At 38.2% G+C, this 72,089-nt stretch overlaps 4 non-coding genes across 4 annotated transcripts; 1 reads left to right on the forward strand and 3 right to left on the reverse strand.

Moving 5' to 3' along the window:
* Positions 1-234: 234 nt before the first annotated feature.
* On the reverse strand, positions 235-342 carry LOC148568147 (small nucleolar RNA R71). Its single transcript, XR_015882132.1, has one exon. It is a non-coding gene; the product is annotated as a small nucleolar RNA R71 (small nucleolar RNA).
* Positions 343-8,801: 8,459 nt separating this feature from the next.
* LOC148568148 (small nucleolar RNA R71) lies at positions 8,802-8,908 on the reverse strand. Its single transcript, XR_015882262.1, has one exon. It is a non-coding gene; the product is annotated as a small nucleolar RNA R71 (small nucleolar RNA).
* A 14,811-nt stretch (positions 8,909-23,719) lies between these two features.
* LOC148568149 (small nucleolar RNA R71) lies at positions 23,720-23,826 on the reverse strand. The gene has a single exon (XR_015882289.1). It is a non-coding gene; the product is annotated as a small nucleolar RNA R71 (small nucleolar RNA).
* A 14,858-nt stretch (positions 23,827-38,684) lies between these two features.
* Positions 38,685-38,792, forward strand: LOC148568150 (small nucleolar RNA R71). The gene has a single exon (XR_015882881.1). It is a non-coding gene; the product is annotated as a small nucleolar RNA R71 (small nucleolar RNA).
* The last annotated feature ends 33,297 nt before the right edge of the window (positions 38,793-72,089 follow it).

Consider the following 72,089-nt stretch of genomic DNA (forward strand, 5'->3'; position numbering starts at 1 on the left):
CATGGACTTCCATTTGAAGATCCTTTTCAGTTCTTAACTGAATTCTTGCAGATATGTGATACTGTTAAGACTAATGGAGTAGATCCTGAAGTCTACAGGCTCATGCTTTTCCCTTTTGCTGTAAAAGACAGAGCTAGATTATGGTTGGATTCTCAACCCAAAGACAGCCTGAACTCTTGGGATAAGCTGGTCACGGCTTTCTTAGCCAAGTACTTTCCTCCTCAAAAGATGAGCAAGCTTAGAGCTGATGTTCAAACCTTCAGACAAAAAGAAGGTGAATCCCTCTATGAAGCTTGGGAAAGATACAAACAGTTGACCAAAAAGTGTCCTTCTGACATGCTTTCAGAATGGACCATCCTGGATATATTCTATGATGGTCTGTCTGAGCTATCAAAGATGTCACTGGACACTTCTGCAGGTGGATCCATTCACCTAAAGAAAACGCCTGCAGAAGCTCAAGAACTCATTGACATGATTGCTAATAACTAGTTCATGTACACTTCTGAAAGGAATCCTGTAAGTAATGGGACGCCTATGAAGAAGGGAGTTCTTGAAGTTGATACTCTGAATGCCATATTGGCTCAGAATAAAATATTGACTCAGCAAGTCAATATGATCTCTCAGAGTTTGCATGGAATGCAAGCTGCATCCAACAGTACTCAAGAGGCTTCTTATGAAGAAGAAGCTTATGATCCTGAGAACCCTGCAATAGCAAAGGTGAATTACTTAGGTGAACCTTATGGAAACACCTATAACTCATCATGGAGAAATCATCCAAATTTCTCATGGAAGGATCAAAAGCCTCAACAAGGCTTTAATAATGGTGGAAGAAACAGGTTTAACAATAATAAACCTTTTCCATCATCCACTCAGCAACAGACAGAGAACTCTGAACAAAATACTTCTAATTTAACAAACTTAGTCTCTGATCTATCTAAGGCCACTGTAAGTTTCATGAATGAAACAAGGTCTTCCATTAGAAATTTGGAAGCACAAGTGGGCCAGCTGAGTAAAAGGATCACTGAAATCCCTCCCAGTACTCTCCCAAGCAATACAGAAGAGAATCCAAAAGGAGAGTGCAAGGCCATTGACATAAGCAAAATGGCCGAACCCAATGAGGGAGAGGAGGACGTGAATCCCAAGGAGGAAGACCTCCTGGGACGTCCAGTGACCAATAAGGAGCTTCCTTCTGAGGAACCAAAGGAATCTGAGACTCATCTAGAGACCATAGAGATTCCATTGAATCTCCTTATGCCCTTCATGAGCTCCGATGAGTACTCCTCTTCTGAAGAAAATGGGGATGTTACTGAAGAGCAAACTGCCAAGTTTCTTGGTGCAATCATGAAGCTGAATGCCAAATTATTTGGCATTGATGCTTGGGAAGTTGAACCTCCCTTGTTCATCAATGAACTAAGTGATCTGGATCAACTGACATTGCCTCAGAAGAGACAGGATCCTGGAAAGTTCATAATACCCTGTACCATAGGCACCATGATCTTTAAGGCTCTGTGTGACCTTGGTTCAGGAATAAACCTCATGCCCCTCTCTGTAATAGAGAAATTGGGAATCTATGGGGTGCAAGCTGCTAAAATCTCATTAGAGATGGCAGACAGTTCAAGAAAACAGGCTTATGGACAAGTAGAGGACGTGTTAGTAAAGGTTGAAGGCCTTTACATCCCTGCTGATTTCATAGTCCTGGATACTGGAAAGGAAGAGGATGAATCCATCATCCTAGGAAGACCTTTCCTGGCCACAGCAAGAGCTGTGATTGATGTTGACAGAGGTGAAATAGTCCTTCAATGGAATGAGAACTCCCTTGTGTTCAAAACTCAAGGATCTCCCTCTGCAACCATGGAGAGGAAGCAGAAAAAGCTTCTCTCAAAGCAGAGTCAACCAGAGCCCCCACAGTCAAACTCTAAGTTTTGTGTTGGGAGGCCACAACCAAACTCTAAGTTTGGTGTTGAACTCCCATATCCAAACTCTAAGTTTGGTGTTGGAGAGTCTCAACAAAGCTCTGCACATCTGTGAGGCTCCATGAAAGCCCACTGTCAAGCTATTGACATTAAAGAAGTGCTTGTTGGGAGGCAACCCAATTTTTATTTATCTAACTATATTTTTCTTAGTTATATGTCTTTGTAGGTTCATGATCATGTGGAGTCACAAATTAAATATAAAAATTGAAAACAGAATCAAAAACAGCAGAAGAAAAATCACACCTTGGAGGAGCATCTGTCTGGCGTTCAGCGCTAGAACAGAGCATGGTGCTGGCGCTGAACGCCCAAAATGGGCAGCTTCTGGGTGCTGAACGCCAGAACAGGCATGGTTCTGGCGTTCAACGCCAGAAATGGCACACAAATGGGCGCTGAACGCCCAAAATGGCCACCAACCTGGCGCTGAACGCCCAGAGTTGTGTACAAAGGCATTTTTACATGCCTAATGGGTGCAGGGATGTAAATCCTTGAACACCTCAGGATCTATGGACCCCACAGGATCCACTCAGGATCTGTGGACCCCACAGGATCCCCACCTACCTCCACTCACTTCTTCTCACCACTCTCTTTCACACAACCCCATAAACACTCTTCCCCAAAAAACCCTTCACCAATCACCTCAATCTCTCTTCCCCATCACCTCTTCACCACTCACATCCACCCACTCTTCCCCATAAACCTACCTCATAAACTCCACCTACCTTCAAAAATTCAAAACCAATTTCCCACCCATACCCACCCATATGGCCGAAACCTTCCCCCCCTCCCTTCCCTATATAAAGCCCTCCATTCTTCATCAAATTCACACAACACACCCTTCAACACCCCTCTTGGCCGAAACCACATCTCCCTCTCCCTCTCCATATTTCTTCTTCTTCTTCTTTTTCTATTCTTTTGTTTATTGCTCGAGGGCGAGCAATATTCTAAGTTTGGTGTGGTAAAAGCATAAGCTTTTTGTTTTTCCATTACCATTGATGGCACCTAAGACCGGAGAATCCTCTAGAAAGGGGAAAGGGAAGACAAAAGCTTCCACATCCGAGTCATGGGAGATGGAAAGGTTCATCTCCAAAGCCCATCAAGACCACTTCTATGATGTTGTGGCCAAGAAGAAGGTGATCCCCGAGGTCCCTTTCAAACTCAAAAGAAATGAGTATCCAGAGATCCGACATGAAATTCAAAGAAGAGGTTGGGAAGTTCTAACAAATCCCATCCAACAAGTCGGCATCCTAATGGTTCAAGAGTTCTATGCCAATGCATGGATCACCAAGAACCATGATCAAAGTAAGAACCCGGATCCAAAGAACTATGTTACAATGGTTCGGGGGAAATACTTAGATTTTAGTCCAGAGAATGTGAGGTTGGCGTTTAACTTGCCCATGATGCACGGAGATGAACGCCCCTACACTAGAAGGGTCAACTTTAATCAAAGGTTGGACCAAGTCCTTATGGACATATGTGTAGAAGGAGCTCAATGGAAGGTTGACTCCAAAGGCAAGCCGGTTCAACTAAGAAGATTGGACCTCAAGCCTGTAGCTAGAGGATGGTTGGAGTTCATTCAATGCTCAATCATTCCCACTAGCAACCGGTCTGAAGTTACTATAGACCGGGCCATCATGATCCATAGCATCATGATTGGAGAAGAGGTGAAAGTTCATGAGATTATACCTCAAGAACTCTACAAGGTGGCTGACAAGTCTTCCACTATGGCAAGGTTAGCCTTTCCCCACCTCATTTGCCACCTATGCAATTCAGCTGGGATTGACATAGAGGGAGATATCCTCATTAAAGAGGACAAGCCCATCACTAAGAATAAGATGGAGCAAGCAAGAGAGCCCAGTAATGGAGCTCAAGAGGCGCAAGAAGCTCATTTCCATGAGATCCCTGAGATGCCTCTAATGCACTTTCCTCCACAAAATTATTGGGAGCAGATCAACACCTCCCTAGGAGAATTGAGTTCCAATATGGGACAACTAAGGGTGGAACATCAAGAGCACTCCATCATGCTCCATGAAATAAGAGAAGATCAAAAAGCAATGAGGGAGGAGCAACAAAGACAAGGAAGAGACATAAAAGAGCTCAAGGACATCATTGGTTCCTCAAGAAGGAAACGCCACCATCACTAAGGTGGATTCATTCCTTGTTCTTATTTCTTCTATTTTTCGTTTTCTATGTTATGTGCTTATCTATGTTTGTGTCTTCATTACATGATCATTAGTAGTTAGTAAATTTGTCTTAAAGTTATGAATGTCCTATGAATCCATCACCTCTCTTAAATGAAAAATGTTTTAATTCAAAAGAACAAGGAGTACATGAGTTTCGAATTTATCCTTGAACTTAGCTTAATTATATTGATGTGGTGACAATGCTTCTTGTTTTCTGAATGTATACTTGAACAGTGCATATGTCTTTTGAAGTTGTTGTTTAAGAATGTTAAATATGTTGGCTCTTGAAAGAATGATGACTAGGAGACATGTTATTTGATAATCTGAAAAATCATAAAAATGATTCTTGAAGCAAGAAAAAGCAGCAAAGAACAAAGCTTGCAAAAAAAAAAAAAGAAAAAAACAGGTGAAAAAAAAATAGAAAGAAAAAAAAAAGCAAGCAGAAAAAGCCAAAAGCTCTTAAAACCAAGAGGCAAGAGCAAAAAGCCAAAAACCCTTAAAACCAAAAGGCAAGGGCAAATAAAATGGATCCCAAGGCTTTGAGCATCAGTGGATAGGAGGGCCTAAAGGAATAAAATCCTGGCCTAAGCGGCTAAACCAAGCTGTCCCTAACCATGTGCTTGTGGCGTGTAGGTGTCAAGTGAAAACTTGAGACTGAGCGGTTAAAGTCAAGGTCCAAAGCAAAAAAAAAGAGTGTGCTTAAGAACCCTGGACACCTCTAATTGGGGACTTTAGCAAAGCTGAGTCACAATCTGAAAAGGTTCACCCAGTTATGTGTCTGTGGCATTTATGTATCCGGTGGTAATACTGGAAAACAAAGTGCTTAGGGCCACGGCCAAGACTCATAAAATAGCTGTGTTCAAGAATCATCATACTGAACTAGGAGAATCAATAACACTATCTGAACTCTGAGTTCCTATAGATGCAAATCATTCTGAACCTCAATGGATAGAGTGAGATGCCAAAACTATTCAAGAGGCAAAAAGCTATAAGTCCCGCTCATATGATTGAAGCTATGTTTCATTGATAGTTTGGAATTTATAGTATATTCTCTTCTTTTTATCCTATTTAATTTTCAGTTGCTTGGGGACAAGCAACAATTTAAGTTTGGTGTTGTGATGAGCGGATAATTTATACGCTTTTTGGCATTGTTTTTAGTATGTTTTTAGTAGGATCTAGTTACTTTTAGGGATGTTTTCATTAGTTTTTATGTTAAATTCATATTTCTAGACTTTACTATGAGTTGTGTGTTTTTCTATGATTTCAGGTATTTTCTGGCTGAAATTGAGGGACTTGAGCAAAAATCAGATTCAGAGGTTGAAGAAGGACTGCTGATGCTGTCGGATTCTGACCTCCCTGCACTCAAAGTGGATTTTCTGGAGCTACAGAACTCGAAATGGCGCGCTTCCAATTGCGTTGGAAAGTAGACATCCAGGGCTTTCCAGAAATATATAATAGTCTATACTTTGGCCAAGAATAGACGACGTAAAATGGCGTTCAACGCCAGCTTTCTACCCAAATCTGGCGTCCAGTGCCAGAAAAGGAGCCAAAACCAGAGTTGAACGCCCAAACTGGCACAAAAGCTGGCGTTCAACTCCAAGGAGGACCTCTACACGTGTAACAATCAAAGCCCAGCCCAAGCACACACCAAGTGGGCCCCGAAAGTGGATTTATGCATCAATTACTTACTCATGTAAACCCTAGTAGCTAGTTTATTATAAATAGGACCTTTTACTATTGTATTTGGCATCCTGGATCCTGGATTGTATTTTGATCCTGTGATCACGTTTTGGGGGCTGGCCATCTCGGCCATGCCTGGACCTTCACTTTTGTATTTTTAACGGTAGAGTTTCTACACTCCATAGATTAAGGTGTGGAGCTCTGCTGTTCCTCAAATATTAATGCAAAGTACTACTGTTTTCTATTCAATTCATCTTATTTCGCTTCTAAGATATCCATTCGCACCCAAGAACGTGATGAAGGTGATGATTATGTGTGATGTTCATCACCATTCTCCCCTATGAACACGTGTCTGACAAACACTTCCGTTCTACATGAAATAAGCTAGAATGAGTATCTCTTAGATCTCCTAACCAGAATCTTCGTGGCATAAGCTAGAATGATGGCGGCATTCAAGAGAATCCGGAAAGTCTAAACCTTGTCTGTGGTATTCCGAGTAGGATTCAATGATTGAATGACTGTGACGAGCTCCTAACTCGCGATTGCAGGGCATTAGTGACAGACGCAAAAGGATAGTAAATCCTATTCCAGCATGATCGAGAACCAACAGATGAATAGCCGTGCCGTGACAGGGTGCGTGAGCATTTTATTCACTGAGAGGATAAGATTAAGCCATTGGCAAGGGTGATGCCTCCAGACGATTAGCCGTGCCGTGCCGTGACAGATGAATAGCCGTGCCGTGCAGGGCATTGGATCATTTTCCCGAGAGATGACCGAAAGTAGCCATTAACAGTGGTGATGTATCACATAAAGCCAGCCATGGAAAGGAGTAAGACTGATTGGATAAAGATACCAGGAAAGCAGAGGTTCAGAGGAACGAAAAGCATCTCCATTCGCTTATCTGAAATTTCTACCAATGAATTACATAAGTATCTCTATCCCTATTTTATTATATAATATTCGAAAACACCATTATCACTTTATATCTGCCTGACTGAGATTTACAAGGTGACCATAGCTTGCTTCATACCAACAATCTCCGTGGGATTCGACCCTTACTCACGTAAGGTATTACTTGGACGACCCAGTGCACTTGCTGGTTAGTTGTATCGAAGTTGTGAACCATGGTATTGGCACCATGTTCTTGGCACCACTGCCAGGGAAAGAAAGAGCCATGAATTTTACATCATTAAAGTGTAATCACGATTACGCGTACCAAGTTGCTCACGTTGCCAGGGATTGTTCGAGCCTGGACACCACAATTTCGTGAACCAGAGGTCTGTTGTAATTTGATGGATCAATAATAGTTTTCATTATTCTTCTTCTTTCTTTTCTCTTGATTTTACAAGAAAGCTTTCAATCTTCATCCTATTGGGTAGTTATCTTGGAAAAGAAGCTATTCATACTTGGATCTCTTCGAACCTTGGAAGAGGAATGAAGAGATCATGCTAGAAATGCTTTCTCATGTTGGACCAAATTGGGGTTTGGATCGATATGGTGACATATAATCCTACCAGTACTTTAATTTGGGAATACATGTGGTATAATCAGTGACCATACTTCATCTCTTCTCATGAGCAATTAGACCAAGGAATTGGCTATTGATCAAGATTTGAGAGATTGGGTTGCCAAAGAATTGGAATCCAATCACTTAAGATTGCCAAGGAGATCAATGAATCCATTGATTGAGGAAGAGATGAGAATGAACTTGATCCGGAGAATACAACATCTCCTGAGCCCAATGAATCCCCCATTTCTGATCTTACCCATTCTCTTTACTTTCTGCCATCTACTTTTATATTCATCTTCCCCATTCCCCATTTAAGATTCTGCAATTTACTTTCTGTTATTTACATTCAGTTCTTTATTTTCGGTAATTAAACTTTCTGCCATTTACTTTCCCGCCAATTAAATTCTTGTAACTCTCCAATCAAATTCTGCTTAGCTCAACTAGAACATTCCTCCAACTAAAGTTGCTTGACCAATCAATCCCTGTGGGATTCGACCTCACTCTATTGTGAGTTTTTACTTGACGACAATTCGGTATACTTGCCGAAAGGAAATCCATTGAGAGACAAGTTTCCATGCATCAAGTTTATGGCGCCATTGCCGGGGAGTGATTTTGTATCAACAATGATTAAATTGGTGGATAACTAGATTGAGCATTTTTCTTTTGTTTGATTTAATTTCTATTTAATTGATTCACCTTCAGTTTCATTTATTTTCTTCCCGTTACCCCTACCCGTTTGTGGTGTTCTCTTATTTATTACAATTCAGTTCACTAACCCACTAACTGTTTGATATATTGCATCACTCACACTAACAACATTTTTAACAAGAATACTCTCCATCTCCCTTTTGCTTTGGCCTTGTTGGTTGTATGACAGGTAGAAGAAGTGGGGCTTCAACTTCTTTTGATTCTGAACCTGAGAGGACCTTCCTTAGATTAAAGAGGGAAGCAAGAGGAAAGAGAGTTGTTGGTGCTGAGGAAGAGGAAGAGTACTTTGAACCAGACATGGATGAGAATATGGAGAACCATCATGAAGAAAAGGCTCACAACCATGGCAGAGAAGGTCCAGCACATCATGCTGGGTAAGAGAGAAGAGTTCTGGGATCCTACATAAATCCAAACCCAGGAAACTATGGAAGTAGCATCCAAAAGCCAACCATACATGCCAATAATTTTGAACTAAAGCCACAGCTCATCACCCTTGTTCAGAATAACTGTTCATTCGGAGGAAGTGTCCAAGAAGATCCCAATCAACATCTCACTACATTCCTGAGGATATGCGATTCTGTGAAGTCTAATGGTGTTCATCGTGACACCTATAGACTACTTCTGTTTCCCTTCTCACTCAAGGACAAAGCATCTAAATGGCTGAAATCCTTCCTGAAAGAGAGTTTAACAACCTGGGAAGATGTGGTAAACAAATTCTTGGCGAGATTCTATCCTCCTCAAAGAATCAACAGGTTGAGAGCTGAGGTACAAACCTTCAGGCAACAAGATGGTGAAACTCTCTATGAAGTATGGGAGAGGTTTAAGGACTTGACAAGAAGATGCCCGCCAGATATGTTCAATGAATGGGTGCAGTTACACATTTTCTATGAAGGTCTTTCTTATGAATCAAAGAAGGCAGTAGACCACTCATCTGGGGGATCTCTGAACAAGAAGAAGACCATTGAAGAAGCCATAGATGTCATTGAGACTGTAGCTGAGAATGACTACTTCTATGCTTCTAAAAGAGGCAACACTAGAGGAGTGATGGAGCTAAACAACGTGGATGCACTGCTGGCCCAAAACAAGATGATCACCAAGCAGCTGGCTGATCTTACACAGAAGGAGATGCTGAAACTCTATGCACCTTTTCACCAAAGACTCAAGGGTGGCGTAGAAAAAAGAATATACTCAAAGTTCCTTGATATGTTTGCATCTCTCCATGTAAATATACCATTCATCAAGGCTCTCAAACAAATGCCCTCATACATTAAGTATATGAAAGAGCTGCTGACCAGGAAAAGCTCACTCAAAGGAGGGCAAACAATAGTGATGAATAAGGAATGTAGTGCTCTTATTCAACCAGAGTTGCCTACAAAAAGGAAGGATCCAGGGAGCTTTCACATCCCCTGTGCCATAGGAGAAACAATGTTTGATAGAGGACTCTGTGACCTGGGAGCAAGCATCAACTTAATGCCTTTATCCCTTATGAAGAAGCTGCAGATCAATGAGCTAATTCCCACAGACGTAGTCATCAGGCTGGCTGACAAAACTCAAAAACAAGCAGTAGGAGTGGTTGAAAATGTGTTGGTGAAGGTTGGGAACTACTTCCTTCCCACAGACTTTGTCATATTGGAAATGGAAGAGAGTCACCTTCACCCAATCATATTGGGAAGACCATTCCTAGCTACAGCCAGAGCGCTCATAGACGTGGAGCGAGGAGAGCTAATACTAAGGATACATGACGAACAACTCGCATTCAATGTCTTCAAACCCTCACAAGAAGCAGACCAGGAAAATAAGGAACCAAGGGGAGAGTACGACAAAGCACTAATGGAAGAAACAAGCATTGAAGCACAAGCTGTACACCTGGGAATCCCTTTGGTTGATGAACAAGACAGTCAGTAGTTGTCACAGCTAAAGGAAAACCAGGAGGAACCTAAACCACCAGAGTTATATGAGACCAGCAACAAAATTTCCTTGGAAAATGAGGCCGCAAAGAGTAGGGCAACATCAAAAGGAACAAAGAAGAAGGCACCAAGGAGATGGAGGAACAAGAAGATCCCTACAGAGGACTTGTCTCCAGGGGATAAAGTGATCTCAGCTTATTTCCCAGTAATCCCACCTCATCTCCCCACCATCCCATCTGAGCTACCTAAAGTTTTCACCATCAACAGAATTCTCTCCTTAGAACATGTGGAGATTCTTAATGAAGCCAATGGAGATAAATTTACTGCGAGGGGGGAAGATTTGTAGCATTACCAACCACCCTGACAAAGTTAGAACGTCAAGCTAGTGACGCTAACGCTTCATGGGAGGCAACCCATGTTTTATATTCTTTGAAGTAGTTAATAATGCAAGGTTCATGAATTCCAAATCAACTTTGAGATATACTTGAATGAATCCTTTTATGCAGCACATAGTGAAGAACAAGTTTGGTGTTCAAGGCATACTAAGAAGAGCATAAATGCAATTCATATCATGTTACTCTTAGAGCCTTGAACAAAACTTTGTACACCACATGGACACAAACTAAGTTTGGTGTCACCAATGTTGCATACATGAACAATTAAAAGGTCAGTTGGTTTGCATTCATGAATAGCACTTAGTAAGATAGAAACAAAAACTTTAAAAAGTAGTTATCCGAATTTTTTTTAAATTCTGCCGCCACTTTCCACAATTTCATTAATCACATCCCTTTTGTTTTGTAGGAGAATTGATGGGACAATTGAAGGAGGAGGGTTCGGCCACCACAAAAGGAGAGGACTATACACGTGTCTTCAAGGGGAATGCATTGGGAAATGTTGTCATGCAACATTGAAAGAATGACACGCTTGGAAATCGAACCAACCCCATCATAAAGTTGATGATCCTTGTGCTCATCCCATGCTAAACCCGATCCGTTCATCATACACCCACTCCATCAATCCACACCTTTCATTCACTCACCACTTCCCTATATAAGTGGTTCTTATTCCATACTCCCTTTCACATTCCAATACCCATTCTTTACACTTCCCAGTCTCGGAACCTAACTCCCCTTACCCCATCAAAGACACACTTCCCACCTTCACATATCAATTCTTACTCATGGCATCATCAAGCTCCAAAAGGCAAAAGGAAAAGGAGCCTATGGAGCAACGCCCTTTCGATGAGAAGAAGTTTAGAACCTTTCACCATGCACTGCAATTCGGGTGGATGGTTGATAAGGAGATCATATATGAGATAGGCTTTCAAGTCAAAAAAATTGAGTGCCCCGAAATCACAGAGAAGGTGGAAAAGAGAAGATGGGAGCTCCTTATTGATCTAGTCATAAAAGTAAACGCAACTCTTGTAAGAGCGTTTTATGCAAATGCAGTCAGGTATGATAAGGCAGATGACTCCTATATAAGCTTCGTGAGAGGGGTAACCATGGATTTCAGTCCCATGAGCATCATGATGGTGTTAAAGCTACGAACCATACCATTTGCAGAAGAAAGCTATCACTCCAGAATAGATAGCAGTCCCGATCATGACCAGATTGTGCAAGATATTTGCGTACAAGGGGCTGATTAGGTACGAGACCCTCAGGGGAAGCCCAAGTTCATCAAGAGAGGGGACCTCACTCTTGAAGCAAATGGGTGGTTTGAAATTGTAAGGAGATCCATCCTCCCTGCCGGGAACAACTCAGAGGTGAATCTTAAGAGAGCAACAATGGTGCAACGTATACTTAAAGGAGAAGAGATCAAGGTTCATGAACTGATAGCCCAGGGCATTAGAAAGATGGCTGAGAAAAGTGATTCTGGAGGAAGGTTAGGCTACCCCAGCACTATTTTCCATTTGTGTGACAGGGCTGGGGTGGTGTTCGAGGATGAAAACCCCGAGTGGATAAAAGTGGGCATCCCAATTACTGTTCGACGGATGCATGCTGTTGCATCTCCCCTACCTCAACGAAAGCCAAGAAAGAGGGCAGCCCAGCAAGTGGTAGAAGGACAAAACATAGAGGAGCAAGCCCCTCTGGACATGCACCAACTACAGGAAGCCATTGATGGCTTATCTAGACAATACTTGGAAAATCAAGGGGCACAGAAAGAGCTTCAATTACAGTTGATGAACCGTCAAGAAGAATCACTCTCTAGATGGATGAATCAACAGGGGGAGTGGTAGAGGCAAATAATGGAGCAGCAACTAGAACAAGGGAAACAAGCGGGTAAATCCTTCCACAGGTTTGAATAAAGGCAGGATCAACAACAAGAAGCCATCCAAAAGCTAATCAACATCCAAGCACATCAAGGTGCACACATACATGAAATGCATCGGAAACAATTAGAACAGGCAGAACTCTTCGACGAATACAATGCGTTCTCAGAAGGAGTTTACATGAACGAGACTGGACATCATGTGAACACTCAAGCCAGACTCGGATACTTAGTTGGACAACTGCCTATATTGCATCCGGGAATCACAAGATATGACGAAGTGAAAGATGAATTAGCGCGAGAAGAAAGAGAGAGGGTAGAAAAGAGTCATGAATTAGTAAGAAACGCACTTGAAGAGTGGAAAAAGGCCATACTAGCACGGATACAAGGAAATACAAGTGGACACAAGGAGGGCAAACAAGAGGGAGAGTGTGAGCAACCCCATGAGTAAAAGGTGGTGGAGTTCCCTCATTGTCCTATCTTTTTCAAGTTTTAAATAAGGAAAATCATGTATGAAATAGAACATGTTTCCATGGTAGTTTAGGATTTTCAATTCTGCCTTTAAGTTTGCATTGCTTAGGTCTATGCTTGCTAGTCTAATACCTGATGCATTTTCAACTTGCCTACTTGTATGCTTGTCCTCTAAGTCAAATAAAAAGAAATATTATGAAAGACCAGAGTGAGGTTCATATTGTGGAGTAAGTTCTTAAGCTTGTGGTGTAGTAATTACTTAGCTAAGTTGGTTCACCAACAAGGTAGGAAGGCAACTATCTGTCCTGAATCATATGCTTGAAACACACCCCATGAGACTAGCTAAATAACAAGATCCTAATAAGAAAAAGGGAAAGAAAAATGAAAGTTGAGAAATAAAAGAAAAAAAAAGTAAAAAATAAGGCTAGGCACCAAGGGTTGAATCTTGAGTCATGTGTCTGTGGTGTTCCTGTGTAAAGGATCTACTTGGATGAATAAGCTCTCAGGGGTGCCTTATCACTTGGTAACTTGGGTTAACAAACCCGGGATTATCAGCTGAAAGTCCACTATCAAGAGTAACCTTTGCTACAGAACACTTAGTAACCCAAAGAGGTGCTAGACACCAAGGTCTCAAGTAAGAAAATAACAAACCATGTGCCTGTGGTGTGTATGTATGGGGGAAAGAGACTTGAGGGAGTAAGTCCTTAGGGGTGTCTTAACACCCAGCACCTTGGACCAACTGGTTCGGGAGTGCTGACTGAAAGCTTATCTTAAAGAGTCGCCCTCTCACAAAGCACCTAGTCTAAGAACACAATTAGACCTTGAAAAGATAAGGGGATCAATAAATAAAAGTCTCATAGGATGCAATCAAGTGAGTATTCTAGGGCATGATAAAGGTCTGAAAGCCAGTGAAGGAATGAACCTAAGTTGCTATGCATGAAACCCCATAAAACCAAGGACATGACTTCCACAATAATAACTCATTTCTCTTGGCATTTCATTCATCATTCTCATGTTTCAGTACTTGCTTAGGGACAAGCAAGTTTTAAGTTTGGTGTTGTGATGCCAGGGCATTTTGGCCAATTTCACTGACCTTTTCTTTACTGTTTTAGGGTAGTTTCATGTATTTTCTAGTTAATAAGCAAGTTTTGGGTGGATAATCACTTACATCTTGATTCAAGCAAACATTATGAAATTTATATGATTTTATGAGAATTATGCATGAATTGAATGATAAAGTAGATGATGCATGATCTCATGAGTTAGAACCTAGCTTTGATGTACTTTACTTGCTTGATTTCAGGATAAAGGAAGCAAGGAAGATGCCACGTTAATAGCCACGTTAGTCTAACTAACGTGACCATTAACGTGGAATGGGAGCTAGCTTGCAACGTTAATGTGAAAGGTGATCGCCAATAATGCCTTCGTGAGCCATCATAGCCCATGTTAGTTGCCATGTTAACTACATTAACGTGGAAGCTAACGTGGAAGAGAAGTAAAGCTCCAACATTAGTGGTAAAAGTGAATACCACTAACATTGGAAAAAGGAGAACACTTAGCCACGTTAAGAGTCACGTTAATTACATTAACGTGAACTCTAACATGGAAAGAACAAAGAAGTGCCAACGTTAGTGACACTCACCTTTGTCACTAACGTTGGACCAAGCCACTATTAGCCACGTTAGTTGCCACGTTAACTACATTAACATGGAAGCTAGCATGGAGGAAAGAAATGATAAGCCAACGTTAGTGACACTCACCTTTGTCACTAACGTTGGAGATGGCAATCACCACCACGTTAATACAATTAACGTGAGGCACTAACGTGAGAAGGGGCGTTTGGAGTGTTACTGACAAAGGTAAGTATCACTAATGCTCTCGAAGATGAGGCATGCCCACGTTAAGGGTCACGTTAGCTACACTAACGTGGACTCTAACATAGGAAGGAAAGGCAACAAGCAAACGTTATTGGAAAAGGTGAATGCCAATAACGTTTGCGAAGGACCAAGAGGCAATGTTAGTGGTCACGTTAGTGCCACTAATGTTGAAATTAACGTGGACCATCTTGGGTTAGGAACGTTAGTGAAAAAGGTGATCGTCACTAACATTCTCGAACCCATATTTTCACCTAACGTTAAAACCACTAACATCCTAACTAACGTCCATGCCTAACTCACGTTTTCTCTGCAAGCAAAGCTGAGCCCACTGAAGACTGCAACTGCTTCAACTTAAGATCCAAAGGCCCATATCCAAGACTTGAAGAGCCAACCAGAAGATCAGAAGAGTAGTATATATAGGAGTAGTTTTGAACTAGTAGAGGGAGCTTTTTGGCATTTTGGAGAACTACACTCTGTATACTTTACTTTCTCTGCAACTTCTAGTTTTAGTTTTCATAATGTACTTTACACTTACGCTTTCCATTCCCAGAGCTATGAACAACTAAATCTCTTTCATTGGGTTAGGGAGGTCTGTTGTAATTTGATGGATCAATAATAGTTTTCATTATTCTTCTTCCTTTTTTTCTCTTGATTTTACTAGAAAGCATTCAATCTTCATCCTATTGGGTAGTTATCTTGGAAAAGAAGCTATTCATACTTGGATCTCTTCGGACCTTGGAAGAAGAATGAAGAGATCATGCTATAAATGCTTTCTCATGTTGGACCAAATTGGGGTTTGGATGGATATGGTGACATATAATGCTACCAATACTTTGATTTGGGAATACATGTGGTAAAATCAGTGACCATACTTCATCTCTTCTCATGAGCTATTAGACCAAGGAATTGGCTATTGATCAAGATTTGAGAGATTGGGTTGCCAAGGAATTGGAATCCAATCACTTAAGATTGCCAAGGAGATCAATGAATGCATTGATTGAGGAAGAGATAAGAATGAACTTGATCCGGAGAATACAACATCTCCTGAGCGCAATGAATCTCCCATTTCTGATCTTATCCATTCTCTTTACTTTCTGCCATCTACTTTTATGTTCATCTTCCCCATTTCCCACATGGAAGAGGAAGAGGAATTGATGGACCAACGTTAGTGACACTCACCTTTGTCACTAACGTTGGAGATGGCAATAACCACCATGTTAGTGGTCACGTTAATCTAATTTACGTGCACTCTAACGTGGGAAGGAGGGGCATTTGGAGCGTTAGTGACAAAGGTAAGTGTCACAAACGCTCTCGAAGAATAGGCAAGTCCACGTTAAAGTTCACATTAGCTATACTAACGTGAACTCTAACGTAGGGAAAGGGGCAATGAGCAACGTTATTGGAAAAGGTGAATCCCAATAACGTTTGCGAAGGACCAAGAGGCAACGTTAGTGGTCACGTTAGTGCCACTAACGTTGAAGTTAACGTGAATCAATTTTGGCTTGGAACGTTAGTGAAAAAGGTGATCGTCACTGACGTTCTCAAACCCACACTTTCACTAAACGTTAACACCACTAACGTCCTAACTAACGTCCATGCCTAACTCACACTTTCTCTGCAAGCAGAGCTGAGCCCACTGAAGATTGTAACTGCTTCAACTAAAGATCCAAAGGCCCATATCCAAGACTTGAAGAAGCCAACTAGAAGATCAGAAGAGTAGTATATATAGGAGTAGTTTTGAACTAGTAAAGGAGCTTTTGGATTTGAGAGGACTACACTCTGTATATTTTACTTTCTCTGCAACTTCTAATTTTTTTTTCGGAAATGGACTTTTCATTTATGCTTTCCATTTCCAGAGCCATGAACAACTAAACCCCTTTCATTGGGTTAGGGAGCTCTATTGTAATTTGATGGACCAATAATTGTTTTCATTCTTCTTCTTCTTTCTTTTCTCTTGATTTTACTAGAAAGCTTTCAATCTTCATCCTATTGGGTAGTTATCTTGGAAAAGAAGCTATTCATACTTGGATCTCTTCGGACCTTGGAAGAGGAATGAAGAGATCATGCTATAAATGCTTTCTCATGTTGGACCAAATTGGGGTTTGGATGGATACGGTGACATATAATCCTACCAACACTTTGATTTGGGAATACATGTGGTATAATCAGTGACCATACTTCATCTCTTCTCATGAGAAATTAGACCAAGGAATTGGCTATTGATCAAGATTTGAGAGATTGGGTTGCCAAGGAATTGGAATCCAATCACTTAAGATTGCCAAGGAGATCAATGAATGCATTGATTGAGGAAGAGATGAGAATGAACTTGATCCGGAGAATACAACATCTCCTGAGCCCAATGAATCCCTCACTTCTGATCTTACCCATTCTTTTTACTTTTTGCCATTTATGTTTATGTTCATTTCCCCAAATCCCCATTTAAGATTTTGCAATTTACTTTCCGCCATTTACATTTTGCTCTTTATTTCCAGCTTTTACACTTTCTGTTATTTACTTTCCCGCCATTTATGATTCTGTAAATATCAACTTAATTTCTGTGTATCTCAATTAGAACATTCCTCTGATTAAAGTTGCTTGACCAATCAATCTCTGTGGGATTCGACCTCACTCTATTGTGAGTTTTTAGTTGACGACAATTCGGTATACTTGCCGAAAGGAAATTTGTTGAGAGACAAGTTTCCGTGCATCAAGTTTATAGCACCGTTGCCGGGGATTAATCGTGATTAACAAACTACCGGTTGATTGATTTACTAGATTAGACACTTTTCTTTTGTCTTTATTTGCTTTTGCTTCTAATTTTCTTTTGCTAACTAACTGTTTGTGATTTTGCCTCACTAAGAATCCCTCATTTATTACATTGGAGATTCCAATTTCTTTTGGTGATTATTATTTGAGACAGAGCTTTTTGCAGGAAAGAAAGGAGCATCCATCATATTTTAGTCAATCAAATTTCATGGAAAACTCTCCATCACCACAGAATGATTCACTTTACTATGCTCTTGGTGGGTGGGAGTATCAAGAACATGAAATGGGGTACTTTTCAAAGTCACAAAATGGTCCATATTTTGGTGAAATTGATCACTACTCAAGTTGTGGCTGGGAAGATCAAAATCAAAGATATTTCACTCATTCATACCCCATTCATCAAGAGCCATCACCTCTCAATTATCCAACCTCACCTCCAAGTTTTACATGCCTAAATTTTTCATCACTTGAGTATACCTCAGCACAAAATTCTGTCCCAAATCTATACAATTCATTTCACCATCCACAAAACTCAATCCACTACCCACAAGAGTCATACCACTTTCAGAACACACAACCACAAAACAACCAATTCCATTCACAAGCCAACCCCGACCAACCATTACAACCTACCCAACCTCCTTTAAATAGACTTGCTAGGATGGAACTTATCATTGAAGAACTCAAAAAAAGTAGAGAAGAAGAGAGACTCGCTAGGATAGAACTCCTCCTTGAAGAAATGATAAAGACAAACGAAGAGGAGAAAATAGCAAAAAGAGACCATGAAGAAAAATTGAGACAGAATGCACAACTCTATTCTGAAGAACAATTCATTGAAGAGCTGAGATCACAAAGAGAGACCACTTCACTCTCTCCAGAAATAGAGGAGTTCATTCAAAGGTCAAGAACAAGAGAGGAATCAGAAGAACAAGAAAAAGAGGCAGTCATACCAAGTGAGATTCATATGAAGAAGGAGGAGGTTGTGTGAGTATATAAGCCAAAGCTCCATACCCACAGAGGCTACTAAGGGTGACAAAGGAACATGCAAACTCACTCCCAAAAGGCTCAATGCAACATCATGCAGAAGAAAGGGAGGAAGTCAATCAAGGGAGTCCACACTACTCCAATAAAACAGAGAGTTGCATAAAGGATGAGTTCATTGAACCACCAATTCAAGAAGCTCTTGATGAAGAGGATGCTCCAACCATCATACAACACCCAAGTACTGAAATCAAGGTGGTGAAGGCAATCAACATGAACACTAAAAAGAGGATGGTGACCAAGAAAAGAAGGACAATATCCATGAAGAAGAAAAGGTCAACCAAAAGCCATCCCACCCCTACCCCAACAAGCAAGTTTACTCAATCTAACAACAAAAAAGAGCTTGCTGGGGAGAGGCACTCAAAACAAGGGGCATTAACTGGCTCCTCTTTCCTCTTGAGGTCATTCCTCTTAACAAACTGGAAGAAGAGGAAGAAATTCATGAACAACATGTCAAGCTAATAACACTAAAAGAGCGCTTGTTGGGAGGCAACCCAACCGTAGGTAACATTTTCTTTCCTTGATTAGTTTACTTTCAATAATTTGACATATGATTGCATTCTAAGTTTGGTGTTGCCATGCAACAATTTGATTTTCAATCTTCATTGGGTACTTGCAACATTCTAAATTGAGAGTGTCACACTAAGTTTGGTGTTGACACTTATCTTTCATGCAAGGTACCAAGCACACCACTTATTAATGCAATCAAAATGTCTCTGTTTGTATCTCTTGTGCCTTTATTGTGATCCTTGATCTTGCTTGCTGAAACACATGCATACTCACACTTCATTCTAAGACATTCATGATCCATCATAAACTCCATCACCACTGTTTTACTTGTTGCTTGAGAATAAGCAATCATTTTAAGTTTGGTATGGAAAAGGGAAGAATATGAGGAAAAGGACAACAACAATGAAGATGAACTACAAGGTGATAAAGTTCCTTTTTCTCTTACTTATTTCCAGTACTTTAATTGCATGATTGTCTTCTATTTTTCTTTGTATGCATCTGTGATTACTCCTTGTGAATAAGCATAATTTGATATTTAATTTGTAACATGTTGCTATGATATCATGATTATCATCTTGAATTTTACTTGCACCCAATATCTTTAAGAATGCAACAAAGAAATCATTCTTTTGAAAGGAAAATGTTGAAGAATTTTATAAATCTTGGGGCAAGCAAAAGATTAAGAGGAGTGGAGGTTCTGATTGTATGATTGTGTATTGAGGTTGCATGTTTGTGAAAACTTGCATGGGAGCTCATAGACAGGAAATGAAGTTTAGAGAAGTATTATGGAATTTCTCAAACATCTATTGATCCAAAAAGCAGTAACAAAAGAAAACAAAAGAAAAAGAAAAACAAAGAATAAGCCCAAGGCTCTGAGCATCAATTACTAGGAAGAAAAAGAAAGAAACAAGAACTCAAAGAGTTATTGTCCTAGTTAAATGCTTGTGGTGGATTTGTATCAAAGAGAGAGGCTTGAGCAAGTAAATCCTAAGGGGTGCTTCAACACCTAATACCTTAGACCAACTGGTTTGGGAGTATTGATTGAAAGCTTATCTTAAAAAGCCGCTTTGATACATGACACCTAGAATCGAGGCCAAATTCCAAAAAGAAAGAAAAATGCTAGAAAATAAGTGCTGCTTCAAGGTGACAATCTATAAAGAGACTTACATAATATCATTTGAATGAAAGTCCTAAGATCTAAGACTTCCAAAATGTAAGGACTAATGAGCACTGGAATCCTTGCATAAGCATACAAATTAGAGTTCACCCCATTGTCACTTATTCACTTCACCCACTAAGGCATCATAAGCAATTCTTCAATACATTCCAATTAAGAGAATTCTTTGTGCATAGTTCTTTTCTTGCTTGGGGACAAGCAAGATTTAAGTTTGGTGTTGTGATGCCAGGGCATCTTGGCTAGTTTTACTAGCCATTTTTTGTATGCTTTTGGTTGGTTTCATGCATTTTCTTAGGAAATAAGAAAGTATTTGGTTGAAAATGCATTCATACCATGATTCAAGCAAACATTGTGAATTTTGAATGATTTTATGAGAATTATGCATGAATTGAATGATAAAATGGATAATGCATGATCCCATGATTAAGAGCAAGACTTTGATGCACTTTGTTTGATGGATTTCAGGTAACAAGAAGCAGAAAAGAGCCACGTTAGTGGCTACGTTAGTGCCACTAATGTGACCATTAACATGGAAGAAAAGAGAAGCCCCAACGTTAGTGAGAAAGTTAATGGCATTAACTCTAAAGAAGGAGAGCATGGAACGTTAGTGGTAAAAGTAAACACCACTAACGTTAGCGAAGGGCAAGAAGACCCACGTTAGTTTCCACGTTAGTTACATTAACATGGGAACTAACGTGGAAGGAAAGGGAAACTCCAACGTTAGTAGAAAAAGTGAACGCCACTAACGTTTGTGAAGCCAAGAACACCCACATTAGTATCCACGTTAGTGCCACTAACGTGGGAATTAACGTGGAAGAAAGGAGGCAGCTGTGAACGTTAGTAGAAAAAGTGAACGCCACTAACGTTTGCGAAGCAAAGAAGGCATACGTTAGTGGCCACATTAGTTACACTAACGTGGGCAAAATCTCACCCTGCAGCCTGACCATGCCTTCTTCAAACAAGAATCACTTGAGCCACAAAGCTCCAAATGAGATGATTCCAGTGGCATTGGAAAGTAGGATTCCAGAGCTTTCTAAGCATATATGGAACTACATGGTGGACACTAAATTTGAGGGAGAAAACCTGCCCTGAAAGTGCAAAGATGAACATGGTATGAACCTGTAGTAAGGCCAGCTGACCTCTTCACCTTCCAAGAAGTGTAACTCGAGCTGTAGAGGTCCAAATGATGCGCTTCCAAAGCCGTTGGAAAGTAGACATCCAGGGCTTTTCAAAAATATATAATAGTATGGGGTGTACATTAAGTTTGAGCTCCAGAACCTGGCAATATTAAACCCCTAAACGCTGACATTATTGGCACTCGCTTTTGCCAATAATGCCAGCGACTACGCCAGCGACCCTGTCCCCTTAAAGGGAGCATAACTTGAGTTACAGAGGTCCAATTGAGATGATTCCAGTTGCGTTAGAAAGCTGACATTCAGAGCTTTTCAAAAATATATAATACTCTATAGTGGGCATGAAATTGAAGTACAAACAAGAGGCATCTTTTAAACCCCAAAAACACCAACTGGGTAGCAAGTGTGACGTTAGCCACACTAACTTCAGCACTAACGCCACACTTGTAGCGTTAGTATGGCTAACGGTAGCACTAACAATTAGCACCTAGACCTTAGCTTGATTCACTTCTCTTTCAAGGACCACCGAACCACAAGGAAGCAAGCCCACAAGTGTTAACCAATCAAGGTCACAAGAAGCATCTAGAATAGGAATTTTCATTTAATTGTAATTTACTTTTAGTTTCATTTCATTTTTTAATTTGGGAGATCCTATATAAAGGCCTTAGTTTTAACTTTTGAAGGGATTCAGGATTGGAGGGGGGGATTGAAGAGGGGTCTTTAGACTCCCTCCCCTCACACATTTTTCCTTCTCTTTCTTTTCTTTGTACTTTTCATTTATGAATTTTAAAGTTTCAATTTTAGTTTTAATCTTCATCTTTACTTTTCTGCACTTTCTTTCTTTTCTATTTTGGTAGAGAAATGATCAACTAACTCTTTTCATTGGGTTAGAGAGCTCTATTGTGATTCAATGGATCAATTGTAGTTCTTATTCTTCTTCTTCTTTCTTTTCTTTTGATTTTACTAGAGAGCTTTCGATCTTCATCCAATTGGGTAATTGTTTCGGAAGAGAAATTGCTCATACTTGGATTTCCTCTGAACCTTGGAAGAGGAATGAGGAAATCATGCTAGAAATGCTCTCTCACATTGGATTAGGTTGGGGGTTGGATGGATATTGTGACATTTAACCCTACCAATACTTTGATCTATGAATGTGTGTGGTATAATCAGTGACCAAACTTCATCTCTTCCCATGAGCAATTAAATCAAGGAATTGGAAAATTATTCAAGCTTAGAGAGATTGGATTGCCAAGGAATTGGGATCCAATCACTTAAGATTTCTAAGGAGATCAATGAATGCATTGATTGAAGAAGAGATGAGAATGAACTTGATCCGGAGGATTGCAATATCTCTTGATCCCAATGTTCATTTTATTTTTAGTTCTTACATTTACTTTTCTTGCCATTTTACTTTTCTGCACTTTATCTCTTTCTTTACTTTTGTGCTATTTACTTTTCCTGTTGCTCATCACTCCTTAATGATTCGTCTGACTAGGATAATCAATCAACCATTGATTGGTTAATCCGTTAATCTCTGTGGGATTCGACCTCACTCTTTTGTGAGTTATTACTTGACGACAATTCGGTATACTTACCGAAGGGAGATTTATTGAGAGACAAGTTTCCGTGCATCAAGTTTATGGCGCCGTTGCCGGGGATTGATTTTGTATCAACAATGATTAAATTAGTGGATAAGTAGATTGAGCATTTTTCTTTTGTTTGATTTAATTTTTGTTTGAGTGATTTACTTTCAGTTTTAGTTATTTTCTCTCCTTTACCCCTTACCCGTTTGTGGTATTCTCTTATTTGTTACAATTCAGTTCACTAACCCACTAACTGTTTGATATGTTGCATCACTCACACCAACAACATTTCTAACAAGAGTACTTTCTGCATTTATTTTCTCTCTTGCGTTTGCCTTGTTGGTTGTATGACAGGTAGAAGAAGCAGGGCTTCAACTTCATTTGATTCTGGACCTGAGAGGACCCTCCTTAGATTAAGGAGGGAAGCAAGAGAAAAGAGAGTTGTTAGTGCTAAGGAAGAGGAAGAGTATTTTGAACCAGACATGGATGAGAATATGGAGAACCACCATGAAGAAGAGGCTCACAACCATGGCAGAGAAGGTCCAGTGCATCATGTTGGACAAGAGAGAAGAGTTCTAGACTCTTATATCAATCCAAACCCAGGAAACTGTGGAAGTAGCATCCAAAAGCTAATCATACATGCCAATAACTTTGAACTAAAGCCACAGCTCATCACCCTTGTTTAGAACAACCGTTCATTCGGAGGAAGTGTCCAAGAATACCCCAATCAACATCTAACCACCTTCCTGAGGATATATGATACTGTGAAGTCTAATGGTATTCATCCTGACACCTATAGATTGCTTTTATTCCCCTTTTCACTTAAGGACAAAGGATCTAAATGGCTGGAATCTTTCCCGAAGGAGATTTTAACAACCTGGGAAGATGTGGTGAACAAATTCTTGGCGAGATTTTATCCTCCTCAAAGAATCAACAGGTTGAGAGCTGAGGTACAAACCTTCAGGCAACAAGATGGTGAAACTCTCTATGAAGCATGGGAGAGGTTTAAGGACTTGACAAGGAGGTGCCCGCCAGATATGTTCAATGAATGGGTGCAGTTACACATTTTCTATGAAGGTCTTTCTTACGAATCAAAGAAGGCAGTAGACCACTCATCCGGGGGATCTCTGAACAAGAAGAAGACCATTGAAGAAGCCATAGATGTCATTGAGACTGTAGCTGAGAATGACTACTTCTATGCTTCTGAAAGAGGCAACACTAGAGGAGTGATGGAGCTAAGCAACGTGGATGCACTACTGGCTCAAAACAAGATGATCACCAAGCAGCTGGCTGACCTTACCAAGAAAATAGAAAGGAACCAAGTAGCAGCAATCACCACCTCATCAGCAGCTCAAGAAGGAGTGAATACAGAGGCAAAGGGTGATCAGGAATAAGCCAACTACATTGGGAACTGACCTAGGCAGACCCATGATCCATACTCCAAAACTTATAATCCTGGTTGGAGGAACCACCCAAACTTTGGGTGGGGAAATCAACAAGATCAAGGCCAAGATCAGAGACGTCACAACCCCAACAACAATGCAGTTCATCAATATTCCACACAGAGATCATATCAGCACCCACCTAACAACACGTCTCAACAGCCATATCAAAACCAAAATGGCCCTTCTCACCCCTCCAACCCCAACTCACCATCATCCGAAGATAGACTCTCAAGGATTGAGACTCTACTTGAAGGCATATGTAAGGAAATCCAAGATAACAAGGTGTTCAAGGAGGAGGTGCGAGCCAATATCAAAAACCAGGGAGACACCATTAAGAGTATAGAATTTCAAGTGGGATACCTCTCTGAGAAGATTTCCAAACCTACTGACAGCTTCCCAAGTGACACAGAGAAAACCCGAGAGGTGAAGCAAAGAAAGTAAGATGGGAAGAATGCAAGATGGTCACTATAAGTGATAGAGGGACTAAGGAAGAGCTGAACAAACCCTTCGAACAATCTAGAGATACTTCAGCAGAGAAGCAAGAAGAGGGTCACCGAGAAACCAAAATTACACAGAAGGAGATGCTGAAACTCTATGCACCTTTTCTCCAAAGACTCAAGGGTGGTGTAGAAAAGAGAATATACTCAAAGTTCCTTGATATGTTTGCATCTCTCCATGTAAACATACCATTCATCAAGGCTCTCCAACAAATACCCTCATACATTAAGTGCATGAAGGAGCTGCTGACCATGAAAAGCTCACTCAAAGGAGGGCAAATAATAGTGATGAATAAGGAGTGCAGTACTCTCATTCAACCAGAGTTGCCTACAAAAAGGAAGGATCCAGGGAGTTTTCACATCCCCTGTGCCATAGGAGAAATAATGTTTGATAAAGGACTCTGTGACTTGGGAGTAAGCATCAACTTAATGCCTTTATTCCTCATGAAGAAGCTGCAGATCAATGAGCTAATGCCCACAGACGTAGTCATCAGGCTGGCTGACAAAACTCAAAAACAAGCAGTAGGAGTGGTTGAAAACGTGTTGGTGAAGGTTGGGAACTACTTCATTCCCACAGATTTTGTCATATTGGAAATGGAAGAGAGTCACCTTCACCCAATCATATTGGAAAGACCATTCCTAGCTACAGCCAGAGTGCTTATAGATGTGGAGCAAGGAGAGCTAATATTGAGGATACATGATGAACAACTCGCCTTCAATGTCTTCAAACCCTCACAAGAAGCAGATCAAGAAAACAAGGAACCAAGGGAAGAGCACGACAAGGCACTGGTGGAAGAAACAAGCCTTGAAACACAAACTGTACACTTGGAAATCCCTGTGGCTAGTAAGCAAAACAGTCAGAAGGTGCAATAGCTAAAGAAAATCCAAGAGGAACCAAAACCACCAGAGTCATATGAGACCAGCAACAAAATTTCCTTGGAAAAAGAGGCCACAAAGAGCAGGGCAACATCAAAAGAAACAAAGAAGAAGGCGCCAAGGAGATGGAGGAACAAGAAGATCCCTACAGAGGATTTTTCTCCAGGGGATAAAGTGATCTCAGCTTATCTCCCAGTTATCCCACCTCATCTCCCCACCATCCCATCTCAGATGCCTAAAGTTTTCACCATCAACAGAATTCTCTCATTAGAACATGTGGAGATCCTTAACGAAGCCAATGGAGATAGATTCACTACAAGGGGGGAAGATTTAAAGCATTACCAACCACCCTGACAAGGGCATAACGTCAAGCTAGTGACGCTAAAGAAGAGCTTCGTTGGGAGGCAATCCAGCCTAAGGTAGTTTCCTTCTCATGATCATTTCAATAAAAGTTACAAGTAGTTTTCCCTGTATTGTGAGGAGCTAAGTTTGGTGTTGCACACCAAAACAATCTAAGAGTGAATGTGTAATTCTAAGTTTGGTGTTCCACCAAATATTTCAGCTAGAATCACATTACACCTCTTCAATGGCAAGTTGCTAGCCCCAACCAATCAGGGAAACCACTTAACAATAGTTTAGTTTCTAGTTCATAGTCGTTTTATTAATAAAAGCACATGAGGTTCTTTGCATGTATTCAATCTATTGCATTTGGCAAGGAACTAAGTTTGGTGTTCACACACCAAATTAAGTTCAGAAATTCACAAGCATACATGCATGCTAACTATTTCTCAACTGCTTTGGGGACAAGCAACTTCCAATAACTTTGCAGGAATTCAATCAATCTTCTGGAAAAACAGTAACCATCATCCAAGGAGGCGAAGAAGGATGCAAAAGCTATGGATGATGACAACAAAGGGATAGCTAGAATGAACCACCAAAAGGTTGTATTGTTACTTGATTCCATATGCTTGGAAATGCTCAAATTGGAAGTCTGAATGTGCCCCTGATTAATAGTCACTCTTTAGTTTAGATCACTAGAATTTAATGTTTGTTTCCCGTGCTTTTGTCACATGTGTGCTAGCCCAAGTCACCTGTTTTCATCTTCATCCTACTTACTTGTATGCTTGCCCTTTGAATTTAATGAAAGAGAATGTTATGAAAAGAAAAACCAGAGTGGGGTTCATATTGTGGAGTAAGTTCTCAAGGTTTGTGGTGTGGTAATAGGTTAGCTAAGTTGGTTCACCTGTAAAGTATAAGGACACCTATGCACTGAATTACATGCTTGAAACACATTCTATGAGATTAACCAAACAACAAGATCCTAATAAGAAAAAGAAAAGAACAATAAGAGTTTAAAAAAGAAAGAAAAGTAATAAGAAATAAGGCTAGGCACCAAGGGCTTGAATCTTGAGGGATGTGTCTGTGGTGCTCTTGTACTAAGGATCTGCTTGGATGAATAAGTTCTTAGGAGTGCTTCATCACTTGGTAACTTGGGTTAACTAACCCAGGATTATCAACTGAAAATCCACTATCAAGAGCAACCTTGCTACAGAACATTTAGTAACCCAAGAGTTGCTGGACACCAAGGCCTCAAGGAAAGAAAATAACAAACCATGTGCCTGTGGTGTGCATGTATGGGGGAGAGAGACTTGAGGGAGTAAGTCCTTAGGGGTGTTTCAACACCTAGCACCTTGAACCAACTGGTTCGGGAGTGTTGGCTGAAAGCTTATTTTAAAGAGTCGCCCCCTCACAGAGCACTTAGTCTAAGGATGCAATAAACCCTGAAAAGGGGGAGGATCAAATAATAAGGATCTCATAGGATGCAATCAAGCAAGTTTTCAAAAGCATGATAAGGACTTGGAAACCAGTAAAGGAATGAACCTAAGTTGCTATGCATGAAACCCCATAAGCCAAGAGCTTTACTTCTATAATAAGAACTTGTTCCTCTTGTTCTTTCATTCATCATTCTTATGTTTCAGTACTTGCTTAGGGACAAGCAAGCTTTAAGTTTGGTGTTGTGATGCCAGGGCATTTTGGCCAGTTTCACTGACCTTTTCTTTACTGTTTTAGGGTAGTTTCATGCATTTTCTTAAGCAAATAAGCAAGTTTTGGGTAGATATTCACTTACATCTTGATTCAAGCAAACATTGTGAACTTTACATGATTTCATGAGAATTATGCATGAATTTAATGACAAATTGGATAATGCATGATCTCATGACTTGGAATAGAGCTTTGATGCACTTTAATTGCTTGATTTCAGGACAAAGGAAGCAAGGAAGAACCATGTTAGTAGCCACGTTAGTCTAATTAACGTGACCACTAACGTGGAATGGGAGCTAGCTTGCAACGTTAATGAGAAAAGTGATCGCCAATAACGCCTTCAAAATCCATTATAGCCCACGTTAGTTGCCACGTTAATTACGTTAACGTGGAAGCTAACGTGGAAGAGAAGTGAAGCTCCAACGTTAGTGGTAAAAATGAATACCACTAATGTGAACTCTAACGTGGAAGGGACAAAGAATTGCCAACGTTAGTGACACTCACCTTTGTTACTAACGTTGGATTAAGCCACTATTAAGCCACTATTGCCCACGTTAGTTGCCATGTTAATTACGTTAACGTGGAAGCTAACGTGGAAGAAGGAATTGATGGACCAACGTTAGTGACACTCACCTTTGTCACTAACGTTGGAGATGGCAATCACCACCACGTTAGTGGTCACGTTAATCTAATTAACGTGAACTCTAACGTGGGAAGGAGGGGCGTTTGGAGCGTTAGTGACAAAGGTAAGTGTCACTAACGCTCTCGAAGAATAGGCAAGTCCACGTTAAAGGTCACGTTAGCTATACTAACGTGAACTCTAACGTGGGAAAAGGGGCAATGAGCAACGTTATTGGAAAAGGTGAATGCTAATAACGTTTGCAAAAAAGGTTAGTGGTCACGTTGGTGCCACTAACGTTGAAGTTAACATGAATCAATTTTGGCTTGGAACGTTAGTGAAAAAGGTGATCGTCACTAACGTTCTCGAACCCACACTTTCACTTAACGTTAACACCACTAACGTCCTAACTAACGTCCATGCCTAACTCACACTTTCTCTACAAGCAGAGCTGAGCCCACTGAAGATTGTAACTGCTTCAACTAAAGATCCAAAGGCCCATATCCAAGACTTGAAGAAGCCAACTAGAAGATCAGAAGAGTAGTATATATAGGAGTAGTTTTGAACTAGTAAAGGAGCTTTTGGATTTGAGAGGACTATACTCTGTATATTTTACTTTCTCTGCAACTTCTAGTTTTATTTTGGGAAATGTACTTTTCATTTATGCTTTCCATTTCCAGAGCCATGAACAACTAAACCCATTTCATTGAGTTAGGGAGCCCTGTTGTAATTTGATGGATCAATAATAGTTTTCATTCTTCTTCTTATTTATTTTCTATTAATTTTACTAGAAAGCTTTCAATCTTCATCCTATTGGGTAGTTGTCTTGGAAAAGAAGCTATTCATACTTGGATCTCTTCGGACCTTGGAAGAGGAATGAAGAGATCATGCTATAAATGCTTTCTCATGTTGGACCAAATTGGGGTTTGGATGGATATGGTGACATATAATCCTACCAACACTTTAATTTGGGAATACATGTAGTATAATCAATGACCATACTTCATCTCTTCTCATGAGCAATTAGACCAAGGAATTGGCTATTGATCAAGATTTGAGAGATTAGGTTTCCAAAGAATTGGAATCCAATCACTTAAGATTGCCAAAGAGATCAATGAATGCATTGATTGAGGAAGAGATGAGAATGAACTTGATCTGGTGAATACAACATCTCCTGAGCCCAATGAATCCCTCACTTCTGATCTTACCCATTCTTTTTACTTTCTGCCATTTACGTTTATGTTCATTTCCCCAAATCTCCATTTAAGATTCTGTAATTTACTTTTCGCCATTTACATTTTGCTCTTTATTTCCAGCTTTTACACTTTCTGTTATTTACTTTCCCGCCATTTATGATTCTGCAAATATCAACTCAATTTCTGTGTAGCTCAACTAGAATATTCCTCTGATTAAAGTTGCTTGACCAATCAATCCCTGTGGGATTCGACCTCACTCTATTGTGAGTTTTTACTTGACGACAATTCGGTATACTTGCCGAAAGGAAATTTGTTGAGAGACAAGTTTCCGTGCATCAAAAAATTGTGCCCGAAACTCAGTAGGTTCTTCCTGTGGAAGACCAGAATACTGGCAATTTTGCTGCACCATGATAATGAGCTGAGGATTTAGCTCAAAACTGCTTGCTTTGATGGGAGGTATATAGATGTTACTCCTATATGTAGCAGTAATTGGGTTAGCATATGACCCCAGAGTCTTTCTGGACTGCTCATTTCCACTTAGGTCCATGATGGAGAAAAGGGAATTGATGTGAATTGCAAATAAAATATATTTTATTTTTATTTTATTTAGTTAAAAACAAACCGAATAAAAAAAATAAGATAAAACAAAATAATTAGAAATTAAAATATAATATTCAAAAATAAAAAAGAAAAAGGAAAAATGAATTCAAAAACTAAAATAATTACTTAATTAGGAAGATTTGAAAAACTTTGGATATGATTTTTGAAAGGGATTTTGAATTTTGAAATTTCAAAACTAAGATAAGATAGAATAAAAATTTTCTAAAATAAAAATCTGAATTTTTAAATGAAATTTTCGAAAATTCACTTAAATAAATATGAAAGATATTTTTGAATTTAATGAGGAAAGAGAAAAATAATAAAATGACACCAAACTTAGAATTTTTAGATCAAAGCAAAGAAAACAAACAGGTAAACTTTGAATATCAAGATGAACACTGAGAGCAACTTTTGAAAAATATTTTTTTAGAAAACAGAAACACAAAGGACACCAAACTTAAGAATTTTTATACTCTGAGCACTAATAATTCGAAAAAAATTGAAAGAAAAATAAACTTATGCAATTGACACCAAACTTAAAATATGAAACTAAACTCAAACAGAAGACTAAATTATGAAGTTATTGGTTTTGAAAACTTTCGAAAATAATTTAGAAAAATAAAATAAAATAAGGATTTTAAAATTTTAACCAAAAACAATAATAGAAGACTCTAAACCAAAAAGAAAAAAAAAATTCCTAATCTAAGCAACAAAATAAACCGTCAGTTGTCCAAACTCGAACAATCCCCGGCAACGGCGCCAAAAACTTGGTGCACGAAATTGCAATCACACTTTTGTAATTCCGCACAACTAACCAGCAAGTGCACTGGGTAGTCCAAGTAATACCTTACGTGAGTAAGGGTCGATCCCACGGAGATTGTCAGCTTGAAGCAAGCTATGGTTATCTTGTAATTCTTAGTCAGGATATCAGTAATGATTCTTAGTTTTAATCAGAATAAGTAAAAGAACATAGATTAAATAATAGTTGTTATGCAGTAATGGAGAACAGGTTGAGGTTTTGGAGATGCTCTGTCTTCTGAATCTCAGCTTTCCTACTGTCTTCTTCTTCACGCACGCAAGGCTCCTTCCATGGCAAGCTGTATGTTGGTGGATCACCGTTGTCAACGGCTACCATCCATCCTCTCAGTGAAAATGGTCCAAATCCACTGTCACCGCACGGCTAATCATCTGTCAGTTCTCACTCATGTTGGAATAGGATCCATTGATCCTTTTGCGTCTGTCACTACGCCCAGTGGTGCACGAAATCGTGATCGTTCATTCCTTCGTAACGGCGCTTAAAACTTAATACGCACGTTCATAATCTTAGTTCTTTGTCACAACTTCGCACAACTAACCAGCAAGTGCACTGGGTCGTCCAAGTAATAAACCTTACGTGAGTAAGGGTCGATCCCACGGAGATTGTCGGTTTGAAGCAAGCTATGGTCTCCTTGTAAATCTCAGTCAGGCCGATTCAAATGGTTATGGGATTTAAGATAATTAAAATATAATTAAAATATAAAATAGGATAGAAATACTTATGTAATTCATTGGTGAGAATTTCAGATAAGCATATGGACATGCTTTTGTTCCTTCTGAACCTCTGCTTTCCTATTGTCTTCATCCAATCCTTCATACTCATTTCCATGGCAAGCTGTATGTAGGGCATCACCGTTGTCAATGGCTATATCCCATCCTCTCAGAGAAAATGGTCCAAAATGCACTGTCACCGCACGGCTAATCATTTGTCGGTTCTCGATCATACTGGAATAGGATTCAGTAATCCTTTTGCGTCTGTCACTACGCCCAGCACTCGCGAGTTTGAAGCTCGTCACAGCCATCCCATCCTAGATCCTACTCGGAATACCACAGACAAGGTTTAGAATTTCCGGATCTCAAGAATGGCCACCAATAATTCTAGCCTATACCACTGGTATGCGAAATTGTTACTCAGATTAGGTTGTAAAATTTGTTTGTTCGTTCTTTTCCTGGCAATGGCACCAAAAATGGATGCACAGAACCATGGTCCAAACATAACTTCACAACTTCGCACAACTAACCAGCAAGTACACTGGGTCGTCCAAGTAATAAAACCTTACGTGAGTAAGTGTCGATCCCACGGAGATTGTTGGTATGAAGCAAGCTATGGTCACCTTGTAAATCTCAGTCAGGCGGATATCAAATGGTTATAGTATTTTCGAATAATAATAATAAATAAACAGAAAATAAACATAGAAAGACTTATGTAATTCATTGGTTAGAATTTCAGATAAGCGTATAGAGAAGCTTTCGTTCCTCTGAACCTCTGCTTTCCTGCTGTCTTCATCCAATCAGTCTTACTCCTTTCCATGGCATGCTTTATGTAAGGGCATCACCGTTGTCAATGGCTACATCTCATCCTCTCTGTGAAAATGGTCCGATGCGCTGTCACTGCATGGCTAATCATATGGAGGCATCACCGTTGTCAATGGCTACATCCCATCCTCTCTGTGAAAATGATCCGATGCGCTGTCACTGCATGGCTAATCATCTGGAGGTTCTCGATCATACTGGAATAGGATTTACTATCCTTTTGCGGCTGTCACTACGCCCAGCACTCGCGAGTTTGAAGTTCGTCACAGTCATTCAATCCCTGAATCCTACTCGGAATACCAAAGACAAGGTTTAGACTTTCTGGACTCTCATGAAGGTCACCATCAATCTAGCTTATACTACGAAGATTCTGATTAAGAGATCCAAGAGATACTCATTCAATCTAAGGTTGAACGAAAATGGTTGTCAGGCACGCGTTCATATGGAATGATGATGATTGTCACGTTCATCACATTCATGTTGAAGTGCGAATGAATATCTTAGAAGCGGAATAAGTTGAATTGAATAAAAAAACAGTAGTACTTTGCATTAATTCATGAGGAACAGCAGAGCTCCACACCTTAATCTATGGAGTGTAGAAACTCTACCGTTGAAAATACATAAGTGAAAGGTTCAGGCATGGCCGAATGGCCTGCCCCCAAACGTGATCAATATGATCCAAAGATGAACTAAAAATCATAAGATGTCTAATACAATAGTAAAAAGTCCTATTTATACTAAACTAGTTACTAGGGTTTACAGAAGTAAGTAATTGATGCATAAATCCACTTCCGGAGTCCACTTGGAGTGCGCTTGGGCTGAGCTTGAAGTTTACACGTGGAGAGGTTATTCTTGGAGTTGAACGCCAGTTTGTAACGTGTTTCTGGCGTTCAACTCTGGCTTGTGACGTGTTTCTGGCGTTTAACTCCAGACTGCAGCATAGAACTGGCGTTCAACGCCCTTTTGCTGGAAAGCCCTGGATGTCTACTTTCCAACACAATTGAAAGCTCGCCATTTTGAGTTCTGTAGCTCCAGAAAATCTAATTTGAGTGCAGGGAGGTCAGAATCCAACAGCATCAGCAGTCCTTCTTCTACCTCTGAATCTGATTTTTGCTCAAGTCCCTCAATTTCAGCCAGAAAATACCTGAAATCACAGAAAAACACACAAACTCATAGTAAAGTCGAGAAATGTGAATTTAACATAAAAACTAATAAAAAACATCCCTAAAAGTAACTAGATCCTACTAAAAACATACTAAAACCAATGCCAAAAAGCGTATAAATTATCTGCTCATCACAACACCAAACTTAAATTATTGCTTGTCCCCAAGCAACTGAAAATCAAATAGGATAAAAAGAAGAGAATATACTATAAATTCCAAACTATCAATGAAACATAGCTCCAATCAGATGAGCGGGACTTGTAGCTTTTTGCCTCTTGAATAGTTTTGGCATCTCACTTTATCCATTGAGGTTCAGAATGATTGGCATCTATAGGAAATCAGAGTTCAGATAGTGTTATTGATTCTCCTAGTTCAGTATGTTGATTCTTGAACACAACTACTTTATGAGTCTTGGCCGTGGCCCTAAGCACTTTGTTTTCCAGTATTACCACCGGATACATAAATGCCACAGATACATAATTGGGTGAACCTTTTCAGATTGTGAGTCAGCTTTGCTAAAGTCCCCAATTAGAGGTGTCCAGGGTTCTTAAGCACACTCTTCTTTTGCTTTGGACCTTGACTTTAACTGCTCAGTCTCAAGTTTTCACTTGACACCTTCACGCCACAAGCACATGGTTAGGGACAGCTTGGTTTAGCCGCTTAGGCCGGGATTTTATTCCTTTAGGCCCTCCTATCCACTGATGCTCAAAGCCTTGGGATCCTTTTTATTTACCCTTGCCTTTTGGTTTTAAGGGTTATTGGCTTTTTGCTCTTGCCTTTTGGTTTTAAGAGCTTTTGGCTTTTTCTGCTTGCTTTTTCTTTTTCTATTTTTTTTTCGCCATTTTTTTTCTTCTTTTTTTTCTGCAAGCTTTTGTATTCACTGCTTTTTCTTGCTTTAAGAATCAATTTTATGATTTTTCAGATTATCAAATAACATGTCTCCTTGTCATCATTCTTTCAAGAGCCAACATATTTAACATTCCTAAACAACAACTTCAAAAGACATATGCACTGTTCAAGCATTCATTCAGAAAACAAAAAGTATTGTCACCACATCAATATAATTAAACTAAGTTCAAGGATAAATTCGAAACCATGTACTTCTTGTTCTTTTGTAATTAAAACATTTTTCATTTAAGAGAGGTGATGGATTCATATTCACTACTTTAAGGCATAGACACTTAGACACTAATGATCATGTAATAAAGACACAAACATAGATAAACATTTAACATAAGAAAACGAAAAACATAAAATTTAAGAACAAGGAATGAGTTCACCTTAGTGATGGTGGCGTTTCCTTCTTGAGGAACCAATGATGTGCTTGAGCTCTTCTATGTCTCTTCCTTGTCTTTGTTGCTCCTCCCTCATTGCTCTTTGATCTTCTCTAATTTCATGAAGGATGATGGAGTACTCTTGATGTTCCACCCTTAATTGTCCCATGTTGGAACTTAATTCTCCTAGGGAGGTGTTGATTTGCTCCCAAAAATTTTGTGGAGGAAAGTGCATCCCTTGAGGTATCTCAGGGATTTCTTGATGATGAGCTTCCTCACGTGTTTCTTGAGCTCCATGAGTGGGCTCTCTTCTTTGCTCCATCCTTTTCTTAGTGATGGGATTCTCTTCTTCAATGGGAATGTCTCCTTCTATGAAAGCTCCAGCTGAGTGACATAGATGGCAAATAAGATGAGGGAAAGCTAGCCTTGCCAAGGGGGAGGGCTTTTCGGCTATTTTGTAGAGTTCAAGGGAGATGACTTCATGAACTTCTACTGCCTCTCCAATCATGATGCTATGAATCATGATGGCTCGATCCACAGTAACTTCAGATTGGTTGCTAGTGGGAATGATGGAGCGTTGGATGAACTCCAACCATCCTCTAGCCACAGGCTTGAGGTCCAGTCTTCTAAGTTGAACCGGTTTGCCTTTTGAGTCAATCTTCCATTGAGCTCCTTCCACACATATGTCCATGAGGACTTGGTCCAACCTTTGATCAAAGTTGACCCTTCTAGTGTAGGGGCGTGCATCTCCTTGCATCATAGGCAAGTCAAACGCCAACCTCACATTTTCCGGACTAAAATCTAAGTATTTCCCCCGAATCATGGTAAGATAATTCTTTAGGTTCGGGTTCTTACTTTGATCATGGTTCTTAGTGATCCATGCATTGGCATAGAACTCTTGAACCATTAGGATGCCGACTTGTTGGATGGGGTTTGTTAGAACTTCCCAACCTCTTCTTTGGATTTCATGTCGGATCTCCGGATACTCATTTCTCTTGAGCTTGAATGGGACCTCGGGGATTACCTTCTTCTTGGCCACAACATCATAGAAGTGGTCTTGATGAGCTTTAGAGATGAATCTTTCCATCTCCCATGACTCGGAGGTGGAAGCTTTTATCTTTTCTTTCTCTTTTCTAGAGGATTCTCCGATCTTAGGTGCCATCAATAGTAATGGAAAAACAAAAAGCTTATGCTTTTACCACACCAAACTTAGAATATTGCTCGCCCTCGAGCAAGAGAAGAAAGAATAGATGAAGAAGAAGAAGAAAATATGGAGGAGAGGAGGGAGAGGTGTATTCGGCCAAGAAGGGGAAGAGAGGGTTGTGTTGTGTGAAAATGAAGAAGAATGGAGGGCTTTATATAGGGAAGGGAGGGGGGTTAAGGTTCGGCCATATAGGGTGGGTTTGGCTGGGAAATTGATTTTGAATTTTGAAGGTGGGTGGAGTTTATGAGGTAGGTTTATGGGGAAGAGTGGATGGATGTGAGTGGTGGTAGGTGGTGATAGGGAAGAGAGATTGAGGTGATTGGTGAAGAGTTTTGGGGAAGAGTGTTTATTGGGAAGAGAGTATGAACATTGAGAAGAGGGAAGAGAATGAGTGGTGGTAGGTGGGGATCCTGTAGGGTCCACAGATGCTGATATGATCCTGTGGAGTCCACAGATCCTGAGGTGTCAAGGAATTGCATCCCTGCACCAATTAGGCATGTAAAATGCCTTTGCATGCAATTCTGGCGTTTAAACGCCGAATTGATGCTTGTTCTGGGCGTTCAGCGCCCAGATGCTTGTTTCTGGCGTTCAGCGCCAGCTCTTCCTCAGTGGGCATTTCTGGCGTCTGAACGTCAGGATGCTGCTTATTTCTGGCATTCAATGCCAGATCCATGCTCTGTTCTGGCGTTGAACGCCAGCCAGATGCTCCTTACTGGCGTTTAAATGCCAGTAAGCCCTTCCTCCAGGGTGTGATTTTTTTCTGCTATTTTTTATTCTGTTTTTGAGTTTTCTATTTATTTTGTGACTCCACCTGATCATTAACCTAATAAAACATGAAAAAACAATAAAAATAAAAATAGATTAAGATAAATAAAAATTGGGCTGCCTCCTAACAAGCGCTTCTTTAATGTCAATAGCTTGACAGTGGGCTCTCATGGAGCCTCACAGATATTCAGAGCATTGTTGAGACTCCCCAACACCAAACTTAGAGTTTGGATATGGGAGTTCAACACTAAACTTAGAGTTTGGTTGTGGCCTCCCAACACCAAACTTAGAGTTTGACTGTGGGGGCTCTGGTTGACTCTGTTTTGAGAGAAGCTTACTGTGCCTCTTTTCCATGTTTACAAAAGGATGTCCTTGAGTTTTAAACTCAAGGGAGTCCTCATTCAATTGAAGGACTAGTTCACCTCTGTTAACATCAATCACAGCTCTTGCTGTGGCTAGGAACGGTCTTCCAAGGATGATGGATTCATCCTCATCCTTCCTAGTATCAAGGATTATGAAATCAGCAGGGATGTAAAGGCCTTCAACCTTTACTAACATGTCCTCTACTTGTCCATAAGCCTGTTTTCTGGAATTGTCTGCCATCTCTAATGAGATTTTAGCAGCTTGTACCTCAAAGATTCCCAATTTCTCCATTACAGAGAGTGGCATGAGGTTTATTCCTGACCCAAGGTCACATAGAGCCTTCTCAAAGGTCATGGTGCCTATGGTACAAGGTATTAGGAACTTTCCAGGATCTTGTTTCTTCTGAAGCAATCTCAGTTGATCCAATGCATTTAGTTCATTGGTGAACAGGGGAGGTTCATCTCCCCAAGTCTCATTACCAAATAAATTGGCATTCAGCTTCATGATTGCACCAAGGAACTTGGCAACTTGCTCTTCAGTAACATCCTTATTCTTTTCAGAAGAGGAATACTCATCAGAGCTCATGAATGGCATAAGGAGGTTCAATGGAATCTCTATGGTCTCTAGATGAGTCTCAGATTCCTTTGGTTCCTCAGAGGGAAACTCCTTGTTGATCATTGGACATCCCAGGAGGTCTTCCTCCTTGGGATTCACGTCCTCCTCCTCTCTTGTGGGTTCGGCCATGATAGTCAATTCAATGGCCTTGCACTCTCCTTTTGGATTTTCTTCTGTATTACTTGGGAGAGCACTAGGAGGAGTTTCAGTGATCTTCTTACTCAGCTGGCCCACTTGTGCCTCCAAATTTCTAATTGAGGACCTTGTTTCATTCATGAAACTTACAGTGGCCTTGGACAGATCAGAGACTATGTTTGCTAAATTAGAGGTATTTTGTTCAGAGTTCTCTGTCTGTTGCTGAGAAGATGATGGAAAAGGTTTACTACTGTTAAACCTGTTTCTTCCACCATTATTAAAGCCTTGTTGAGGCTTTTGTTGATCCTTCCATGAGAAATTTGGGTGATTTCTCCATGAGGGGTTATAGGTGTTTCCATATGGTTCACCCATGTAATTCACCTCTGCTATTGCAGGATTTTCAGGATCATAAGCTTCTTTTTCAGAAGATGCCTCTTGAGTACTGTTGGATGCAGCTTGCATTCCATTCAGACTCTGAGAAATCATATTGACTTGCTGAGTCAATATTTTATTCTGGGCCAATATGGCATTCAGAGTATCAATTTCAAGAACTCCCTTCTTCTGAGGCGTCCCATTACTCACAGGATTCCTCTCAGAAGTGTACATAAACTGGTTATTAGCAACCATGTCAATGAGTTCTTGAGCTTCTGTAGGCATTTTCTTTAGGTGAATGGATCCACCTGTAGAAGTATCCAATGACATCTTAGCTAATTCAGACAGACCATCATAGAATATATCCAGGATGGTCCATTCTGAAAGCATGTCAGAAGGACACTTTTTGGTCAATTCCTTGTATCTCTCCCAAGCTTCATAGAGGGATTCACCTTCTTTCTGTCTAAAGGTTTGAACATCCACTCTAAGCTTACTCAGCTTTTGAGGGGGAAAGAACTTGGCTAAGAAAGCCTTGACCAGCTTATCCCAAGAGTTCAGGCTATCCTTAGGTTGAGAGTCCAACCATATTCTAGCTCTATCTCTCACAGCAAAAGGGAAAAGCATGAGCCTGTAGACTTCAGGATCTACTCCATTAGTCTTAACAGTATCACATATCTGCTGCAAGAATTCAGTTAAGAACTGAAAAGGGTCTTCAGATGGAAGTCCATGAAACTTGCAGTTTTGTTGCATCAGAGAAACTAATTGAGGTTTAAGCTCAAAGTTGTTTGCTCCAATGGTAGGGATGGAGATGCTTCTTCCATGTAAATTGGAATTAGGTGCAGTGAAGTCACCAAGCATCCTCCATGCATTTTTATTATTTTCGGCTGCCATCTTCTCTTCCTGTTCGAAAATTTTTGTAAGCTTATCTCTGGATTGTTGTATTTTAGCTTCTCTTAGTTTCCTCTTCAGAGTCCTTTCAGGTTCAGGGTCTGCTTCAACAAGAATGTTCTTGTCCTTGCTCCTGCTCATATGAAAAAGAGGGAACAGAAAAATAATAATAATAGGGATCCTTTTTACCCAGGTATAGAGGTTCCCCTGTGTGAGTAGAAGAAGAAAAGAATGTAATGTAAAGAAGGGAGGAAGAGAAAATTCAAACACAGATGGAAGAGGGGGTTCGAATTTGGGTGAGATGAAGTGTTAGTAGATGAATAAATAAATAGAAGGAGATGAGAGAGAAAGAGGATTTTCGAAAATAAAATTTTGAAAAGGGGTTAGTGATTTTCGAAAATTAGGAATGAAAGCAAATTAAAATTAAAAAATTGAAACAATTAGTTATTTAAAAAGAATTTTTGAAAAAGAGGGAAGAGATTTTTCGAAAATTAGAGGGAGAGAGTTAGTTAGGTAGTTTTGAAAAAGATAATAAACAAACAAAAAGTCAATTAGTTAGTTGAAAAAGATTTGAAAATCAATTTTGAAAAGATAAGAAGATAAGAAGTTAGAAAAGATATTTGAAAATCAAATTTTTGAAAAAGATAAGATTTTAAAAAAGATATGATAGAAAGATATGATTTGAATTAGTTTTGAAAAAGATTTGACTTTTGAAATCACAATTAATGACTTGATTCACAAGAAATCACAAGATATGATTCTATAACTTAAAGTTTGAATCTTTCTTAACAAGCAAGTAACAAACTTGAAATTTTTGAATCAAAATATTAATTGTTGATGATATTTTCGAAAATTATGAGATAAAATTAAGAAAAATATTTTTGAAAAATATTTTTGAAATTTTCGAAAATAAATAAGAAAAATGAAAAAGATATGATTTTTGAAAAAGATTTTGAAAAAGATAAAATTTTTAAATTGAAATTTTGATTTGACTCATAAGAAACAACTAAATTTTAAAAAGTTTTGAAAAAGTCAACTCAAATTTTCGAAAATTTATGAGTGAAAAAGGGAAAGATATTTTTTTATTTTTGAATTTTAATGATGAGAGAGAAAAACATGAGAAAGACTCAATGCATGAGAATTTTTAGATCAAAACAATGAATGCATGCAAGAACACTATGAATGTCAAGATGAACACCAAGAACACTTTGAATGTCAAGATGAACATCAAGACTTATTTTTGAAAATTTTAAATGCAAAGAAAACATGCAAGACACCAAACTTAGAAATCTTTCATGTTTAGACTCTATGGATGCAAGAATGCATATGAAAAACAAGAAAAGACACAGAACAAGAAAACATGAAGATCAAACAAGAAGATTCATCAAGAACAACTTGAAGATCATGAAGAACACCATGAATGCATGATTTTTTTTCGAAAATTTTATGCAAAATTTAAAACATGCAATTGACACAAGACTCATACCAAAAACACAAAATATTTTTGATTTTATGATTTTCTAATTTTTTGGATTTTTTGAAAATTATTTGAAAAAGAAAAATAAGGATTCCAAAATTCTTAATATGAATTCCAGGAATCTTGCACTCTTAGTCTAAAGCTCCAATTTCAGGGTAGGACATGGCTTAATAGCCAGTCAAGCTTTAGCATGTAAATCAGGTGGATCAGGAACAGCAGCAGGTGGATCAGGAACAGCAGCAGGTGGATTAGCAACAACAAGCTTGCTCTTGATAATGTTGGGTTGGAAGCCCCAGTCCAAATGAATTTAGACATGGCTTTACAGCCAGTCAGGCTTCAACATGCTTCATGAAACACTAGAATTCATTCTTAAAAAATTTTAGAATAATTTTTGAAAACAGATGAGAAATTTTTGAAAGAATTTTTTTTTTTGAAAACTTTTTTGAAAATAAAATAAGAAGAAAATTACTCAATCTGAGCAACAAGATGAACCGTCAGTTGTCCAAACTCAGACAATCCCCGGCAACGGCGCCAAAAACTTGGTATGCGAAATTGTTACTCAGATTAGGTTGTAAAATTTGTTTGTTCATTCTTTCCCTGGCAATGGCACCAAAAACGGATGCACAGAACCATGGTCCAAACATAACTTCACAACTTCGCACAACTAACCAGCAAGTGCACTGGGTCGTCCAAGTAATAAAACCTTACGTGAGTAAGGGTCGATCCCATGGAGATTGTTGCTATGAAGCAAGCTATGGTCACCTTGTACATCTCAGTCAGGCGGATATCAAATGGTTATAGTATTTTCGAATAATAATAATAAATAAACAGAAAATAAAGATAGAAATACTTATGTAATTCATTGGTTAGAATTTCAGATAAGCGTATAGAGATGCTTTCGTTCCTCTGAACCTCTGCTTTTCTGCTGTCTTCATCCAATCAGTCTTACTCCTTTCCATGGCAAGCTTTATGTAAGGGCATCACCGTTGTCAATGGCTACATCTCATCCTCTCTGTGAAAATGGTCCGATGCGCTGTCACTGCATGGCTAATCATCTGGAGGCATCACCGTTGTCAATGGCTACATCCCATCCTCTCTGTGAAAATGGTCCGATGCACTGTCACTGCATGGCTAATCATCTGGAGGTTCTCGATCATACTGGAATAGGATTTACTATCCTTTTGCGGCTGTCACTACGCCCAGCACTCACGAGTTTGAAGCTCGTCACAGTCATTCAATCCCTGAATCCTACTCGGAATACCACAGACAAGGTTTAGACTTTCCGGATTCTCATGAATGCCGCCATCAATCTAGCTTATACCACGAAGATTCTGATTAAGAGATCCAAGAGATACTCATTCAATCTAAGGTAGAACGGAAGTGGTTGTCAGGCACGCATTCATAGGGAATGATGATGATTGTCACGTTCATCACATTCATGTTGAAGTGCGAATGAATATCTTAGAAGCGGAATAAGTTGAATTGAATAGAAAAACAGTAGTACTTTGCATTAATTCATGAGGAACAGCAGAGCTCCACACCTTAATCTATGGAGTGTAGAAACTCTACCGTTGAAAATACATAAGTGAAAGGTTCAGGCATGGCCGAATGGCCTGCCCCCAAACGTGATCAATATGATCCAAAGATGAACTAAAAATCATAAGATGTCTAATACAATATTTATACTAAACTAGTTACTAGGGTTTACAAAAGTAAGTAATTGATGCATAAATCCACTTCCGGGGCCCACTTGGAGTGTGCTTGGGCTGAGCTTGAAGTTTACACGTGGAGAGGTCATTCTTGGAGTTGAACGCCAGTTTGTAACATGTTTCTGGTGTTCAACTATGGCTTGTGACGTGTTTCTGGCGTTTAACTCCAGACTGCAGCATAGAACTGGCGTTCAACACCCTTTTGCATCATCTAAACTCGGCCAAAGTATGGACTATTATATATTGCTGGAAAGCCCTGGATGTCTACTTTCCAACGCAATTGGAAGCGCGCCATTTTAAGTTTTGTATCTCCAGAAAATCCAATTTGAGTGCAGGAAGGTCAGAATCCAACAGCATCAGCAGTCCTTCTTCTACCTCTGAATCTGATTTTTGCTCAAGTCCCTCAATTTAAGCCAGAAAATATCTGAAATCACAGAAAAATACACAAACTCATAGTAAAGTCCAGAAATGTGAATTTAACATAAAAACTAATAAAAAAATCCCTAAAAGTAACTAGATCCTACTAAAATCATACTAAAAACAATGCCAAAAAGCGTATAAATTATCTGCTCATCAACCACGAAGACTCTGATCTCACAATCAGGAGGCTAAGAGATATGCATTCAAGCTTGCTTTCATGTAGAACGGAAGTGTTTGTCAGGCACGCGTTCATAAGTGAGAATGGTGATGAGCGTCACATAATCATCACATTCATCATGTTCTTGTGTGCGAATGAATATCTTAGAGAAGAAATAGGCTTGAGTTGAATAGAAAAACAATAGTACTTTGCATTAATTCATGAGGAACAGCAGAGCTCCACACCTTAATCTATGGCGTATAGAAACTCTACCGTTGAAAATACATAAATGAAAATAGGGTAGACATGGCCGAGTGGCCAGCCTCCCATGGAGGTCTCAGAACAAAAAAGTTACATAATGTGTTCCAGAGATGTAAATACAATAGTAAAAAGTCCTATTTATACTAAACTAGTTACTAAGGTTTACAGAAATAAGTAAATGATGCAGAAATCTACTTCGGGGCCCACTTGGTGTGTGCTTGGGCTGAGCATTGAAGCTTCCACATGTAGAGGTCTTCCTTGGAGTTAAACGCTAGGTTATAACCTGTTTCTGGCATTTAACTCTGATTTGCAACCTGTTTCTGGCGTTTAACTCCAGAATAGGGCAGAAAGCTGGCGTTGAACGCCAGTTTGCGTCATCTAAACTCATGCAAAGTATGGACTATTATATATTGCTGGAAAGCTCTGGATGTCTACTTTCTAACGCAATTAAGAGCGTGCCATTTGGGTTCCTGTAGCTCCAGAAAATCCACTTTGAGTGCAAGGAGGTCAGAATCCAACAGCATCTGCAGTCCTTCTTCAGCCTCTGAATCAGATTTTTACTCAAGTCCTTCAATTTCAGTCAGAAAATACCTGAGATCACAGAAAAACACACAAAATCATAGTAAAGTCCATAAATGTGATTTTTATTTAAAAACTAATAAAAATATATTAAAAACTAATTAAATCACACTAAAAACTATGTAAAAACAATGCCAAAAAGCGTATAAATTATCCGCTCATCACCCAGTACTTGCGAGTTTGAAGCTCGTCACAGTCATCCCATCCTAGATCCTACTCAGAATACCACAAACAAGGTTTAGACTTTCGGGATCTCAAGAATAGCCGCCAATAATTCTAACCTATACCACGAAGGTTCTAATCTTAGATTAGAAACCCAAGAGATATGCACTCAAGCTATTGCAGATAGAACGGAGGTGGTTGTCAGGCACGCATTCATAGGTGAGAATGATGATGAGTTGTCACGGATCATCACATTCATCAGGTTGAAGAACGAGTGAATATCTTAGAATAGAAACAAGCGTGATTGAATGAAAAACAGTAGTAATTGCATTAATCCATCAAAACACAGCAGAGCTCCTCACCCCCAACCATGGAGTTTAGAGACTCATGCCATAGAAAATACAAATTCTAATGTAAAATGTTATGAGGTACAAAATGAATCACTAAATGTGGTTTTTATAATGAACCAGTAACCTAGGTTTACAGAAAATGAGTAAGCTAAGATAGATAGTGCAGAAATCCACTTTCGGGGCCCACTTGGTGTGTGCTTGGGCTGAGCATTGAAGCTTTCACATGTAGAGACCTTTCTTGGAGTTAAACGCCAGCTTTTGTGCCAGTTTGGGCGTTTAACTCCAGCTTTTATGCCAGTTCTGGCGTTTAACGCTAGAAAAGGGTAGAAAGTTGGCGTTTAAACGCCAGTTTGCGGTATCAAAACTCGGGCCAAGTATAGACTATTATATATTTTTAGAAAGTCCAGGATGTCTACTTTCCAACACAATTAAGAGCTCTCCAATTGGGCTTTTGTAGATCCATAAAATCCACTTTGAGTGCAGGGAGGTCAGAATCCAACAGCATCTGTAGTCCTTTTTCAACCTCTGAATTAAATTTTTGCTCAGGTCCCTCCATTTCAGCCAGAAAATATCTGAAATCACAGAAAAACACACAAACTCATAGTGAAGTCCAGAAATGTGATTTTTATTTAAAAACTAATAAAAATATAATAAAAAGTAACTAAAACATACTAAAAACTGCCTAAAAACAATGCCAAAAAGTGTATAAATTATCCGCTCATCACTCCGCCATGTATGGTTCACCTGTAAGATGTATTAGTAGTGCCAACAGAAGGTTAGGAAGTAGCGGGCTCCAAGTCACTCTCCATACCGTCTAGTGATTCGGTATGTTCCTTAAGAGAGGCATATTAAATGAAATTAGCATTACTAAAAGACAATATTCAAAGTGCAATTAAATGAAATTAGCAAGTACCCACTAACAATTATCAACATACAGTCACTCAAACAACACAATTAATCATGAAAATCATCAATGTAACATTAGCAATTCAAGATTCACAAGATTTATGAAATGGGTATAAAGTGACAATTGACAAGAAAACATAAATCTAACACAAGATCTAAACAAAATTATGCTAAGGAATTCAAAATAAGCAATCAAAACTAGTAATTAACAAGATCCAATTCAGAATTCAACAAGGGAAGATAAATTCAAACTAGAAGAACAAAAACCAAAAACTAGCTAAAAATTGTGTCTAAGTGTCAAATAATTGATCCCCCCTTTCCCCTAGCATCCTTGGGTCTTTTCCATGCAAAATCAGCTTGAATTTGGGCCTCTTGAGCCTCAGAAATCGCCAGGCATGATTTCCTTTAATGAGGTCATGTGCAGCTTATCGCACGTACGCGCCATGAATGCGTGCGCGCCAATTGCTTTTGTGATCCACGCGTGCGTGCCCTGTACGCGTGCACGCCGGTGTGGATTTTCCTAATCTGCGCGGATGCGTCCATCTTTGCGCGCCGCTTCCAGCTGTCCTCATCCACGCGTGCGCGCAAGGTGCGCGTGCGCACGAGGTGCGCGTGCGCGCGAGGTGCGCGTGCGCACACATGCTGAAATTCCCAAAATCCAAATCTTCATGTTCCTTCCTCTTGTGCATGCTTTCTTTCTCTCTTCTAGGCCATTCTTACCCTATAAATTCTGAAATCACTCAACAAACATGTCACGGCATCGAATGGTAATAAAAGAGGATCAAAATATAGCAATTTTAAGGCAAAAGAAGCATGTTTTTCATCATGGAGCAATATTAGAAAGAGAACACAAAACCATGAATTTCTTGTGAATAAGTGTGAAAAAATATTGACAAAACCCCCCAAATTCTACACAATATAAACCACAAAATTGGGGTTTATCATGCATCTCTCGTGCACTCATTCTTCACTAGAGCTCCCTTAGTGAGTGATGGGTGAAAATTAGATTTCCACACAAAACTCACCGGCAAGTGTACCGGGTCGCATCAAGTAGTAATAACTCACAAGAGTGAAGTCGATCACACAAGGATTGATGGATCAAGCAACTTTAGTGAGTGATCAATTTAGTTAAGCAGACAGTGATGAATTGAATGAGAATTTAAGCAGCAGAATGTAAATGACAAGAAATTTAAATTGTAGAAAGTAAATCTGACAAAATCTTAAAGAACAAGAAATGTAAATTGCATCAAATGTAAAGGGAATTGGGTGCAGGAAATTTAAAGGAAGCAGTAAATCAAAACTCAGAATGATTGTAGAAGAATTAAATTGCAGGAAAAGTAAATTTGAATCTCAACAATCTCAAATGTAAAGTTGCAGAAAGTAAAATTGCAGAAAAGGAAATTGTAGCAGAGAAGTGTAAGAAATGGAAATTGCAATAAGCTGAATTGAATTCTGAAATATAGAGAGTACAGAAAAATAAAAGTGTATCAAAGAGAGCTTCCTATCCTACTCCTACTCCTACTACTGCCTACTACTACTGTAGCCTAACCGATCTCCTCCTAATGAAATGAAACTGATGCCTTTATATAGGCTTTACAAAATGAAAATGAAATTGAAATTGAAAACAGATTACAATTCAAATGAAATTCCTAATCTAGCTTTTTCTTGTGCCTTTGAGTCATGTTAATGGGCTTTGCTTGCTTTTGGGCTTCAATGAAATGGGTCTTGGGTGTTGCCTTCACGGGAGCGTTCAGTTCACAAAATGTGCGCCCCGTTCATTTCGTGCGTGCTTCTCTTTGGTGTGCAAAATTTCTTCCTTAGCGCTCTCTTAGTGAATGCCAAGTTAACTTAGTGAGCGCTCCTAGTATGTATGGACAGCAAAGCTTTTGCTCCAAGCTTGAAAATCCAAGAAAAAGTTGGCTTAGTGAGCGTGGCGCTCACTTTGGAAACGAGCGCTACTCCAAATGTGTTTTTGGGCTTTAAATATGCCTATCACTTGCACTTCAATTTCATGCCAAATATAAATTATTATAATCGTTGGAAATCTCTGAATGTTATCTTTCCAACGCAACTGAAAGCGCATCAATTGGACATCTGTAGCTCAAGTTATGGTCCTTTGAAGAAGGCATGGTCGTGCTATCAGAGGTCGCTGGTTTTCTTCCTTAGCGCTCTCTTAGTGAGCGCCAAGTTAACTTAGTGAGCGCTGTTTGGAGACCAAAGTTTAGCGCCAGCTTCTGAGGCACAAACTTAATGTTGACGCCATACTATTATATATCGTTGGAAAGATCTGGATGTCTACTTTCCAATGCATTTGAGAGCGCAATATTCAAAGCTCTACAGCTCGAGTTATTCTCCTTGGAAGGTGAAGAGATCAGCTGGCCTTACTGCAGGTTGATACTATATTCATCTTTGCGCTTTTGGGGTAAGTTTTCTCCCTCAGATTTAGTGTTCACCATGTAGTGCCATATATGCTTGGAAAGCTCTAGATTCTTACTTTCCAATGCCACTTGAATCACCTCATTTGGAGTTTTGTAGCTCGAGTTATTCTTGTTGGAGTGTAAAGAGGTCAGGGTTGCAAATCCTCTTTGCTCCTCCTTGAGTCTGTTTCTAATTCTTTTGCCACCTTGGGAGTATGATTCTTCTTTTAGTGATTTTTATTGCTTCTTCTTCTATTATCTCCTACAAAGTTTATAAAATCAAAAGATCAAAAAAATATATCATTTAAGCACAAAAGCATTCAATATTTAGGCACTAATCATTAATTTCTTGTATGAAAAAGCATAGAAAAACATGACATGATGACATGTCATCACAACACCAAACTTAAACCTTACTTGTTCCCAAGAAAGAAAAAAATCATGCAATAAAGATTGACAATCTAAGGTAAGAAGAATAGCAACTCAATGTTCATGGTTGGCTAGTTTTCTATGCATGCCACAATCACAAAAGAAAGGTAAATGATTGATGCTTCTATCTAGCTCAATTTATGAAATCTTTTCCTTATATTTCTTCCTTGAAACAAGCTTTTGATTTTCTTATTAGCTTCTCCTTTTGGTTGCTTTACCCATGAGTTGATAACAAAGCTACGATTCTAAATGCTTTGTTTTCAAGTATTACCACTTGATACACAAGCACCACAAGTAATTAATTAGAGGACATCTTTAAGCTCATTTGTTTCTTTTCTTTACTCTCTAATCATTGATGCTCAGAGCCTTGAGCTTTGAGGGAGTACTTTTGCACTTGAGCCTAGCCTTGACTCTAAGTGTTTTGTTCTCAAGCTTTTTGCTTGATACATAAACACCACAAGTACTTAACAAATGAATTGTCATTGGTACTCAGAGGTCAGAGCCTTCAGCTTTCTCATTCTTTCCCCTTTTTCTTTCTTGCCTTAATTCGCAATTGCTTCTTCAAGGTTTTCATGATTTCAAACAATTTTCTAAAATGTCCTAGATGAAAACTTCAATTAAATAAAATCTAATGCGATTGAGCAACAATTAATCATACTAGCCTTCCAATACTTGTATGCCCATGCTAAATTCTTCTTTAATTCCTTGTTTGTTTATGATCATGATAATTTATTGCTTTTGAACTCACACAATTCAAGATGGTAGTCATAATGTCGTAGCATGTTACAATTCAAAATTCAGGCTATGCTTTATTCACAAGGAGCAGCCACACATGCATAGAAAGGAATAAAAGACAATCATGCAATTTAAAGTACTAGAAATACATAAGAGAAAAAGGAAATTTACCACCTTGTAGTTCATCTTCATTGTTGTTGTCCTTTTTCCTCTATTCTTCCCCTTCCCATACCAACTTAGAGTGTTTGCTCATCCTCAAGCAACAATTGAAACAGTGGTGATGGGGTCTAAGATGGATCATGAGTGTCTTACATAATAAAATGTCAGTAGCACATGTGTTTAAGCAAGCAAAATTAAAAATAACCATGAAGGCACAGGAAACAGAGACATTGTGATTGCAAAAATAAGAGGGTGTGCACAATACATTGCATAAAAGATAAGTGGCACACCAAACTTAGTGTGACACTTTCACTTGAAATTTATGCAAGTATCCAATAAAGATTGGAAGCAAATTTTGTTGCATAGCAACACCAAACTTAGAATGCGATCATATGTCAATTTATTTGAACGAAAACTAAACAAAAAAAAAACTGTTACATGTTTAAATACAATTACCAAGCAAAGAATCTGTCATGAATAAGGATTTCTTGGTGAGGTATTTGATCAAAACAGTTAATAAAAGAAAGCATTAAAAATAGGGAAATGACTAAAACAAAGAGAAAAATAAAATTGTCTAACTAAAAGAAAGATAACACTGCAAAGGCATTACGATTATGCAGACAGGTGGTGTTGCTAAATGAATTGCACAGAAAATAAGTGGCACACTAAACTTAGAATCTTACTGCGACACTGATAAACCACTATTTTATGGTTTATCTTGTGCTCAATTGAGTGGATTTTATCAACTGTTTATCCACTTATTCATACTATTTGCATGGTTTTACATTTGCCTTCCTAATTATGTGCTTTGATTGAAAACATGCTTCTTTGGCCTTAAGTTCCCTATGTTTAATCCTCTCTTATTACCATTAGATGCCTTGATATGTGTGTTAAGTGATTTCAGAGATTACAGGATAGGAATGGCTCAGAGGATGGAAAGGAAGCATGCAAAAGTGGAAGGAATACAAGAAGTTGGAGAAATTGCTAAGCTATCCAGCCTGACCTCTTCGCACTCAAACGGCTATAACTTTAGCTACAGAGGTCCAAACGACGCGGTTCCAGTTGGGTTGGGAAGCTAACATCTGGGGCTTCAATTTGATATATAATATACCATAGTTGCCCTGATGCTAGGTGACGCGAACGCGTGCTCCACGCGGACGCATCGCAGTGACGAAAATCAGCGTGGCAGATTTCTTCTCCAGCGATTCCTGGGCTGTTTTCGACCCAATTTTCGGCCCAGAAAACACATATTAGAGGCTATAAAGTGGGAGAATCCATTCATTCATAACAATCAGCTCATAATGCATAATTTTAGGATTAGATGTAGTTTTTAGAGAGAGAGGTTCTCTCCTCTCTCTTAGGATTTAGTTTTAGGATTTAGGAATATTTCTTCTTCTCAGGTTCAATGATCCTTTTATTTATTTATTTTTCAATTTAGTTTATGAATTCTCATGTTTAATTTGATTTTCTATTTAATACAATTTGAGGTATTTCAGATTTATGATTACTTTCTTCTATTTATGATATTAATGGTTTCTTCTATTTTAGAGACCCTTGAGTTGGAAGACTCAAGAGTTAATTGTGATTGGCTCTCTGGCCACTAACGCTAATCCAAACACAAGGGTGAGGATTAGGACTTGTGAACATAAATTGGCTCCCAACTTAATTTTCCTTTATTTAGTAAAGGATAACCAAGTAGAACAACAACCAATTACCATTACACTTGGAAAATCCAACAAGGATAGAACTTCCAATTAATCTTCTCTGGGTCAAGGCTTTTAATTTAATTGCATAAAATTTCTTATTTATTTTTATTACTTTAATTTATAATTATATCTGTGCTCATTGCCCAAACTCCAAATTTTCCAGAAAAGCCATAACCAATAATAACACACCTCCCTGCAATTCCTTGAGAAGACGACCCGAGGTTTAAATACTCGGTTATCAATTTTATTGGATTTGCTTAAGTGACAAATAAAACGTTTGTAAGAAAGGTTGATTGCTTGGTTTAGAAACTATACTTGCAATGAGAATTTATTCTGAATTCTAAACCATTAATCTTCCACTCTTCAAAATGGCGCCGTTGCCGGGGAATTGCAAACGTGTGCCTTATTATTGTTTATTGTAAATATTTGTTTTTTACTTGTTTATTTGTTTTTATTTTTGTTTTTTTTTTTGCTTTTTTTTTAAATTAAGAGGTTATTGGTTTTTATTTAGTGATTAAAAATTTTTCAAAAATTTGTTCTTCGTGTTCATCTTGATCTTCAAGTTGTTCTTAGTTGTTTTCTTCATTTTGATCTAAAAATTTTAAGTTTTGTGTCATTTTATTGTTTTTCTCTTTCCTCACTAAATTCAAAAATTCAAAATTTAAAACTCAAAATTTCAAATTTCAAATTTCAATTTCCCAAAATTGAAATTAAAAAAAATTAATTCAAATTTCAAAATTTCAAATTTCAATTTTCAAAATTCAAATTTAAAATTTTAAAAATCAAACATTTTCAAAATTTAAATCTTTTTCAAAACTTTATCTTATATTGTTGACTTTTTCAAAATTCAAATTTCAAAATTCAAATTTCAAAAATTTAAAATTCAAATTTCAAATTTCAAAATTTAATTTTCAAATTCAAAATTTAAATAACCTTGTAATTTAAATTTGTTTTTGTTTTCGTTTTTAATTTTTAATTACTATTATGAGTTCTCACCCCTCTCGCTTTGAGTTTGGTTCCAATGTTGTTGCAAGGAATGAAAATTATAACAGGAACATGCATCATGGTCAAAACAATCAGAGATGGAAGGAGCCACGAGGATCTCATCGACCCTTTCGGCAACAACACCTTCCACAGTACCACAGACAAAGACCATTCCACGATGCATACCAAGGCAATAGTTATGGTGGACCCTTCCGTGACAACCAACACCACCAAATTACTATAGTCAAGAGCCATTCCAGGGGGCACACCAAGATGATAGATATGATGGACCCCATCATATACCTATGACCCACCTCCTCAACATCATTTTGGACCACCATACTCACAAACCCCTTACCACCAAACACCCTCATATGATCCTAACCCTCATCCACCATACCAACCACCTTATGAACCATGTGAACCATATATAGAACCACCCCAATTCCAACCCAATTACTCCCAAGAACCACCACCTCCATATGCACCATATCCTTATCCATCAATCCAAGAGCCTTATGGTCCTACTTATGATACCCAAGCGGAACAAGAATCAACGAATCGTCTCAAGGAAATAGTGGATCAATTTCATGCAATCCTTTATCAATTAGAGCAAGCGATACATCAATTAGCTTCCCGACATTTGGACACTCAAGGAATCCCAATGGCTTCATGTGGACAATCTAATGAAGAACGTAGCATGAAGGAGACATTAGAAACTCCGGTTGACAGTAAGGAGCATGTACTGGAACAAGTGGAGAAAGCCAGAATTATTGAAGAAGAAGTGGTTAAAGACTTGGGAGATGTTGAACCTCCATGGGAAAGTCAAGACATAGAGACTCCTTCCAAGGCGATTGAAATTGATGCTGAGGCGGGTGTACAACCTCCAAGGCATATCATAGTTGAAGACTTGGAAGAGGTTGGTCAAGAGATGGAGATTAAAGAAGAAGAAGCACAGCCTCCCATGCTCTTGGTGAGCAATGAAGAAGAGATTGAATTGGAAGAAAGCTACCAAGAGGAAGAGGTTGATATTGAAGAAGTTTGCAAAGAGGTGGAAGTTATCAAAGAGCACAAGGGAGTGGAGCTTGAAATCACCTTGCCGAAGTTATTAGAGACCCCTTCCCCTAAGTTGCCATCATCCTTCACAACATTCAAGTGGGTAAAATTCATATCCCTTAGCTTTCTGATCCCACTTGAATATGGGCTACTGGAGATGGATGGACAACTTAGAGCTCTTTGTGGCATTAAGAGAAAGAGGAAGATAGCCAGTGGTAAGAATTGTCCTGCAAGGTTGATTATGGTTGAAAGCTCAAAGTTTAAATGCAAAGGTTGGCACAAATCTCAATTGAATGGGTCTAGGAAGCTGTTTGGATGTCTCAGTGAGAATTTCAATTACCTGCCACCCGGATGTAATCATGATGATCAACAAGAAAACGGGTGCAAAAGCAAGATTTGGGACCCCGGAATTCATTCTGGCAATCAACACTCTTGGGGCCTTGTCACTTGCTTTAACTTACTTGAAGGCTTTCTGTGCCTAGTTTGGGATCCGGGAGGGTACTAGAAGTATAAACATTGGTGGAGATTCAAGGATCAATACAAGCACAAGCCACCATGACAAGGAACTCACCAAATGTCCAACTTAAGGACTTTAACTAAAAGTGCTAGGTGGGAGACAACCCACCATGGTATGATCGTTTCTTTTTCAATTTTATTTCGTGTTGTTTATTTTTATTTTATTTTATTTTCATTGAATATGGAATTACTCATAACATCCATATCATTTTGCATTCTACATACTGCATCAAAAAAAACAAACAAAGGGAAAGCACGCACGCGACGCGGCAGCGTCGCTGACGCGTCCGCGTCACCAGTGCGTTATGAAGAAAAGAAAGTAAACATAAAGTCACGCGAAAGCGTGGCTGGAGGCGCGCTTTAGGCACAAATATGCCCACGCGTTCGCGTGACCCACGCGGCCGTGTCATTGGAAAAATAGCCTCCCACGCGTCCGCGTCACCCATGCGTTCGTGTGACCTGAAAATCGACGTAAGACAGGGTGCATGACCGAAAGTTGTACTGGAGTGGTGCTGGAACGGTGCTAGAAGCACAAGCCTTACCACGCGAACGCGTGCCCCACGCGTCCGCGTCGATTTGCAAATATGGCCATCCACGCGATCGTGTCAACCACGCGACCGCGTCACCCAAAATTTTGGCAAAATGAATTTCAAACAGAGAGTTGCGCGAACGCGAGGCTGCACTCGCATCAATCGCACAAATCAGGCCACGCGATCGCGTGACACACGCGTCCGCGTCACCTGACCTTATCGCACACCACGCGATCGCATCACTCACGCGTCCGCATCACATGCGGCGCACAGCTTATCCAGATCAACCAAATATCTTATCTTTTCTTCCCCAATCCTAAATTCTTCTATCTTTTCTTCTTTCTTCTTTCTTTCTTACTTTCTTTCTTTTCATCTTTTTAACTTCTCATCCTTTTTCACTTTTATTTTATTTTATTTAATTTAATTGCATACTTTCATTCATTGCATTTTAATTTTGTGCATATTTTTATTTTCTTTTCTAAATTTATTATTTTACCATTGATGTTCAAATGTTCTTATTCAACTGTTACATCTTTTCTGGTATTTTCTTGGTGCTTATGACTTATTCTATTCTACTTGGGTATTATTATTCATAAGTCAATACTAATTTTTATAATACTGATATTCCTTTTGCATTGATATGCACTTACACTATTTCGCATTACCCACACCCTCTTCCCTATTGTTGCAATTCTTGCACTATTGATATGCCGTATGATTCTACTGTTTTCTCACCGCATGTTGTAGCTACCATGTAATTGAGACATTCATTATTTGGCATTACCAACCCATATTTTATTTATTTTTCTTATCTTTATTTCTGGATTATTTTTCTCCATTCTCCTCTTCTTTCAGGATGGCCACCAAGGAAGGGAAAAGGAAGAACTTCTATATGGGGCAACAAACAAGTCCATCTGCACATTCTCCGGAGAAAAGCGTCAGTTGGAACAACCCGTCCACTTGCACATCTGAGCATGCACCGAGGATGGTGCAATCTTTAAGTGTGGAGAGGTCGATACCGATCTCCATGGGTTAGCACTTTCCTGTCTCAACCCCAATGTTTAAATTTTCTTTGTAGTTAGTTGTTGCATTTGCATGTTTGATTGCATGATTATTTGATTTTATGCATATTTTACCACTTGCTTGAAGTAATATTTTCTTTTTCAAGAAATTTTTATAGTATTTCACTAATTTAAATTGAAAAATTTGTGTTAAATTTGTTTGAAGTTGTATTTGGAACATGGATTTTTGAGCCAAAGAACACACAACCCGTGAGATTTTGAGCTTATTTACATGGTTACATTATTTAACCATAAATTTTTATTCTTGTGTATTTTCTTCTCTATGATTGCAATCTTTACTTTATTTCAGTCTATATGTCCAATATTTAGTGTATTTACATGCTTGCATATGATTGAGGCCATTATTTGTTATTAGCTCACTTATCCCAAATAAGCTTACCTTTTACATCACCCTTGTTAGCCACCTTGAGCCTTTTATCCCCGTTTATTCTGCTCTATAACCACATCACTAGCCTTAAGCAGAAAAACAATTAAATACCCCAACTGAATCTTTGGTTAGCCTAAGATAGAGATTGTGTAACAATTAAGTGTGGGGAAACTATGGGAGCATGGGTGAATAAGGGAATGTGTTATGTTTTTACTTTGATAAAATATTAGGAATTTGGGTACCTACTCATGTGAAACTATAAAAAAATTAAAAATCCATGTGCATTGATAAGCTATGTTTATTTTTTCATGTTCAGAATAAAAAAAATACTCAATAAATAAGTAAATAAATAAGGAGACAAAATTACCCCAATGCTAAGTTTAATAATGAAAGATCAATGCACATGGGATAAATTAAAAAGAAAAGTTGATACATGAGTATGTGATGCAAAAGTGGGAATTTTGGGTAGCTAGACATGATTCTAGAGTTATATAGAGTGTATGTATGTTAGGTGAGAGCTTGGTTAGTCAAAGATTCAATTTATAACTCACTTAGTGATATATATATACCTTTACCCTTACCTTAGCCCCATTACAACCTTGAAAAAGACCTCATGATGTTTGCATTGGTATATTAAATAATGTTGATTGGTTAGATGAAGAACAAAGTTTAGAAAACATGACTAGAGAAGAGTAGAGTGATTAACCCTAGACACTTGAGAGTTAGAGTGATATACACTACCATTAAGGGTTCAGTGCTTAATTCTATGTTCCCTGCTTTCATGAGCTATCTTCTTACAAGTTTATTTGCTTTTTATTGTATGATTTGAATTAGTGAAATCTGATTTATGTTTGTCTTGAAGAGCTTATTTACTTTTAACCAAGTAGGTAGAAACATTTTGCATGAAGTTGCATTCATACATATAGGTTGCATTTCGTACATTCTATCATTCCTCTTCACTCCTTTATAGCTTCTCTTGAGCTTAGCATGAGAACATGCTATTGTTTAAGTGTGGGAAGGTTGATAAACCACTATTTTATGGTTTATTCATACTATTTGCATGGTTTTACATTTGCCTTCCTAATTATGTGCTTTGATTGAAAACATGCTTCTTTGGCCTTAAGTTCCCTATGTTTAATCCTCTCTTATTACCATTAGATGCTTTGATATGTGTGTTAAGTGATTTCAAAGATTACAGGGCAGGAATGGATCTGAGGATGGAAAGAAAGCATGCAAAAGTGGAAGGAATACAAGAAGTTGGAGAAATTGCTAAGCTGTCCAGCCTGACCTCTTCGCACTCAAACGGCTATAACTTTAGCTATAGAGGTCCAAACGACGCGGTTCCAGTTGCGTTGGAAAGCTAACGTCCGGGGCTTCAATTTGATATATAATATCCCATAGTTGCCCTGACGCTAGGTGACACGAATGCGTATCCACGCGGACGCGTCGCAGTGACGAAAATCAGCGTGGCAGATTTCTTCTCCAGCGATTTATGGGCTGTTTTCGACCCAGTTTTCAGCCCAGAAAACACAGATTAGAGGCTATAAAGTGGGGGAATCCATTCATTCATAACAATCAGCTCATAATTCATAATTTTAGGATTAGATGTAGTTTTTAAAGAGAGAGGTTCTCTCCTCTCTCTTAGGATTTAGTTTTAGGATTTAGGATTATTTCTTCTTCTTAGGTTCAATGATCCTTTTATTTATTTATTTTTCAATTTAGTTTATGAATTCTCATGTTTAATTTGATTTTCTATTTAATGCAATTTGAGGTATTTCAGATTTATGATTGCTTTCTTCTATTTATGATATTAATGCTTTCTTCTATTTTAGAGTAGCTTCCAACTTGATTTTGGAGTTGATTGATATTTGGAGACCCTTGAGTTGGAAGACTCAAGAGTTAATTGTGATTGGCTCTCTGGCCACTAACGCTAACCCAAATACAAGGGTGATGATTAGGACTTTTGAACAGAATTGGCTCCCAACTTAATTTTCCTTTATTTAGTAAATGATAACCAAGTAGAACAACAACCAAATACCATTACACTTGGAAAATCCAACAAGGATAGAACTTTCAATTAATCTTCTCCGGGTCAAGGCTTTTAATTTAATTGCATAAAATTTCTTATTTATTTTATTGCTTTAATTTATAATTATATCTGTGCCCATTGGCCAAACTCCAAATTTCCCAGAAAACCCATAACCAATAATAACACACCTCCCTGCAATTCCTTGAGAAGACGACCCGAGGTTTAAATACTCGGTTATCAATTTTATTGGGTTTACTTAAGTGACAAACAAAATGTTTGTAAGAAAGGTTGATTGCTTGGTTTAGAAACTATACTTGCAACGAGAATTTATTCTGAATTCTAAACCATCAATCTTCCGCTCTTCAAAATGGCGCCGTTGCCGGGGAATTGCAAACGTGTGCCTTATTATTGGTTATTGTAAATATTTGCTTTTTGCTTGTTTATTTGTTTTTATTTTTGTTTTTATTTTTTGCTTTTTTTTTAAATTAAGAGGTTATTGATTTTTATTTAGTTATTAAAAATTTTTCAAAAATTTGTTCTTCGTGTTCATCTTGATCTTCAAGTTGTTCTTAGTTGTTTTCTTCATTTTGATCTAAAAATTTTAAGTTTAGTATCATTTTATTGTTTTTCTCTTTCCTCACTAAATTCAAAAATTCAAAATTTAAAACTCAAAATTTTAAATTTCAAATTTCAATTTCCCAAAATTCAAATTAAAAAAAATTTTAAATTCTAATTTCAAAATTTCAATTTTCAATTTTCAAAATTCGAATTTAAAATTTTAAAAATCAAACCTTTTCAAAATTTAAATCTTTTTCAAAACTTTATCTTATATTGTTGACTTTTTCAAAATTCAAATTTCAAGATTTAAATAACCTTTTAATTTAAATTTGTTTTTGTTTTCGTTTTTAATTTTTAATTACTATTATGAGTTCTCACCCCTCTCGCTTTGAGTTTGGTTCCAATGTTGTTGCAAGGAATGGAAATTATAACAGGAACATGCATCAAGGTCAAAACAATCAGAGATGGAAGGAGCCACGAGGATCTGATTGACCCTTCCGGCAACAACACCTTCCACAGTACCACAGACAAAGACCATTCCACGATGCATACCAAGACAATAGTTATGGTGGACCCTTACGTGACAACCAACACCCACCAAATCACTATAGTCAAGAGCCATTCCAGGGGGCACACCAAGATGATAGATATGATGGACCCCCATCATATACCTATGACCCACCTCCTCAACATCATTTTGGACCACCATACTCACAAACCCCTTACCACCAAACACCATCATATGATCCTAACCCTCATCCACCATACCAACCACCTTATGAACCATGTGAACCATATATAGAACCACCACCTCCATATGCACCATATCCATATCCATCAATCCAAGAGCCTTATGGTCCTACTTATGATACCTAAGAGGAACAAGAATCAACGGATCGTCTCCAAGAAACAGTGGATCAATTTCATGCAACCCTTCATCAATTGGAGCAAGCGATACATCAATTAGCTTTCCGACATTCGGACACTCAAGGAATCCCCATGGCTTCATGTGGACAATCTAATGAAGAACGTAGCATGAAGGAGACATTAGAAACTCCGGTTGACAGTAAGGAGCATGAATTTGTACTGGAATAAGTGGAGGAAGCTGGAATTATTGAAGAAGAAGAAGTGGTTGAAGACTTTGGAGATGTTGAACCTCCATGGGAAAGTCAAGACATAGAGACTCCTTCCAAGGCGATTGAAATTGATGCTGATGCGGGTGTACAACCTCCAAGGCATATCATAGTTGAAGACTTGGAAGAGGTTGGTCAAGAGATGGAGATTAAAGAAGAAGAAGCACAGCCTCACATGCCCTTGGTGAGCAATGAAGAAGAGATTGAATTGAAAGAAAGCTACCAAGAGGAAGATGTTGATATTGAAGAAGTTTGCAAATAGGTGGAAGTTATCAAAGAGCACAAGGGAGTGGAGCTTCAAATCACCTTGACGAAGTTATTGGAGACCCCTTCCCCTAAGTTGCCATCATCCTTCACAACATTCAAGTGGTAAAATTCATATCCCTTAGCTTTCTAATCCCACTTGAATATTGGCTACTGGAGATGGATGGTCAACTTAGAGCTCTTTGTGGCATTAAGAGTAAGAGAAAGATGGCCAGTGGTAAGAATTGTCCTGCAAGGTTCATTATGGTTGAAAGCTCAAAGTTTAAATGCAAAGGTTGGCACAAATCTCAATTGAATGGGTCTAGGAAGCTGTTTGAATGTCTCAGTGAGAATTTCAATTACCTGCCACCTGGATGGAATCATGATGATCAACAAGAAGATGGGTGCAAAAGTAAAATTTGGGACCCCGGAATTCATTCTGGCAATCAACACTCTTGGGGCCTTGTCACTTGCTTTAACTTACTTGAAGGCTTTCTGCGCCTAGTTTGGGATCCCGGAGGGCACTGGAAGTATAAACATTGGTGGGGATTCAAGGATCAATACAAGCACAAGCCACTATGACAAGGAACTCCCCAAATGTCCAACTTAAGGACTTTAACTAAAAGTGCTAGGTGGGAGACAACCCACCATGGTATGATCATTTCTTTTTCAATTTTATTTCGTGTTTATTTTATATTATTTTCATTGAACCTAGAATTACTCATAATATCCATATCATTTTGCATTCTGCATACCGCATAAAAAAAAACAAACAAAGGGAAAGCACGCACGCGACGCGGCAACGTCGCTGACGCGTCCGCGTCACCAGTGTGTTATGAAGAAAAGAAAGTAAACAGAAAGTCACGCGAAAGCGTGGCTGGAGGCACGCTTTAGGCACAAACATGCCCACGCGTCCGCGTGACCCACGCGGCCGCGTCATTTGGAAAAATAGCCTCCCACGCGGTCGCGTGACCTGAAAATCGACGTAAGACAGGGTGCATGACCGAAAGTTGTGCTGGAGTGGTGCTGGAACGGTGCTAGAAGCACAAGCATTACCATGCAAACGCGTGCCCCATGCGTCTGCGTCGATTTGCAAATATGGCCATCCACGCGATCGCGTCAACCACGCGACCGCGTCACCCAAAATTTTGGCAAAATTAATTTCAAACAGAGTTGCGCGAACGCGAGGCTGCACTCGCGCCAATCGCACAAATCAGGCCACGCGATCGCGTGACCCACGCGTCCGCGTCACCTGACCTTATCGCACACCATGCGATCGCGTCACTCATGCGTCCGCGTCACATGCGGCGCACAGCTTATCCAGATCAGCCAAATATCTTATCTTTTCTTCCCCAATCCTAAATTCTTCTATCTTTTCTTCTTTCTTCTTTCTTTCTTACTTTCTTTCTCTTCATCTTTTTAACTTCTCATCTTTTTTCACTTTCATTTTATTTTATTTAATTTAATTGCATACTTTCATTCATTGCATTTTAATTTTGTGCATATTTTTATTTTCTTTTCTAAATTTATTATTTTACCATTGGTGTTCAAATGTTCTTATTCAACTGTTGCATCTTTTCTGGTATTTTCTTGGTGCTTATGACTTGTTCTATTCTAATTGGGTATTATTATTCATAAGTCAATGCTAATTTTTATAATACTGATATTCCTTTTGGATTGATATGCACTTACACTATTTCGCATTACCCACACCCTCTTCCCCATTGTTGCAATTCTTGCACTATTGATAAGCCGTATGCTTCTACTGTTTTCTCACTGCATGTTGTAGCTACCATGTAATTGAGACATTCATTATTTGGCTTTACCAACCTATATTTTATTTATTTTTTTTATCTTTATTTCTAGGTTACTTTTCTTTATTTTTCTCTTCTTTCAGGATGGCCACCGAGGAACGGAAAAGGAAGAACTTCTATATGGGGCAACAAACAAGTCCATCTGCACATTCTCTGGAGAAAAGCGTCAGTTGGAATAACCCGTCCACTTGCACATTTGAGCATGCACCGAGGACGGTGTAATCTTTAAGTGTGGAGAGGTCGATACCGATCTCCATGGGTTAGTATTTTCCTGTCTCAACACCAATGTTTAAATTTTCTTTGTAGTTAGTTGTTGCATTTGCATGTTTGATTGCATGATTATTTGATTTTGTGCATATTTTACCACTTGGTTGAAGTAATATTTTCTTTTTCAAGAAATTTTTATAGTATTTCACTAATTTAAATTGAAAAATTTGTGTTAAATTTGTTTGAAGTTGTATTTGGGACATGGTTTTTTGAGCCAAAGAACACACAACCCGTGAGATTTTGAGCTTATTTACATGGTTCATTATTTAACCATAAATTTTTATTCTTGTGTGTTTTCTTCTTTATGATTGCAATCTTTACTTTATTTCAGTCTATATGTCCAATATTTAGTGTATTTACATGCTTGCATATGATTGAGGCCATTATTTATTATTAGCTCACTTATCCCAAATAAGCCTACCTTTTACATCACCCTTATTAGCCACCTTGAGCCTTTTATCTCCGTTTATTCTGCTCTATAACCACATCACTAGCCTTAAGCAGAAAAACAATTAAATACCCCAATTGAATCTTTGGTTAGCTTAAGATAGAGATTGCGTAACAATTAATGTGGGGAAACTATGGGAACATGGGTGAATAAGGGAATTTGTTATGTTTTTACTTTGATAAAATATTAGGAATTTGGGTACCTACTCATGTAAAACTATAAAAAAAAATTAAAATCCATGTGCATTGATAAGCTATGTTTATTTTCAAGTTCAGAATAAAAAAATTACTCAATAAATAAGTAAATAAATAAGGGGACAAAATTACCCCAATGCTAAGTTTAATAATGAAAGATCAATGCACACGTGATAAATTAAAAAGAAAAGTTGATACATGAGTATAATATGCAAAAGTGGGAATTTTGGATAGCTAGGCATGATTCTAGAGTTATATAGAGTGTATGTATGTTAGGTGAGAGCTTGGTTAGTCAAAGATTCAATTTATAACTCACTTAGCCATATATATATACCTTTATCCTTACCTTAGCCCCATTACAACCTTGAAAAAGACCTCATGATGTTTGCATTGGTACATTAAATAATGTTGATTGGTTAGGTGAAGAACAAAGTTTAGAAAACATGACTAGAGAAGAGTAGAGTGATTAACCCTAGACACTTGAGAGTTAGAGTGATATACACTACCAGTAAGGGTTCAGTGCTTAATTCTCTGTTCCCTGCTTTCATGAGCTATCTTCTTACAAGTTTATTTGCTTTTTATTGTATGATTTGAATTAGTGAAATCTGATTTATGTTTGTCTTGAAGAGCTTATTTACTTTTAACCAAGTAGGTAGAAACATTTTGCATGTAGTTGCATTCATACAGATAGGTTGCATTTCATACATTCTATCATTCCTCTTCACTCCTTTATAGCTTCTCTTAAGCTTAGCATGAGGACATGCTATTGTTTAAGTGTGGGGAGGTTGATAAACCACTATTTTATGGTTTATCTTGTGCTCAATAGAGTGAATTTTATCAACTCTTTACCCACTTATTCATACTATTTGCATGGTTTTACATTTGCCTTCCTAATTATGTGCTTTGATTGAAAACATGCTTCTTTGGCCTTAAGTTCCCTATGTTTAATCCTCTCTTATTACCATTAGATGCCTTGATATGTGTGTTAAGTGATTTCAGAGATTACAGGGCAGGAATGGCTTAGAGGATGGAAAAGAAGCATGCAAAAGTGGAAGGAATACAAGAAGTTGGAGAAATTGCTAAGCTGTTTAGCCTGACCTCTTCGCACTCAAACAGCTATAACTTTAGCTTTAGAGGTCCAAACGACGCGGTTCTAGTTGCATTGGAAAGCTAACGTTCGGGGCTTCGATTTGATATATAATATGCCATAGTTTCCCTGACGCTAGGTGACACGAATGTGTGCTCCATGCGGACGCATCGCAGTGACGAAAATCAGCGTGGCAGATTTCTTCTCCAGCGATTTATGGGCTGTTTTCGACCCAGTTTTTGACCCAGAAAACATAGATTAGAGGCTATAAAGTGGGGTAATCCATTCATTCATAACAATCAGCTCATAATTCATAATTTTAGGATTAGATGTAGTTTTTAGAGAGAGAGGTTCTCTCCTCTCTCTTAGGATTTAGTTTTAGGATTTAGGATTATTTCTTCTTCTCAGGTTCAATGATCCTTTTATTTATTTATTTTTCAATTTAATTTATGAATTTTCATGTTTAATTTGATTTTCTATTTAATGCAATTTGAGGTATTTCAGATTTATGATTGCTTTTTTCTTTTTATGATATTAATGCTTTCTTCTATTTTAGAGTAGCTTCCAACTTGATTTTGGAGTTGATTGATATTTGGAGACCCTTGAGTTGGAAGACTCAAGAGTTAATTGTGATTGGCTCTCTGGCCACTAACGCTAATCCAAACACAAGGGTGAGGATTAGGACTTGTGAACAGAATTGGCTCCCAACTTAATTTTCCTTTATTTAGTAAAGGATAACCAAGTAGAACAACAACCAAATACCATTACACTTGGAAAATCCAACAAGGATAGAACTTCCAATTAATCTTCTCCGAGTCAAGGCTTTTAATTTAATTGCATAAAATTTCTTATTTATTTTTATTACTTTAATTTATAATTATATCTGTGCCCATTGCCCAAACTCCAAATTTCCCAGAAAACCCATAACCAATAATAACACACCTCCCTGCAATTCCGTGAGAAGACGACCCGAGGTTTAAATACTCGATTATCAATTTTATTTGGTTTGCTTAAATGACAAACAAAACATTTGTAAGAAAGGTTGATTACTTGGTTTAGAAACTATACTTGCAACGAGAATTTATTCTGAATTCTAAACCATCAATCTTCCGCTCTTCAGACACTTTCATTTTTAATTTGATGCAATCATCCAGAAAGCTTGAAAATAAATTGGTGCAGGGCAACACCAAACTCAGAATGTAATCATATGCCAATTTATTGAAATCAAACAAAGCAGACATAGAAAGTAAACAAGCAAAGAAATGAAATGTTACCTACGGTTGGGTTGCCTCCCAACAAGCGCTCTTTTAGTGTCATTAGCTTGACATGTTGTTCTTCACTTTCTTCCTCTTCTTCCAGTTTGTTAAGAGGAATGACCTCAAGGGGGAGAAGATTCAACTATTGTCCCTGTTTTGGTTTCTCCTCAGCAAGCTTCCTTTTGTTATTTGCTGGAGTGAGCTTGCTTGCTGGATCAGGGGTAGGATCGGTACTCTTGTTAGTTGCCTTAACTTCTTGGATATTAATACTTGGTGGTTGTGTGATGGTTGGAGCATTATCTTCATCAAAAGCCTTTTGAATTGGTGGTTCAATGAGCCCTTTTTCTATGCAACTTTCTGCTTCACTTGAGTTTGGATTTCCTTGATTGTCTTCCTCACTTTCTTATTCTTCCACTTCCTCCTCTGCACTCAACATTTGACTTAATAGCACTTTCTTAGATGAGGCTTGTTGTTCTTTCCAAGATTTCTTCATCTCCTCCTCATATTTTTCAGTTACAGATTCAAGTGTTGAGAGTCTTTGGTTTAGGGAGGTTTGTGAGGGTTGTGAATTTTCATGTTCCCTTGTCATCTCGAGTGGCTTTTGTAGATATGCAACCTCAGGTTCAATTACCTCCACTACCTCTTCCTTCTTTACTGAAAATTCACTTGACACAGAGACCTCTTCTTCTTGTTCTTCCATTTCCTCCTTCACATCCACCAATTGGTCTTTATCTTCCTTGCTTAGCAGTTTCGAGTGTTTTCTTATTTTCTCCATGTGCTCATCCATCCTTTGGAGGAGGATTTCTTGTTCTCTCCAGGATTGTTCTTGCCTTTCCAACAATTCCCTGGACTTTTGAAGGGGATCCTCAGATACTAGCTCAAAAGATGAAGGTTGAGAGAAATTTTGTGGATATGGAGGTATTGTGGTGAGGTTGTTTTGAGTGGTATGGACTGAATCTTGTGAATCAAGAAATGAGTTTTGTGACTGTTGAGATGATTTTTCTGTGTAGTGGAATGAATTTTGTGGTTGGTGAAATGAGTTGTATGGATCTTGAGGGAAGCTTTGTGTTGAGGCAAAATCAAGTGATGAAAAATTTTCAAGTGGAAAACTGGGAGGTGAGGTTGGACAATTTATCATGAATGAATTGAAGGTTTGCTCAAGTGATGATAGCTCTTGATTGATGGAGTATGACATATTGGGTGCTCCTGATTTTGATCCTCCCAAGCACAACTTGAAGAATTGTTGAATTCATCACAGTATGGATCATCTTGTGGCATTGGTGGACAATTTTGCATGAATTTATTGAAAGCACAATCCAGTGATGATGTTTCTTGATGGACAAAGTATGGATCATCAAGATTCCTTTGATTTTGCCCCTCCCAGTCACAATATGAATAGTTGTTAGACTCATCAAAATCTGGATCATATTGTGTCTCTGGGAAGTGTCCCATTTCAACTGATTGTTCACACTCTTGTTGACATGTCCAGACACCATGGGTAATGACATAAATCATCTTGTGGTTCTGGATCATATCTCACGTGAATTGATTCATCATCTATCATTTCTTGGTGATATTCCCAGCCATCATTAGGATAATGACTTGAATCATATTGTAATGGTGGGTAATATCCGATGAAATTGTTTTGCTCATCTTGTGGTTCTGAAGCATATCTCCATTGATTGGAGTGCTCAGAATCTGTGATCTCTGATGAGAGGATTTTTGTGTGGTTTAGAATTTTACAATTGAGATTCTCGTTGCAAGTATAGTTTCTAAACCAATCAATAATCCTTTCATACAAAAGATTGTTTGTCACTACAACAAACCCTTAAATTTATAAACTGAAGTATTAAACCTCGGGTCGTTCTCCCTAGGAATTATAATAAAGTGTCTTGTTATTGGTTATGGGTTGTATTTTGGGGTTTTTGGGATAAGGACATAAAATGTAAATGGCAATAAAAATAAACTAACAACTAAAAAGGTCTTGGCAAGGTTTGGTGGTCAAGGATCTTTATTCTAATCACTAACCACAACATGAGAATTGGTAAGGATCAATCTCACTAAGTCAACCCCTAACTAATAGTAGAGAAAAGTCAAGTGAGCTATATCAATCCAAGTCCATAAGTCCTAGTTCTCCACCAAATCAATTAGTGAGATCTAGAGTTAATGGCTCCCAATTGTCAATCACTTGGACATTAGTAACTCAAGAGTTCCTAAGTTACCTTCCCAAGCTAAGAGCATTAAAGTCAACTCTAAAATCCAACCAAGCATTTTATCAAACACTTGGAAGGCATAAAAGGAAAGTATAGTAAAATTGCAAGGAAAGTAAATCTACACTACTCAATAGCAAGGAATTAAATAACAACAAATCAAATGAATAATAAAGGAACATGAAAATAGAAAAAACAAAAGTGCATGAACATAAAAGTAAAGAATTACAAGAATTAAATATTAAACTAGAGAGAAGAAAGGTAGAAGAAGAAGAATTGCAAAAGGAAAAGTAAATCAAAGCATGAAATTAACCTAGATCTAAGAATTCCTAATCTAGATCTAAGCTACTCCTAATTCTAGAGAGAAGAGAGAGCTTCTCTCTCTAAAAACTAACTAAAGCATCATAAAACTAAAATAAAATTAAACTAATGGCTAGATGTCTTATTTTTCTTCAATCCTTGGGTTAAATAACATCAAAAATGAGTTGGATTGGGCCTACAAGGCTTTAGAATTCGCTGGCCACTAATTTGCTTTTAATGAATCACGTGCAAATCAGCATGTACACGTACATACCACGTGTGCCCTCTAAACGTGATACAACTATGGCAAATATTATATTATTTCGAAGTCCCGGATGTTAGCTTTCCAACGCAACTAGAACCGCATTATTTGGACCTCTGTAGCTCAAGTTATGGTCGATTAAGTGCGAAGAGGTCGGCTTGACAGCTTTTGCGATTCCTTCATTTCTTCATGAGTTCTCCATTTTTACATACTTTTCCTTCATTCTTTTGATCCATTCTTTGCCTCCTAATCCTGAAATCATTTAACAAATATATCAAGGCATCTAATGGAATCAAGGTGAATTAAGATTAAACAATTAAGGGCCTAAAAAGCATGTTTTCACTCTTAAGCACAATTAAAGGAGAATTTACAAAACCATGCTATTTCATTGAATACATGTGGGAAAAGATGATAAAATCCTCTAAATTCAACACAAGATAAACCCTAAAAACAGGGTTTATCAACCTCCCCACACTTAAACCAAGCATGTCCTCATGCTTAAACCAAGAGAGAAACAAGGGTTATCAACATTTATTCAATGAAGTCTAACTAAATGCAATCTACCTATATGCAACTATCTATATGAATGCAATTGCTTGGTCAAAATAAATCAATTCCCAAGAAGCATATATGCACAAGGTCTAAGGACTAGCAAGTCTAATCCACAATTAAATTGAGTTATTAAATATTTTTACAAACTTGCAAGAAAAGTGAAGATTATAGGTGAAAACATGTAATTGAGCATCAAACCCTCATCGGATGTGTTTGCACTCTATTTGCTCAAGTGTTTAGGGTTGATTCTCTTAATTCCCCTCTATTTCATGCTTTCTAAGATTTGTTTTTCTTCTAACAATCAACATTTATTCAATGCATGCATACAAGTATCATGAGGTCTTTTCATAGGTTGTAACGGGGCTAGGGTCAAGGTAAGGATGCATATTTGGTCAAGTGAGCTTGAAATTCGAATCTTTGATACGCTTAAACTTCCCACCTAACCTATGACATCCTATACAATTTTAAAGCTAACCTAACTACCCATTTTTCTCACTTTTTCACATACTTATGCATTTCCTTTTCATTTTCACAACACTTATGCATTGACCCTTATTGAGCTTTGCTTGGGGTATTTTGTCCCCTTTTTATTTCTTTCTTTTTATTTGTTTTTTTATTTTTCTATTTTTTTTCCATGCTCTTCTTTTTGTTTCATTTTCTTTTTCTTTTGTTTTTCTCATTTTTTTCATTCAAACTATATACAAGAACATCAATGCATAAGGTCTATACATTTTATCAATACATGAGCATGTACCCAATTCCCAATAATTTCAATAAAAATACAAAACTACCCTTTTATTCCCCCAATGTCCCAAGGTTCCCACACTTGAATGATACACACACTCTAGTCTAAGCTAATCAAAGATCCACTACAACAAATATGGGTTTTCGCAACGGTCAAAAACCGTTACCGTAGATTGAAAAACCGTTCCTAAAATTTTAGGCAACGCTTTGGCAACGGTTTTTGACCTGTGGTATATGTGGCCGTTGCCAATGCTCATAGGCAACGGTTTTTTACCTAAGGCAACGACAACTGAAAAACCGTTGCCATAGTTACTGGCATAGACAACGGTTTTGAAAGAAAATTTTAAACAACGGTTTTGAACCGTTACTCGATAAGCAACGGTTTTAAACGGTTCTCTTTCATGATCCAACAGTTTAAAACTATAACTGGATAGGCAACGGTTTTAAACTGTTGTAGTTTTATTATTCACAAAGCCAACGGTTTTAAAGCGTTATCGTTGGTATCATTTTTTGGCAACGGTTTTAATACCATTGTCATTTTATAGTCGTCTAAGACAACGGTTTTAACACCGTTTTATTTTGTGACTTTTGACAACGGATTTTTGTAATGATATAATTCTTTATTTACAATATTTTTCTCATGTTGCATTGAAATTAGTTCCAACTATTTTTTTTAATTTAGTGTCAATAAATAAGCTTAACTATTTAAATCAAATCACTAAAGAAAAATATACATAATAAAGAAAAATAGTACTCATTGCTTTGCATCATTTTACAACTTAAAATACACCAAACGAAATTCAAATCCAAATTAGAATCAATTAATTCATTGATTGCACACTCAAAAAACTTCAAAGTTTACAATCTATACATGTTGACACTAGCCAAGCCATTACCGATTAAGAACTTGATGTAGCAAGTAGCATTCTCAATCAACATGTAACTGCTAAAGTAACTAAAAGAACATTGATTAGCATCAAACATAATGCAAACTACAAGAAGCATAGAAGAGAACCATGCAATACAAAGCATATCACAACTTTGATCTTAGCAACATTGTTTGCTCTCTCTTTATCTGATGAGGAACTCCTAAGGATTTGGTTCTTAGACAAGCCACGGAATTTGTTTCCAAGTCTGCTGCCACCGAGAATGTCCTCAGCTGAGTCATCAAACAAATTTAATCCCTGAATATTACCATAATTTAAACACTCATTTTGTGAAACACTAAGACATCCATTGAGAGAATCAACTCGGAATTCTCAGCACTTTACATGCTAACAAGATAAACCAACCAGCAATTAAAAAACAACCATTAATAATAGAAAATAAGCTTAATCCAAAACTAAATTGAATTCAAACAAAAATTCTATGCTTAACTTTTTACATAGAGAGAACATATTCAGCTAAATGACTCTTTGATTTATAATAGAAAATAAGCTTAATCCAAACACACACCGAACCTCAGCGGACCAAGTGGGGGACAGTGCAGTGGACGCAAGCAGAGAAGAGAGCACGGAACAGTAGTGGATGACAAAGTAGGAACCGATGACGACGCAGAACTATTTTCTCCTAACATTGCTCAGAACAAAATCTCATTAAAGAAAAAAATTCAATCAACAAAGTAACTAATGGCATAATAAACCAACATCATCATAGCAACAACCAACAAAATTCATAATAAGCGAAACCAATTCATAAACCAAACAAAATGAAATCATGGGGTTCTTCCCAAAAGATTTTACCATAATAGAAGAATAGTCTTTATAGTTTATACCTCAAAGCAAACTGGGCAATTGTGATGCATTGTTTTTTTCAAACAGTGATGACCAGCTTCCAATAATTTAGAGTAGCAGCACCCTAAAACATATAATGATTAATTTACAATGATCAAGAAAAAAAGATATAACTATGCAGAGAAAATAGGAAAAAATATAAGGAACAATGAATAAAACTCACCATATTCCTCACCTCAATTCACCATTCCTAGCAGTATCATTAATCAATTACTCACTTAATCAAATTATAACTCAATAGCTGAATAACTAAAAAAAACTATACCTGATGCTTATTGATGTAGGCAGGCGACCCACAATCAATTTTATTTGCATTAAACAGTTCCAGCCAAAACAGAATTAATATTTTCCTATTTTGGATCAATGACCAAAAAAGAGCAGTGACCAAAATAGAAAATGCATTTCCAGTCAGAGAATCAGTGACCAAAACCGAAAATGCACTTCTAGCCAGAGAACCAGTGACCAAAACATGCAGTATTATACCAAATCAATATTCAAATAAAAACAGAAACTGAATCAATTAAAATCATAGAACAAGAGACACTTAAGTTACCTAAACAGAGGTTGAGCCACGATGAGGAGGCAGAGAACCAGTGACACGGCACGATTCAGAAGCAGCGACATCCAGATTGTAATGCCCCCAAAGAGAAATACTTGAAACCAAATCAAGCATGAAACACAACTAAAAAAATATAATACAGATTAAAAGCCACAATACAATGAACATAACTATTGAACTATCCACATAAACTACACATAACTTCTATCCACTAAAGTGGCTACTTTCATCAATACGTGGGGAGAAGCTAGAAATACCGGGAAATGGTTGTTTCACTTTAATGGTGCTGTTATTTCTCAATTCATTCAATTAAATGAACGTATTGTATACCTAACTGCACGCCCAATCAAATTCTAGCAATTCAAACAAGTGATGGTCCTGTAGTAAAATAGCATCCCTTGAGTAAAAAAAAGTAGGAACAGCACAATTGCACAACATACCCCTGAACTAAACTGCAGACAACTACAACTAACTTCAATGAACCATATTCTGAATACAATGATGTTTTTTTCTAGTACCTTGTTAGGGGATTACATTCTATCAAATAATCCAACTAATCCTAACAAAAATCATAGACTACCGTTTATGTTTAGACAATAATTTGAATAATATTCGATCCAATGTCACAACACCTAATCAATTTTCCTTTTTGAATTAAAAAAAAGCAGTTAGTGTAGCATGAGTAAGAAAGGGACTTGCAGAAAACATGGTTACAAAGTAAAAAAATGGACACATGAATAACTGTACTAAGCAACAGAGAGAATAATTAGAAGAAAAAGAAACTCACTCTGCATGAAGGAAACGGGTCTTCAAAAATGTAGGACAGCAGACGACGGCGTGACTGCAAAAGCAGCAAAGCAGAAGCAGAAGAGGTGACAACCCACAAACGATGGCGAAAAGCATCGACGGCCAGGGCAATAACGACAACGGCGAAAACACGCAGCAGCAACTCCGTCTTCCTCGCGCAACACATTTTTCTCCTCGACGATGACGCGGGTGACGACTGCAGCAGGACGCAGTGGCGAGCTGGGTGCGACGGGGTGCGGTGGCGGCGCGGCTCCCTCCCCTCTTCTCCCTTTTTCTCCGTTCTCTCTTTCTTTTCTTTCTTTCGTGGGTGTGTTGCCGTGTGTGTTGTGTTGTGTGTGAGGAGTGTGGCAGCAATGTGAGGAGGGAGGGAGGGAGGGTGAGTGTGAGTTAGATTTAGTGTCAATTAGGGTTTTGTTTTGGGGGAAAAAAGGTTAGAATTAGTATAGGTATTTTTAATAAAAATAGGAATAATTTAGATATTAAAAATTATTTTTTTATTTAACAATAATATTTATAAAAATATTATTTAATTGTTAATTTGTAAATTATTTTTAATTAAATACACTAATTTAATAATTAGATATAATTAGATTAATTTTTTAAATTATAAATAAAATTTAAAATCTAATTATTCAAATTAAAG

Source organism: Arachis ipaensis, chromosome B4 (genome assembly GCF_059453495.1).
Source record: "Arachis ipaensis isolate K30076 ecotype BB chromosome B4, ASM5945349v1, whole genome shotgun sequence".
NCBI lineage: Eukaryota > Viridiplantae > Streptophyta > Magnoliopsida > Fabales > Fabaceae > Arachis > Arachis ipaensis.